The sequence below is a fragment of the Malania oleifera genome, chromosome 9, assembly GCF_029873635.1.
Source record: "Malania oleifera isolate guangnan ecotype guangnan chromosome 9, ASM2987363v1, whole genome shotgun sequence".
NCBI classification, from domain to species: domain Eukaryota; kingdom Viridiplantae; phylum Streptophyta; class Magnoliopsida; order Santalales; family Ximeniaceae; genus Malania; species Malania oleifera.
Genome location: NC_080425.1, coordinates 94,306,543 through 94,378,631, shown reverse-complemented (window position 1 = coordinate 94,378,631; position 72,089 = coordinate 94,306,543). Strand labels below are relative to the sequence as shown.

Genomic DNA, 72,089 nt, shown 5'->3' with positions numbered 1-72,089 from the left:
TGAGTGTTGGAGCTTCCCCCAATAACAATGGTGATGATTATAATGAGAATAATGATAATTCAGGAATCGTAAAGCCAGTGAATTTCAGTCTTGGCCTTCCTGGTTATACATGTGGAGACCCATTTGTCGTTCCGCCCAGCAAGTTTTCTGTGGATGGAGGCCGTCGATGGACACAAGCTCTGAGTAAGTGTAATGGCAGATCTGTTTATAGGAATTAAGGTCATTATAAAGATGCTGCCTTTTTTCCCCTGATGAGAGGAAATGCACATACAAAACTGGTGTTGTCTCTTGTTTTCATACTCATCAATATCAATATGCTGATATGTTTTCCAGCAAGAAATGATTTACACAAGACACAAATTTCAAGTTTAGATGTATATAAATGCACATGTGATCCTTTCATTGGTACACTATTGTTCATGAGAAAGAAAGTATGTCAGCATATTGATGAACAAGAACAAAGCGCAGAATTTGGTTCATCTTTCAGAAATAGTTCCCAAAATATTACATTGTAAGATTCAATGACAAATAAGGTCAAGTGCTGGTAATTTTTTTCTCTTTTGGTGAATTGTGGTATTCCAAATATTTATCGCAGTGACGTGGAATGTGACTTGCTCATATTCCCAATTCCGGGCATCTCCTGCCCCAACTTGTTGTGTTTCGCTGTCTGCGTTCTACAACGATACCATTGTTCCATGCCCCCAATGCAGCTGTGGTTGCCAGGGACAGCCTGCGGGAGCAAAATGTGTAAAGTAACCGCTCCTCTTCACATATCTGTCAAGTTCATCTTGAAGCTCATTCAATTCATAGTAACCTTCTTTCCTCTTCCGAGTAGCTCTGTAGCTCATTCAAAACTCCATATTTTGCATAAATTTGCAGGCCTGGCGAACCCCCACCAATGTTGCAGCTACCACATAATGAAGAAGAAGTTCCACCGCCATTAGTAAGTTGTTCCTCACACATGTGCCCCATTCGAGTGCATTGGCATGTGAAGCTAAGCTACACGGAGTATTGGCGGGTTAAGATCACAGTCACAAATCTAAATTTTGTCAAAAACTATAGTGACTGGACCTTGGTGGTGCTGCACCCCAACTTGCAGAATGTGACACAAGTTTTCAGCTTCAACTACAAGCCACTTAATCAGTATGGTTATATCAGTAAGTTTAAGGACAAACCACCTTCATTATTCGATTCTTTATATCTTTTTCGTTCAAACTTTCGATTCTTCGTGTTCCTAACTTTCCTACTTGGTCTATCAGATGACACTGGGATGTTTTGGGGAGTTCGATACTACAACAACATGCTGCTGCAATCAGGCAAAAGTGGGAATGTGCAAACTGAGATGCTACTGCACAAAGATCCTGAAATTTTCACTTTCAGGGAAGGATGGGCTTTCCCAAGAAAGATTTCTTTTAATGGCGATGAATGTGTCATGCCCTCTCCTGATCAGTACCCAAGGCTCCCCAACAGCAGCCAGTTCAGTGCTCAAGCAAGGCCATGGATTGCTTTTCTCACACTTTTATTACTAGCAGCCATACTTTAGAATAGTTTTAATATATAATTCAATTACTTCACCTCCAAGATTGTAAATATAATGGCGTACTGTGTTCATTTAGTTAAATATTTCTATTAGTTATTTACTTATTTGGAAGATTCATCGTTCATCATGTATGGTACCTTTGAAATGACCTCTAACGTGCACAAATCTCATGATCCTAGCAAAGTCTAAGTCATTAAGCAATGCTTTCTAGTTTAAGCAATTCTATTCTATTCCTATCCCTATGTGATAAGTGAGCAGTTAATTCCTAACAGAGTTGAAGTTGCCGTTGTCATAGTGTTTGTGATGTAGGACAAGAAGTAAAACCTTGGGAAGATCCTTACTGGAAAAATAATTAAGAAGAGTTGGGTTAAGGATTGTGGGGTTAAGTTAGTAGTTTATTATGTGTTTATTTTTAATTAGTATTGGATTGTGTGTATTTTGGGTTTTTTTGTAGTAATTGTGTATTTTAGGGGTATATGATGCAGTGGCAGCATCAAGGTTCTACAGTCATGAAGAAATTATAAAAGAAGAAGGAAGGAGAAGGGTGGAGATAGGAGATACCAAGGGAAGAACTCATGTTTCCTTCAATTCAAATTCATCAATGCCTACGTCATCATGGCTTCCACGTGCTATTTATAAGAAAGCCTCTAAACATATAAAATTACACACATACCCCTAAAACTACAAAACATTACAAACATGTTAAGACCCTGTGAGCAACCAGAAAAATCGACACACCATAAATTTATGTGGTTCGGTCAAGATCGACCTACGTCCACGGAGCACACCACAATTCACAAAACCACTGGGAAAGAAAATACAATCTCCCAGGCCTCTCTTCTCTCTTCCTCACACTCTCTTCCTCTTCTCCGTTTTTCTCTGTACATTCTATCTCTCAACAGCTCCTCTATTTATAGGTAGCTGGTAATCAATTAAAATAGAGGAATTACAATAAATCATAATAAATTATAATAGAGGAATTACATTCATCTAAAATAAATGGTCGCGAATTACAGCTTGCGAACGCATCTCCAGCTTGCTCACACGTCTCCTGGCTCCAGGACAACAATCTCCCACTTGGAGATGGAGATACCTCCTCAACTAGTATCAGTATATGAATAAATGATGTGCTCAAAATATGTCTTCAAGCATGAAGACTAACTGAAATTGAACACAACTTTAACTTCTCTGTAGTCACCACCTCAATTAACATATCTGCCGGATTTCTACTACCTCGGATTTTTTCAAGTGTCAATACGCCGTCCTCTATCAGAAATCTGATGAAGTGATAACGCAATTCAATATGTTTAGTTATGGAATGAAATGCGGAATTCTTTGCCAGATGCATCGCACTCTGACTGTCACTGTACAAAACATTCCTCTCCTACTTTAATCCAAGCTTTGTTAACAAACCCTAAAGCCAAATCATCTCTTTACTGGCTTCTGTCACTACTGCATACTCAGCTTCTATAGTGGATAGAACAACAGTCTTCTATAGTTGTGGTCATTCCCTCGCCTCAAGCCTCACGGCCTCCCTACTACCAGTTACCAAGTCACTAACTAGATATCTTAAGAACAATTTGTTTTTATTATTCTATTATTTCCTCAAAATATTGCAGATGGCAAGCATGCTTGAGGCTTGCCAATAATCATACGAAAACCTTGCCCCCAAACAAAAAATAAATCCTATGAACAGAGTTGGAACCACTAGACAGACTCGTCACTTGCATATCGGCAGATGGGAGATGGCTGATGGGTAAGGAGGGTAACCCATGTTAGGAACCTGTGAGCATCCAGAAAGATGTGACACCAGAAATTTAACGTGGTTCGGTCAATATCGACCTACGCCCACAGAGCACACACCAAATATTCACTATTTCACCAGAAAATTACAATTCTCACTCTCTCTCTCTCTCTCTCTCTCTCTCTCTCTCTTCCTCCTCTTTCTCCTTTCTGCTCTCTGAGCTTCTCACTGTACCTCTTTTACATTTCTCAGCCCTCAGTTTATAGAGCTAAAATTTAAATTACAATTTAGTCACAATTAAACATAAATGGGAAGTTACAACGGGTCGTCTCCGCTCTTCGTGGACGTAGGTCGATATTGACCAAACCACGTTAAATTTCTAGTGTCACATCTTTCTAGATGCTCACAGGTTCCTAACAAGTGGTATCAGAGATGATGGTTCGTAACTCTGGGTGAGCGACATCATAATAATAGAGACGGGAAGCTAATTCTCCTGACGTGCTAACAGTTGGAGGAACAAGTGTGTGGTTGAGGCCAATAAGGATCATCTAGGTGGTGGATTGTTCCAAATAGGGTCAAGACGTGAGAGGTAGGATTGGTTCAGAAGCACGTGGAATGCAATCTGACGCACGTAAGGCGCCAGTGGTAAGGCCCACTTGAGCAAACTGTTGAAGAATTGTCCCAGAAGGGAGACAGTTTTTGTTTAAGGGGGAGCAGCTGAAACTCACAAGTAAGGGGAAGATTGTTGACAATTCCATTTGCGCCCACGTTGGAAAATTAAAGTAGATGATAGATGCTTATATACATGGATGGACCCAAGACCTAAATGGCTTGAGCTTTTGGGTTAAGTTGGTGTTCACCCTGTAGACACCCTATTTTTGCCCTAACCAAATAGAACATTGGGTCCCCTTTTATTTTATTATTATTATTATTATTATTTTCCTATATTATTAGTACTCTACTATTATTTTGCTAGTATTTTCATTATCATTATTGTTATCATTATTATTTTTTATTATTACTAGTACTTTTATTATCTTTATTTTATTTTTACTTTACTATAATTATTTTTATTTTTCATTTATTTTATTGTTTTTGATATATTATTATTATTATTATTATTTTTTTTTTTTCACTACTACTACTATTATTATTATTATTATTATTATTATTATTAGCATTAGTATCTTATTTTGGCTATTATTATTTTTATTATTTTTGGTAATGTTATCATTATTATTATTTATTACTTTTAATATTAGTATTATTACTTTATTTTTATTAATATTATTATTATTATTATTTTACCAATAGTATCTTAATTTTTATTTTTACCATAATTATTTATTATTATTAGTAGTAGTAGTATTATTATTATTACCTTATTGATACTTATATTATTATGATAATTATTATTATTATTTTCATTTTCATTATTACCATAAGAATAAAAGCATAAAAAAAAGAAAAAGAAAAATAAATTCAAAAAAGGGAAGTCTTTCTAGGGTTTTCTAGAATTTTTTTTATAAAGGTAGGGGGGTCGAGCACACAAGGGGGGCAGCGCACAGCAGCGCAGGCACGGGCACAACCAAGAAAAAATACAAAAAAAAAAGCCTGCTTTTTGCTTCTGAGACTTCTTCTTCTTCTTCTTCTCCCTGCCGGCCCCTCATCTCCGGTCACCGTTCGTCAACTCCGCGCACAGGCCGCACCACCAGCAACAGCCCCAGACCCCCCTCTGCAACAGGTCGTCGGCCGTCATCTCGCTCCAGACCATTCACTCTGGCAACGACCCAGCCATCTTCACAGCCACCTATGACGCCTCCAGCCGAGCACCCCCGAGCTGCTACAGCCCAGACAGCCTCCAGCAGCAGTCCCTTGCCCCTCTCGACCTCCTCCACACCAGCAAGCCACACTGCCGAACTCCAGCCTGAGGATCCCCTTTTGTGCCAGCAGGTCCTCCAGCCTGCAGCAGAGCCCACAGCAGACCACTCCACAGTCGGACCTGAGCCCTCTTCTCCAGCCTCTGTACTGGTTCCAGCCACGACAGGCTCCCGGCAGCACCCCACTGTGAGTTCCCTGTACTCACTCACACCCTCACACACGCATGCACTCACTCACCCCCTCATACACACTTGCTGCACACAGAACACACACAAATATATATTTATTTTAGTGTTGGTGTTAATATATACATATACATATATATTTTATATTGACTCTATCAGTATTGTTATTTGTGTATCATTGTTAAAAATATTTATATATTATTAGTATTAGTATTATTATCATGTGAATATTATTATGAATAATATTGTTATATTATTTATATATTACCATCAATAATATTATTATATGTTTGTATATTATTTTTAATGCTGTCATTATATGGGTTGTATTGTTATTATATTGATTGTTTTAGTGTTATTGCCATATTGTTTATGTATTAGTATTAGTAATATTACTATATAGTTGGTTTATTAATATTAGCATTATTATTATATTAATTATATTAGTATTAGTATTACGTAGTTTGTATATTATTATTAATTACATGATTGCGTTATTCTTATATTACTGGTTTGTATATCACTATTAGTAAAATTACGGTATGGTTTGGATATTATCATTGGTATTATTATTATATTAATTATCATATTGATTTTATTAGTATTAATATTCTATTGTTTGTATATGGTTGGTATTATTATTATGTGGATTGTATCAGCATTATATTATTTGTAAATTATTACCAGTATTATTATTTTATTATGGAAATATTTATGTTATATTATTTTAATTTGTATGTTGTTATTATTGTTGCAATATTAGTATATTATTATTAAATGGGGAATTTTTATATTGTATGTTTACTATCTAGGGTTTTCATTATGGTTACATTTTAAGCGTTAATATTATTATCATTCCTGTTGCAAGGATTTTCATTGTTGTATGTGTTTGGTGTTTTTGTTATTATTGCATTCATTCAATGTTTAATATTTGTACACTTAGGGTTGTGTATTAATTTTGGTGACTATACTGAATAGGTGTATATTATTTTAGAAATTAACTTGTTTCCATAAGTTCATTACCATCTTGCCATTTTTCTTGGTTTCCATATTTTAATTATTGTTGTTTATATATATCAAATACTAATTGATTTATTTTCCCTGGGTGCAGGATTTTTTTTTGTGGTTCATACTAAATATTTGTTTTATGTTTAAATACTATTATTGAATTTGTGTTATTTAAGTCATAGTTCTTTAGGGTATGTGGTAATGTTGTGGTTTATTATTTTTTATCATGTATGTATTTAGGTAATGCGGCAATATATTGTTTCATATTATTTTTATTATTATGGTTTATTAGGTTATAATGATGTTATGCATATATAATCTAGGTATATTAGGGTTTATTATGTTATTTCCAGATATAATTCATTATTTTGTATTATATGTAATATAATGGTCTACCATGTAATATTGTATTATGACCATATTAACTGTTTAAGTTTGTGTATCGAATTTGATTTGATTTATTACTATAAGTTTAGAAGTTACCAAACTGATTGTTTGTATGTTAGTGATAGCTTGAATAGGTTTCCATAAGTTCATTATTTGCTTCCCTTTAATTTGATTTGTTTTATTAATGAATTGCTTATGTATGTGTGTATTGTATCTGTAATGGGGTGTCAATATTAAGGTAAATATAATATGTATATTATTATTTCCATAAATATTGTTATTATTCCTATCATTATTTATTATTATCCTTTATCATTTATCACTTACTATTATTATCATATTTATTATTTACTATTGTTAGTTATTCGTTATTATTATTATTATCATATTTATAGTGTAGCGTCGTAATATTAATATGATATTATTAATAGGACTATTATTATAGTAATATGTTTTTATTATTGTCAATATTGTCATCACTTCTAATTATTACTAGTGTTAAATATTTTTAGTATTTTTGTTCCTTGGGTATATTCATATTTTGTATTATGCATTATGATATTTATTTTTATTATTTTATTATTTATTTTCATGTATATATTATCCCTATGATTTTATTGCGGGGGTATGAGCCTTCGGGCATCACGTACTTTAAACTCTGAGAGAATATATGTATATATATTATATTATATTTATTTATTTATTTTTATAAATTCATAAAAAGGAGTAATTTAAAGACTTATTAGATTAACTTAGGGATAATTTCAAATTAATTAGGTACCGTTCGTAAGAACAGGCGCGTAGGGGGTGCTTGTACCTTCCTCTCGTGTAACCGAACTCCCGAACCTAACTCTGGTAACATAGACCCATTCTACCCCTAACGGGGTAGTAATCATGTGTTCTAACCACACTAAAAGGTTAGTGGCGACTCTGACATTCAAATCTTTAATTGAAAATTTAAAATTCATTTTTATTTCGCCGCCGGGGGCACACGGGCTTCCGGGACGTTGCGACACACCCATGTGTATCAAGCCCACCCATAGGCTCCTCCGATCCTAACAACCTGGCCACCCAGTACGCGTCTGTATGCAGACTCCGAGACTCATCACTCGCAGATTGGCAGATGGTTGATGGGTAAGGAGGGTAACCTTCATTTTCCATTTCCCCCAAACCTTGTTCGGTCTTCGGCGACGGCAATCGGCACCAAGTGGTGCTTCTGCGATGATCAATTTCACCTACAAAATCAGCATCTACAAACCCTTGGATTTTCAAATCGCTTTTGTCGAAAAATAGGCACTTATCAATAGTGCCATGTAGATATCTCAAAATCCACTTCACTGCCTCCCAGTGTGTCTTCCCTGGATTTGACATATACCTACTAACAGCTCCCACTGCTTGGCCAATATCTGGTCTAGTACCAACCATACAATACATTAGACTTCCAACGGCTGAGGTGTATGGTACCTTAGCCATAAAATCTTTTTCTTCATCTGTCTAAGGAGACTGATCCTTAGAGAGACGGAAGTACCCGCCAATGGTGTATTTACAGTTTTGACACTGCTCATGTTAAACCTCTATAAAACACGGTTGATATACTCTGACTGAGATAACCGCAACGTACCTTGTTGCTTATCTCTAGAAATCCGCATCCTATGAATCTGCTTTCCAGGACCCAAGTCTTTCATATCAAGTTCCACTGACAATTGCTGTTTCACTTTTCTGATCTCTTATATATATAATCCTGCGACTAGCATATCATCAACATATAACAGTAGGATAATATAGTTAGTACGATATCTTTTGAAGTAGCAATAGTGGTCAACATTGCACTTCTGAAAATTGTTCACCTGCATACAGCTGTCAAATTTCTTATACCACTGCCTAGGAGTTTGTTTGAGACCATACAAACTCTTTTTTAATTTGCATGCAAGATTCTCTTTACCTTTAATTGAGAAACCTTATGACTGTTGCATATAAATTTCCTTGTCAAGATCACCATGAAGAAATGTCGTATTCACGTCAAACTGCTAAAGATGTAAATCTTTTGAGGTAACAATACTCAAAACAGATTTGATGGTTGTCGGCTTCACAACTGGTGCATAAATATCAGTGTAGTCAATTCCTTCCTTCTATTCAAAACCTTTGATTACCAACCGGGCTTTATACCTCTTAGATCCATCATGCTCTTCTTTGATCTTATACACACATTTTTTGTGAAGAGCCTTCTTACCATTTGGCAACTTAGTTAGTTCTCATGTTTTGTTGGAGTTAAGAAACTTCATCTCGTCTTTCATTGAAAGCACTCACTTGCTCGAATCTCCTGTCTGACATGCTTCAACATAACATTCAGGTTCTCCTCCATCTGTAAGAAATAAATGACTCACATACCTCCTATTTGGTACATGTTGCCGAGAAGATCTCCTAAGCTACAGCTTGCGAACGTGTCTCCAGCTTGCTCATGCGTCTCCTGGCTCCAGCACAACAAAACATACATCTAAAATACACAATTACAACAAACAACCCCCAAATACACACAACCATGAACTAATTAATACTAAACACACATAATAAACTACTAATTTAACCCAACTCTTCTTAATTATTTTCCAGTAAGGATCTTCCTAAGGTCTTACTTCTTGTCATACATCAACTCTCCCCCCAATTAGAAAAAACTTGGCCTCGAATTTTGACATTTTGGATGATAAAGAGGGAGAATCAAACTTGAACTTTTCGAAAGTCAGCACTTGATTGAGGCAAGAAACCACATTCCATTGGTAGCACCATAAACTTGACTTGAGAATCAGCATCAATGAACTCATTGGGGATGATAAACTCTACAATAGGAATGTTTGAAATATTTTGGATGTTTTAAACACTTCCATTGCATTTCTTGTAGTGTCTTCAATTTGAGTAACTTTGAAATGATCACCAAACCTCAGATTCTTTGTCCTAGTTGATTGTGTTGACATATTTCCATGCCCATTACCACCTACTCCATTGAAAAACACCTTCACTCCACCTGCTCCATTAAAAAAAATGGAAAGAAAATTGATGGAGATTGGGTTGTGAGATTTTCTCCCCCAATCTCCTCCCCTTCTCCTGTAAAAGGAAGACATCCTCTTCCATTGTGATATATGAGAGGGATGACACAATAGCAACAGTGTGTATATGATAATATCAATGTGTGAGTGCATTGTAAGTGTATATTGAGTTGAGTGAGTTAAGTGTGTTGTAATCCGCCTCCTCCTCCTTCACTGCATATCCACTTTATATATATATATAGTGAAGTTACTCCTCTCACATGGACGTAGGCTAAATTGGTCGAACCACGTAGATCTTGTGTATTCCTTGTATGTGTTGTTTGATCTTGGGTGTGATTAACATCCCAACAAGTGGTATCAGAGCGAGATTGCAATTATTGGAGCCAAAATTGCAAAACAGAGGCAATTTTGCCCACTGGGTGATTTTTTTTGTTTTTAAAGAGCTCAAAATAAAAAATTGAGCACACCAGTGGGTTCCTCTTGTCGATGCGAAGACAACGCAACAAACGATGGTAAAACCAGAGGTCGAAATGAGCCACACTCTCTCTTGAAAGTTTTAGCAACAATCCTTGCAAACACACACGCCTACACTAGCCAGCGCGTCATCCCACGGGCTCCCAAGGTTGAAGACAAGTGTAGCTCATGCATTGTCTTTACCAGCGTTTTCTAGCTACGTCGACAAGTTCTTAAAGTTTTTTTTGGTTGTTGTTTTGGACGTAACTATGACCTTGTTTTTGGAAAAATTTTGCTCCAAACATCATGTAATTGCCATTTAAAGTAAATAATTATCTGAAATCAATGGAGGACTCATCATCAGGAGCTATGATCAAGCTCACTGCCTATAATTACACTTTATGGATATCCTAGACGCTTGATCTCCTGAGCTGTAAGGATCTGGCTAATCCTTTGGAGAACAAAGGCGAGAAACCATCACACTTAATGGCATACACTAGTTGGAAAAAAAAATGCACAAGAAGACTATTGGTTAGATCAAACAATGAATCGACCATAGTGTATTACATCATGTTGCTCAGGAAACTAATGCCTACAAACTCTAGGAGAAACTGGAGAACATGTATCAAGCCAGGACTACTCGAAACAAAGCCCTCATAATGAGGCGACTTGTCAATTTGAAACCAAAAAGCGAGACCTCTATAGCATAACACATCAACAAGTTCCAAAACCTGGTGAACCAGCTTGCATCTATCAAGCTGGCTGTTGGCAACAAAGTAAAGGCTTTAAATATGCTTTACCTAGGGATCGTCGGATTCAAACATGTGGCACGTCTTTGTCCGTTTGATTAGAAGGCGTACATGGCTTCTCAATCTCTGTCCATATTGTGTTTCTTACCTACGATTCATATCATGCCACGTAATTAATCTGAGTGCCTTGAACGCCCACCGTACGATCAGAATTCCTGGCGACGGTTCAGATCTCCACATGTCAGCGATCCGAAACAGTCTCCCCTCCACCATTGGATTTCCACTCCGCATCAACAGCCAGGATCGCCCGTGTCATAAGTCATCTTGAGTGCCAACTCCACTACCTGCCAGTTGACATGTGGCATGCCCAGCCGCCGCATCTTCTCGTCGAACGAGACCTCCTTGGAGCCGGTGGATCTCTACGGACCAGTGAACGCTCAAGATGCTGCCACGTAACCTATCCCCACCTACATGCTTCCCACAATCGTTAGATGACATGTGGCTTGGTCTTGACTAGGCCTTAAACTGGTTGATCCCCTCCATTTGACCGATTTTCCCCAGGCTGGTTTGGGTATATGGAATCGGTCCTGGACTGGTTCCTACTTGTTTTTTTGGTTTTTAATTATTTTAATGTTTTAAAAATTCATAAAAATCATAAAAATTTCTAAAAAATCACAAAAAAATATGGAGAAATCTTCGAAAAAATAAAGAATATATTTGATTTGTTTTGTAATAACCCGGGGAAAAAAAATTAATAAATTAAAATTATTAATCAGTTAATTAGTTAAATATTATTAAATTAACGTATTAAATAAACAAATAAAAAGAAACAGTATGAAAAAAAAATTAATTAAGACCAATTATTAATTAATTAATTGAACATTATTGAATTAAATAAATAAATTAAAAAAATAGTAAAAAAAATTGAAATAAAGATATATGTATATATATATATATATAAGTTTATCATAATATATTTATATAAGTTAAAGTATATATAAATAAGATTTAATAATATAATAATATATATTATTTATACATAGGAAGTATAACTTCCTCATAAAGTTTTCCTCGTCTTCCTAATATCACAATCTCTCTCCTTCCTCTGTCGTCTGTGTCTCTGTATCCGTCTCTTACTCTCTCCTCGATTTCATCAGCCTAACGAATATCGATCGAGAAACGGAAGGTACCGTTGGATTCATAACTCTGCCACCAACATTTCTGCTGGAGCGGATTTGTCATGGGAGCGGCATAGGCACCATTCCTGGGGTAAGTCAACTTTCCCCTAATTTCTCAATTTCTTATTAAATTTGTTGTTACATCGATGATCAGATATCACCATGGGGTCCTAGTTGTGATCGTTGTCATTTTGACATGAGTAAATTTTTAATTAGGGTTTTCTAGACTCCACTCCAAAACGAGAGTGAGATTTAGGAAATTTAATAATTTGGCTAAATTTAAGGGTATATTTATTTATTTAGAATTTATGGCCATAGTAAATATTAAAATAATATTTTATTTAGGGTTAATTTAATGGAATTACGATTTTTGATTCAGGGTCCGAGTGAGCGCCGCAGGTATTTTTTGGGATCCCTATTGGCGTAGTTCAAGAAATCAGGTAAGGGAAAATTATATATTAAATCAGATTTTATGAAATTAAAGGTAATAATTTATGTTATATTATATGTATGTTTTTGTGTGAATTATTAAAATGGCAACTATGTAAAACTATGATTTTTGAGCCTAGTCACTTTTTTAGTTATGTATTTGTGGAAATGAATTGAACAAAGTGGAAGGAATTTTTGGGATAGTTATGTAAGAAATAGAAATTATATTTTCGGTAATTAAATGCTAAATTTGGGTTGACCTATTTTACAAGAATATGTATGAATTTTACTGTTAAATTGTGTGACATGAGATTTTGTGCAAATATATGTTAAATGTATGAAATGCAGACTAAGTAAGTAAAACAATGAGAATAAAATATGATATGGACAATGTTGCATGTAAATGTTAAATGCAACCATGTAAAGGTACAACAACTGAAAGCCGGATTAGCAGATTTGAGCGCATTTTTATGTGGACTAACTGTAGTAGATTCTAGTGCATTTCTATGTGAACTAACTGATGATGGCTAAAGAGCGGCTGTAGTACAAAAGAATGAAATGAAAATATTATGAAATGAAATGACAATGAATGACAATGCAATAAAATAAAATGTGAAATGTGAATGATACAAATGGGAAAGAATCACTTAAAATGAAATGTAAGGAAATGTTAAGTTATGAACATAAAAGAATGTGAATGATTAAATAACGATGGAAATAATGATGTATTATGATATTAGAAGTATCTATGTATGTAAAACATGTTACGATTGGGTGAGGCATACTCTTCGCTTGAAGGCTTGCTGAGTAAGGCGAGTGCACTAGTAGTTTTAGATGTGGCAGTAGCTGCATGACGCACTAGGGCTAAGGGAACCTACTTGTATGAGCGGGTATAATTCCCTATCCTTAAGGTCTTTGTCGGTAAACTATTATTGAATGTGTGAGTACGAAATCAAGTTAACACTTGAGGGCTTACTGAGTAAGGTAAGTGCTCTGGTATGCTTCAGTAGTGACCTTCGAGTTACATAAGTATCAGAGTAGAGGGGTGCTACTTGTATGAGCGGGTAATCACTCCTATCCTTGGGTAATCTCATGGGTAAACCTTTGTATGTGATTGTTAGGTTTAGAAAATGACTTTCAGTATTATGTTAATGATTTGCAAATATTATAAAATGATATGTATAATCTCATGATAACCACACGCTGAGTTTAATATATTGTTTATTCCTTTACTGAGATGTGTCTCACCTGAATATGAAATTATCTTTTTCAAGATTTCCTCGAGATCGAGCTTAGAGAGCTCGAGATTTTATAGCATTTTTGGTAAATAGAAAGAAAAAATGGTATATTTTTATGTTAATTTTGATATGTATATTTTATGTTTTATGATTTACGCTTTAAGTTTTATAAGATATGGATGGTTGTGAAACATACTGATATTTATGGATAATGTTTTGGAGACATGTATATATTTGAATACAGGTGGATGATTAATTTATTATGGTTGGTAGTTAGAATTAGTAAACTCTGATATTATGTTATATGGAAATTATGTTTATATTTTCCGCTGTGTATATGTTGATTGTGGATTATCAGAGATTTTATCAAGTATAACGTGTTGGACCCGGATTTAAGGGTTCGGAACGTTACAGATAATGTGATATCTCATGGATGAAAGACTTAAAAAAATTAGATGTTACTACTCATATCAATAAGGTGCACTTTTCTTTTCGGAAGTTTTCCTATAAGAACTTTATAGTTAAGCGTGCTTGGTTTGGAACAATTTTGGGATTGGTGACCTCCTAGGAAGTTTTCTTAGGAAGTGTGTGAGTGAGCACAAAACACACTGAAAAGGACACGTGTTGATTTGTGGGGTTAGTCATTAGTCCGATAAGGCTCGCCCCCCTATTGTCTGGTCCAGGTGGAGGAGGAGAGATGCAGTGCTCCCTGACAGATTTAGGTTGGGGCGTTACATGTTTTCTTACTTATTTTCATATTATAAACTTGATTTTAAATTCAAAAAATATTTAAAATCATAAAAATAAAGAAAAAATACAAAAAAAATATTTTTTGCAACAAAAAATTGTATTTGCACTTTGAAAAATCACAAAAATTCAGAAAACTTATAAGAAAATTTTAAAAAATATTTTTGACTTTATTTTCTTTAATTGTCTTTTTTTTTATTTCAAAATTTGGGGAAAATATAAAAATTTGTTATAAAAATTTAGAAAAATTAATGAAAAATATTAAAATATTTTTGAGGTTGGACATTCATCTTGGGCAACTTTTCGTCCCAAATAAAACCTCCCGAAATAGTATTTTCATACCTAGAAAGTCCTATGAAGATTTCAAAATATCAAGAGTGTAATTTGCAACCTATTTTCTCAATTTTCCCTTTCCTATGATTGGGGTAATTTTTTATTAATTATGTACCGTTTGTAAGAACGAGCGCGTAGGGGGTGCTCATACCTTCTCCTTACGTAACCGATTTCCTAATCCCGGCTTTGGTAATGCAGACCGATTTTACCCTTAATTGGGTAGTAATTAAGTATTCAAATCATACTAAAAGATTAGTGGCGATTTCATCACATTTTGTTTTTCATGAAAATATTTTAAAACCACCTTTTTCAGTTTGCGTCGGGAACGTCGTGACACCCATAATTCTTTAATCCAATTATTCTTAATTATTTTCCAGTAAAGGATCTTCCTAAGGTCTTACATATTGTCTTATACTAATATATTTGTAATGTAGTTTTAGGACTACACGTGTAATTTCACATCTTTAAATATTTTCTTATAAATAGTGTGTGAAAGTTATGACGTTGGCGGGTGTAGATGAATTTGAATTGAAGTGAACGTGACTTCCCACACCCTCTAACATCCCTCTCTCCTCCCTTCCCCTTCCTTCTTCTCTTTTAATATCTCCATGACTGCATAACCTTTAATCTGTACTGCTCAACTTGGTGAAGGTGATCATTGAGAACATTTTGCTTAAGCCTATATAATGCAGAGGCTAGTGAAACTAAAATTATCAGCAATGTTTAATTAAGTAATGTCCTCTTTTGTTTAAGGAGTCATTTAATATTACTATCAAAAATTAAAGAAACAAAAAATAAAAAACAAAAACTAAAAACTAACAACTAGTATGATTAATATTTAAAAACTAATACAAATAAAAAACTGAACTGAAAAAAAAATATCATTTTCATTTTTAAATTAAAATATTATAAAAAATTATTAAAGTAATAAAATTACTAATAATATACATTTAAAAAATTACTATAATAAATATAAAATTTATTATAATTATTTTACTTAACCGTTTTACTTTCAAATTTATATTTATAATAAAAATTTTATTTAGCACGACAATTTAAAAATATTGAAATTATTTTTAAATAGGCTTTATTATTTTTAAAAATTTATGTATATTTTTTATTTTAAGTATATTTAAATTCATATGATTATTTAGTTTTGATTTTAATTTAAATGTGCATAAAATGAATAATTCAATCCAAAGAAACTATTTATGGATATTAAATTTTACAGCAACAGGCTGCCAAAAAAACTGAAAACTATAAAATTTAATCTTCGATTTTTTCGCAAACAGTTGAAAATCAGTAATAGAAACAAAAAAATAACAATAAAAATAAACATGGTTTTATAATCAATTATTTCACTGTGGAAAAAATAAAAACAGAAAACAGCAACGATATCGAACAGACCCTTAGCTTATTTAGTATTTTGTTCAAAATTTGTATTAAAAAAGATGGATAATGAGGAGCTTATTTAAATGTGTACAATCATTTTTATATTTTAAATTTAAATTTTAAAATAATCACCACTTTTTTTAGTTTTTCCAATTTTATATAAGTTAATATTCGAAATCATAAATTTTGAGATTTGAATTTGGATTTGTATGAATTTAGAAAAAAAAAAAAAAACTTCATACATAATTCACACAAATATAAATTCAGAATCCGGATTCCATGCTCTCACAAGTAAGATAAGAGTTATAAATCAAAAAACATAATAAGAAAATATTTATTTTAACTTTTTTTTTTATATAAACTTAAGAAATTAAAAAACAAGGCGATATTTTTGTAATTATTTTTAAAAATTATAATAAAAATAAAACTATTTTTACTGACAAATAGTGTCAAAATTATTTATTATCATTCATTTATCTCATACAAATGTTGTAAATATCTGAAATCATAAATTTTGAGATTTTAATTTGGATTTGTGTGATTTAGAAAAAAACTTCATACATAATTCATACAAATTTAAATTCAAAATCCGGATTCGATGCTCTCATAAGTAAGATAAGAGCTAGAAATTAAAAAAATAATAAGAAAATGTTTTTAAAATTGTTCATATAAATTAAAAAAATTATAAAATAAGGCGATATTTTTGTAATTACTTTTAAAATTAAAATAAAGCAATACTTTTCATTTATTTATAATGTACATAAAAAAAGAAAAAGAAAAAGGTGTTAGATTTTAGGATGCCATGAAAGGGAAAATCTGAACCTAATAAGTTAAAGCCTGTAAAAGATTTTAGGTTTAATGCGTTTGCCGGGAGTCGAACCCGGGTCTATTGCTTGGAAGGCAATTATCCTAACCGTTGGACTACAAACGCCCGGATGAGTACTCGAAGGGGATCAAATTATAAGATTAATAATCTTTAAAAGGAGAGAAGACGCAGAGTCTGTAAATGTCTGTTTAAGTTTAAAATTCTCATGACCATAAATTAAAGCGAACGTGAACTTGCCGCCACAATTTATTCAAATGTCTAACACCATTAAAAATGGATGAGGGATTTTTCTGTTGAAATCAACATTGATTATGCATATTTAATTTCAGTAAAAGATTAATGATATTTTAGTTTGCTCGCAACGTATGAAAATGGATTGCAAATATTACTTCCTATATAAAATTCATCATTAAATATTACGTAACCACTTTATTTTTTGACGATCTTATTGGATTTCGTGTGATAAATTAAAATCATTTTGTTCATTACAATAATTAGGCCTCTTTTGGCATATGACATTATTCATTTTATTTTTGTTGATTAATAATGGTCTAGTGGGCCAACTAAATTTGACCTGATATATAAATGAAATTTACCATCACTATCTATTAACACCCCCTGCCCCATTAATTGTCCCTACATTGTGTTATTTTTCTTCTCATTTAAAACTTGTGTGCAATAGGATAATGAACATAATTTATAATAACCTTCATTGTGCATTTGTAGGAAAATATGAGTTATCTTTATATAAAGACGCACATGTTTTTATTTAGAAACGTGAATTTAAGTTTCAATTTTTTTTTTTAAAGTATATAGATTTAGACAAAATATAATATAAAATCTTTTTGAAGTTCTTCCATTTCCTAAATCATGTTTTTGAATATTAGTTAATACTGTGTTTAATTTAATATTTTGATTTTCTTTTAATGTTGCAATGCGCATTTTAATAGCTCAATTTCATATAATATTTATTGAATTGTAAGATACAAAATGTTGTTATGAATTATATTCTACCAATTTGACCGCCATGAAGATTTCAATCCTCTCAAATAGTGGAATTTGTTTCAAAGATTATTTTGAACAAATTCAAATTCTTATGGGTGTCAAGTTCTTAATGATTCATTATTTATATAGTATAATTTTTTTAAAGATCTAAGGATTATAATTTAATACCAACTTTTCAAAATTTGTCCATGATTGTACTCAAACGTTTAGAGACCTGCATCAATCAATATTCTATTAAGATAATGCTTCAAAAATTGCATCCAACATGATAATCTTTGCTCGTCTCTTGAGATTCCCATCAAATAAAATGCTAAATAGTGCATTTTATTTTATTTTATTTTGTTAGAATAGTTAATAATTGACTGATTTTTAGACATAATAATAATAAAAAAACAAAACATAAAATATAATTTATGAGTTTTGACGAAAAATTCAAATTGCGAGTATAAAAATAAGCATAAAAGACACTGGCTACCTTGAGATTTGACGAAAAACATAAAAAATCCCCTTGAAATTTCAAAATATTTGAGAAGTCTCCTGAGATTTCAATAAAAAATATATTATTTTAAAAGTATAACGGGTCCAAATGTGAAATAGTAGGGCCGTTTTGTGAGATTTTAAAATCTCAAGAGAGACATGTGCGATTATTGAAAATTCAATGGAAGTTTATATATTTTTGTCAAATATCAAGAAAAACCGATGTCTTTTATCCTAATTTATATTTATGAAATACCTTGAATTTTGATTTACTTGAATTTGAATAAAATATAAGACAAAATTATATTAAATTTTATTTAAATTTAATCAAATTCAAATCTAAGACCAAAAATCCTACTCCCAAACGCAACATAAAAATAATTATTTATGATTGTTATTTCTCAACCCAACACCAACTATTATCAATGATACCAACCAAACATGTCCTAAAATGTTAACACAATATTTTTCCAATTTAATCCTCCCGTTACCACCTTCCCTCTTCCCTTATTTGTTGGGATATAGATCCAACGGTCAGAAGCATGCGAAATTTTTTCTTTTTTAAAGTCACCGATATCAGCCGTTGGATCTCAGAACACGCCAGGTGCCGCGCATCTGCTGCCCTCTCCGGAGCAAAACGATCTGCCTCTGGTACTCCGGTCGATACTTGTGAGTAAACTAGAGAGCCATTTGGATTTCGCGCCATTTTTCTCTGGCGGACTCTCTCTCTCTCTCTCCCTCTCACCCCCTGCAGAAACCCTAGCCTGTCCCGATCCTGTACAATCAAGTTAGCTAGGGTTTCACCGAATACTTAGCTCTCCATTCCATACATTCGGAGCTGGCGAAGATCGTCTGCCATGGCCGAGCCTCGCGCTAAGCGCCGCAAACTCGCCAGGTTCGAACTTTGAATGCGCGTGCAGATACGATGTTGGATCTCTGGATTTGTAGATTTATCTGTTAGTTCACTGCTCGCATAACCATCGTTGTTTTGTTTAGGGTTTTATCATTTCTGTAGTTATGTTAACAGTTAATGGTCTTGAGTGGTAAACACGTAGTTTTATGCTTGCTGTTAAAACTGGGGATGTGGAAGAAGAAAAGAAAAAGAAAAAAAAATGAAAAGAAAGTAGTGCTTTGTGCTTCTGTGCTGCTTTGATTTTGAAACACACGATCTTGCAATTTGTTTCCTATTACCTGGTGGAATCGAGGAAAAGAAAGGAAAGTAGAATCGTTCGGCCTCCTTATATGGAAAATGATAATTACTTTCTATTTCCAGATTTTCAAGAAATTAAAAAACGCCATTGTTTTCAAGATTTCCATCTTTGGAAACTTGGAGAACATATTTTATGCTGCGTTTGGGAGCATGGAGTTCAGGGGATGGATTTGGACAAAATTCAATATAATTTTATAATTAATTTTTTCTAAATCCACACATCCAAATGTAAGGCCTCTCCCAAGCATATAGTTGATTTTTTTCTAACTTCTCCAGATAAATACTGATAAACTGGACAGAAATATGACAATTTTTAATTGGAAATGGAATGGAGAATGAAAACTCTGTTCCAGAACAATATTCTGTTTTTCTGTCTCGACATCAACCACTTTTACTATATATATTTCTCCAGTGTCAACATATTATAAAATACTGAAGTTTCTGTCGAACTATATTTTTTTTAAAAGAATATTCCTATCAACATATATTTGGTTGCTGAGGTAACTGTGAAAAAGGGAAGCAAATAAAATATTGATTTATGTGTGGTGCATTCCCATGGTCTTACAGAAGTTGATTGCACTAAAGCATCGTAAGTTGAGATTTCATTCACTTGTTCATTCACTATTTCTTTGTGTCTTTTTGTTTATCTTTGCCACCAGTTTTAATTTCCATTCTTCGTGCTTTTTCTTAGAGAGAGAGAGAGAGCGAGAGAGGCCGGTGGGAGTCTATGATCTCTTTCTCTCTCTCTTTCTCACTCTAAATATTTACGTTCTTATTTTTTGCTTTTAGAGGGGAAGATGATTACTTTCCGGGAAACATAATCGAGATTGAGCTCCATAATTTTATGACATTTGATGACTTGAAATGCAAACCGGGTTCTCGTCTCAATCTTGTAATTGGGCCAAATGGATCAGGGAAGAGCTCTCTTGTGTGTGCCATTGCCCTTGGTCTTGGAGGCGAGCCTCAGGTTAGTCGGGTTAACAATCAAAACTAATGCTGAAGATTATTGTTTTTGAGATTTAATAATGACTGGAACTTCCATTATTTGCAGCTACTTGGGCGGGCTTCAAGTATTGGAGCATTTGTGAAACGTGGAGAGGAGTCTGGTTATATTAAGATTGTCTTGAGGGGGGACTCTATGAAGGAAAATATCATTATTATTCGGAAAATAGATACGCGCAACAGGTCCGAGTGGATGTTCAATGGTAAGGTATTTAAGACTCAACACACAATTCTTTTACTTCTGAATCGTTGAAGTAAAACTTCTGCATACTGTTTTGAAGCTAGCGATGGTGGAGTAATTTACTCTCATTACATTGTTCTCAGTTGGTTTGGCATCACATAGTTATCAGTTGGTTTGGGTGTGCAAGCATGTGTGTAATGTCTATTCTACCTGTGTTCTTTTGTTTATTATTGACTATTTTGTTAAAGGATTTTTTTGGTTCACAATTGCAATGGATGTAAATTGATTTATTCTCTGGATAATGGCTTTGCTTCCTGTCTGCTCACATTGCGATGCTTTGATCTTGCTTGACTTGGTGCATTCAAATTTCAATGTTGATTGAGGAAAGAACCACGAAATTGAACTGCTTGTTATTTACACCTGATTTAATGACTGCAGGCAAAGTGGTGCCAAAGAAAGATGTAATTGAAATCATCCAAAGGTTCAACATCCAAGTCAACAATTTGACTCAAGTGAGTTGTGGATATTTCTCTCAAAATTTGAAAGTGACTATATGCCTGGTACGCAAGAATGGAATGGGGTTGAATTAGTCAATTGATTTTTGCATACTTTTCATTTTCCAAATATTTATCCCATGCTATTCCTGTCCCATTCCATTCCACAGACCAAACATAACATAATTGTTGTGACACTGACATCTTATGCATGATGTTTTCAAATTTCATTAAATAGTTGCAAAATTTGCTTTCTTTGACATGTATATGGGTTGGAATGTCTAAAACACTTACTATAAAATAATGTACTTGTAATTGAATTTTTGATCGCATAAACATATGCTACAAATGCAGTTACTGAAAATTTTCAACAGAGATATACATTTGTACACCTTCAATTGGAGGCTATATTCTTTATTTCTTTAATTTTATTTTTATTTCTTTAATTTTATTTTCATTGTTATTGTTGGAAAATTGAAAGTAGGCAATATAATAGAATTGTGATATTTCACTTGCATGATGAGAATGGAGACATTTCTAATATGGCAGTAGGCGTGTTGTAACACGGATCTTACTGAAGTTATTGAAAATCAATAATTACAACTTGCAAAAAAAAAAAAAAAAAAAAAATTCCAAATTCATAGTCAAATGATTTGCTCTTTTAATTCAAAGCTTGTCTTGCACATAGATCGACGTGAATCAAGTGCAGCAGATTGGATATAATTTTGCTAATTTTATTGGAAGATTTTGATTTTATGCTATGTTGGAAACTTGCAATACTATTTCAAGTTGTATCCAACATAGCATCACTGTGTCCACCAAGACACTTGTTTCTATGATTTCAGAAGTAGCCGGCTTTGTTAAATTAGCGCTTTGCCATTAAATGTGCATGTTGTTGTTTCTTTTTACTGGTAAAAATTATTATTATTTTATGTATCTATGTTTAAAAATAATAAGTATATTGTTTGACTGTAACCTTTGGAAATTCAAAGCTCCAAACATGATCTGGAGTTTAGGATTAGACTTCTTGAAGCGCGAGTAATGATCCTCACCTGTTGGTATCGTCATTATGGTCTACGAAAGTATATTTTCGTTGTCAGAGCATTTCCTGGTGCTTTAAATCTTGTTTAGTAGCTGATATTTTGCTGATGCTATTCTGGTAAGTTTGTGGCTAGCCTTTACCAAACACCTAGTAAAAAAGATTTCAGAATCCAGAAACTTCTAGAAGCTTGTGACATGTTTATTTATTTATTGAACGTGTCAAATTTCTGATGTTGCAGTGCTCAATTGCTATCTGGTTTTATTAGGATTATCACTGGCATTCCTTCATAGAAATGAGGCACTTGTGGGGAACATGCAATTTGAAGTGTTACATGCTGTGTGTAACACACCGGAGAAGTTAATATGCATATGAATGCCACTCATTCTTAGTGTGCATGATATTTCAAATGAATTTATTGCTATTTGAATGCATGCATTTTTGACTATGCATTTGCGTTAGGCCTTCATCTCTGTTTTTAAATATATATCCTGTTTTTTTTCTTGTTTTATTTATTTATTTATGTTTTTGTGGGTCGGGATGGGGGTTTGAGGGTAGTTTTTACCACAAGATAGGGTCTGTGAGTTTGCTAAGTTGACTCCTGTGCAACTTCTAGAAGAAACTGAAAAAGCAGTTGGTGATCCTCAATTACCAGTCCAACACCGTGCTCTCGTTGATAAAAGTAATGAGTTGAAGAAACTTGAAACAGTGAGTTTATAAATTCTCCTTCCACTCAGTTCCGTATCTGCAGCTTCTAAATAAAAATTATCACTTATTTTAAACTATGTTTTTAACTCTGTGTTAGACTGTTGAGAAGAATGGAGAAACTTTGAATCAGCTGAGGGCTCTTCACACTGAACAAGAAAAAGATGTTGAGCGTGTTCGCCAAAGAGAGGAGCTCCTAATGAAGGTTTTTTCCCCACTTTTTTGTTGTTTTACTATTAATTATCAACTGAAGGATTTGGGTGCAGATTTTATTGTCTTTTGCAGGTTGAATCTATGAAAAAGAAATTGCCGTGGCTGAAGTATGATATGAAGAAGGCTGAATATTTGGAAGCTAAGGAGCAGGAGAATAATGCAAAGAAGAAGTTGGATGAAGCTGCTAGAACTTTAAATGATCTTAAAGAACCCATTGAGTATGCCAACTAGATTTCACCATAATTTTATTTTGTGGGTCCAAATTAAAATTAGTTTTGTTTAAAAATATATAATTTGGTTAAAAGCTCACTTTTTGAAAATTTTATCATGTTGAACCTTTGTATCTCCAGTTTAGAGTGACATTTTACCTTGATCTTTTGAGGCTGGCTTGCATGTCATCCTGTATCTTTCTTAAATTTGGCGTCTTATGTTCTCTCTGCTGTTGCTGGGGTTCCTCATAAGCAGTATACTTGGCATCAGTTCAGTGTTATGGAAGTGATTAATTTGCTTTTGGTTGTTCTTACTTTGTAATTGGTCTTCATGAATTTTGATTGATGCAATTTTGCTATACTGTTTGCATTATTGATGTTGGATTTGTACGACAAAACACACTTTATATCATTTGATGAATAAGGGAAGCTTCTTTCACAATGAATGGGTAATGCGCTGAAGGTTATAAATAAGTTGGTAATGAGCAAGAAAGATACGTGGAATGTATATTTTCTAAGCTTCCTTGCAATTGCCATCCTAAGCAAGATGCTAAGAAGAGGGGAAAAAATTTATTAGCAGGGGCAGGACTTTTAACCTGCCTTTATGATCTCCTATGAGAAGTTTTCCTGCCCTTGTTGGCATGTTCTCTGATGCTGCTTGTTTGGAGATAGAGGGAGGAAAAAAGGGAGAAAGGAAGAGACGTATGGAAAATAATTTTTCTTTTGTTGAAAATCCAAGGAAGGGGAAAAGAAGATAGAAATTGGATGTTTTCTTTCCTTCAGAAATCAATATCTAAACTCTGAAGAGACTTGCCGATAAATCGAGTGCTAATTGTTTCTTTTTTCTTAACTTTTCCTCATTCTAACAAACAACAGGAGGGAGAGGGCTTCTTTCCTGGCCTTCCTTTTCTGTCCCTGTACCTTTACCTTTCCTCCTTTTTTTCCTTCCCCCCAAATACCACATTAAGGCAATCATCAATGTTATCTTTAGAAGGGGCTGAACCATGGCTGGCATTACACACGTTATACAAAATCATTGTTATAACAAACTACAACTACAAATTTATGGTCTTTTTACAGTGGAGGTGGAGACGGTTAACTACTCCTGTTCTCTCTAAACCTGAAGCCTCTTTTTTTTGAGATTTATTGGTTGTAAGGATGGCTTAATAAGTAGCTTCCAAGTCTTTTTTGTATGTGCAGCACTACCTTGGTGCTCTTTATTATATGCTCTTACCTATTTTTTTAGAAGCTTATCTTGTTCATATATGAAGTTGTCCCACTTGATGAAAAATATTGTTTTCCTAAGAGCAATCTTATCGGGGTACGGTTGGTTCTGTGAAATAATATGGGATGGAGGTTGATCTGGGAAGGACAGCCGCAGGAATGGTGTTTTCTGGTGACAATTTTGGGGAATAGGGTTTAGGTTGGATCACACTCTGATACCATGTTAAGATTTGATTACAATGAATGACCTAACTCGAAGATAGGTCTGTCCCTCTATTTATAAAACAAATTAAACACATGCTAATGACAATAACACCCTTACTAACTCTCATTAATTAGCATACACACTCAATGATAATAACACTAAAAGACATAAATAACCAACAGTTATCAAGCTAACACTGCAGACCCATTGCATATAAAGAGGGAGACAAAACAGCACAAATGACAAATGAAAAATGGGCTGGCAGCAACTTTTTAGGATACTGGATGCCCCACTGGTGATGGGATCATCCACACCCTACATTTGAGATGGGTTTGAATCTCACTGGCTTCACCTTTAGTTACCTATTAAAGAAAAAATATTGAATCCATGACCTTCAGGTTCCTCCAGTTTCGGAAGGATATCTTGTTCTCCCTGTTCTTTTCTTTTGTTTGCTGTACTAGTCGTTCTCCTTTAATATACTCTTTGTTAATCTAAAAAAACAAAAAAGAAAAAAAATCCATAACCTTATAAAGCTGTGGCTCTGATACTATACCATATTAGTTGCTAGTTGGCTCTAAAAAAATCAGGTTTTTGGTTTACAATGTATATGATGTCAATGCCCTTGCTTGTTCTCTCTCTCAACCTCTCACACACCCCCCTGGGCCCTGGCCCTAACCAGAAGAAAACCCAAACCAAGTTTCCTCTGTTTTTCATGTTCCTTTTATTTTTGTTTTAACTTGTCAATTGGTTGCAGGAAGCAAAAGAAGGAGAAGGCAGTGTTCGATACGAAATGCAAAAAACTACGGGGCCTCTTAGATGGAAATGATAAGAGACGTAAAGAACTCCTTGATAATGCAATTCATTTGGTATGTTATGAGTGTGAGTTTTAGTTAGAGTGCTTTTACGCATTGTTGCAATTGTGATTTTTCTTTAATGATTCTGATATTCATTCAAATCAATATAGGGAGTGCAAGTTCAAGGTAAATACAATGAAATGGAAGAGTTGAGGAGGCAAGAAGAGTCTCGTCAACAAAGAATCACAAAAGCTAAAGAAGATGTTGCTGCTGCTGAACTAGAACTGGCAAACTTACCTTCTTATGAACCTCCTAAAAACGAAATTGTAAGATATTTCTACTTGTTAGTAATTTAGTTTTGCTATTTTATTTTGGAAATCTTGATAAGGATAGGTATTAGATTTCAGCCTAGATATATGGCTGAGTTGCTTGTATTGATGATCTGTAGATATGTTGTTAATGTAATGTTTTATTGCTATGAAATTCAATTTAAAGCTTTGTTTGCTTGCCACATGATTTTATTATCTAACTTTCCTACTACTGAATTTACATTGCTCTTAGGAAAAATTAGGTTCTCAAATTTTGGAGCTGGACTTCTCTGTAAAACAAAAGGGGCTACAGAAATCAGAGAAGGAAAAACTTCTGGTTCAAAATAGAGGAACTCTAAGGCAGTGCCTCAATAGGTAAAGTTCATCTAGTGGATATGATGTTTATCTATATGCCTTCCTATCTTTTATTGAATGCTTTCTCTGACTTGAGGGATTCTTTTTAGGCTGAGTGATATGGAGAATACTAACAATAAACTATTGCAAGCATTACATAATTCTGGGGCTGAAAGGATTTTTGAGGCATATAACTGGTTGCAACAACATCGCCATGAGTTAAATAAGGAGGTTTATGGTCCTGTGTTGCTTGAGGTGCATGTTGAAATTCAGATTCTTGTGTTTCACACACAAAATGGATATGTCTATTTTATTCTTTTATAATTTGTCAAATATGCAAATGCAGGTCAATGTCACGAATCGAGTTCACGCAGACTACTTGGAAGGTCATGTGCCTAATTACATATGGAAGGTATTTGCTAGTATTATGATTCTGCAGCTTTCTTCTGTTCTTTCTTTTGCAACCCTCCCTTGTCATGACTGGATTTGTCTTGTTGTTCTCTAGGGAACCAATGTCAAGAAGGGCCTTGTGGACAAGCCCATAATTGGATCATGGACCCTTCTTAGGGACCTTCCTTGAGAACCTTAGAAAATTCACTTAAGATGGTTGAAACTTATCCCAACCTAAGTTGAGGGTGTTGGGTCAAGTAGCCACTTGAGGGGATGGGTTGGATTGGTTTGATAACAAGAAATTATCTGAATTTCAATCAAACCCAATTCAGTTGCTAATAATCAAAGAACCATGTGCAAGATATGTGGTGTAATTGAAGAGTTGGGGATAAGAATGATACAACCACTTTATGGTGGTTTGGCCCAAATTCATTCGTGCTTATGTCCTCTCCTCAAGGCATCTTCTTTAAATTTCAGTAATCCATGACTTTATTGATTACATACAGCCAATTCTCTCACGAACTTTTGGCAAATGTTCGTACTAATTTGTGGATCGTAAGAACTAAGAACCCATCGGTGCTAAAAAAGATGGTGATTCCTTGGATTTGGACCAAGTGAAAGAGCCACCCATGGGTGGAAGATCAATGAGGGCATTCACATTGATGAAATAAAGGAACTCTTTCATGCAAGTTTTCTTTGAGGTTCACTTGCTTCCTTATCCTTAGCATGTAAAATCATATTGAAGTTTTTCCTGATGACACAGAGAGCATCCCAAGTGCTCATTCCAGAAGATCTGTTTAGAGGGTCCTTCACCTAAATCATGTCACTTGAAATTATCTTTTGGGTATGTGAACATGCAGGAAACTTGGAAGGAATTTAAAGAGTGATCCAAGATTTCTACCACTTCATGCTTCCATAAAACAAGAACACCCCCTGCATTTTTAGTTGCTCCAAGGAAATTCCACTTGCAAGACTTACGCCCCATAAGTTGTTGAGCATAATCTGATCCATATATGCAACTTTGGTTTCCTGAAAGCAAATAATGTCTCCTTCCATTCTCTAAGAGATCCTGCCAACTTTGTCATAATTCACTAAAAAATTCAAGTTTTTTCGTGTTCCCTATTTGTATCCATTTCCTACTATGGACGAAGGTTTTTTTTTTTCCTTTTAATATGATAAATTCTCCTTCTTATCGTCTCTTTTTTCAATTTCTTCGAAGACTTAGGGCCCTTCTTCGAAGCCTTCCAAGGACACTATTATTGTTTTACAGATCAACTTCATTTTTTGGAGAACCCAATCCAAAACTTTTCTTTGAAACGCCCTTTGAGCACCTAAATTTCAAGGGAGGAGGGAATAACTTTGATGACTTTGACGCTGTCTTAGGAGTTAGAACTATTGTAAAGAAATATTCTTTTACCCGAGACTTTGGGGACTCCAAACAAGTTATCTTCTCCCCTTTGAGGCTTGTTGGTCTGCAAGAGGGGTTCGTACAATGGAGGAGCTCTAGTCTAGCACAAGCAAGGGCCTAAAGATCACTTGCAGCTTATTAGCACTGCTTGGGCGGGCCTTCGTAAAATTTGAAAAAAAAAAAGAGGAGATAGGCTGGCAAGGGGGGTAGGGGGAGAGGATTGATTATTAATACGCAAGGATTGACACTTGTAGAGCCCAAATAGAGGCCCACCCCGAGGTTCCCAAAGGAAGAAAAAATGTCTGGGCAAGTTTGGCCTTGAAAATTCAAACTAGCAGTCAAATGAGGCTAGGTATACTTTGCTCTCCTTCCTAACAACACCCTTGAAGGAGCACATGGCGCCACTTCTCTTCACCATCCTTAGCTTATTGTGTTTCTACATAGCAAACAAAGTGACCTCAATGAGCTATTGCAATAGGGACAAAGAGAGCTCTAACCTCTTGAGGATTGGTGTCAAGGCTACTCCAAGAAGTTTTGTGTCATACAATGTCTCCCTTCTCGGTGTGGAGACCCTAGACTTTCTTTTTAGAGTAGAAATCACTTGTCTACCCAAAGTAGTTGCTGAAGATGAGATTTTCACTAATAGATTGAGTTGAAGCCCTTTGGAAAAGCTATGTTCCTCCAACTGCTATTGTTAGTCTCCATTACGGCTGTGAATTCACAAAACTTGTTAACTTTGAGTTGAAGCAACAAGATTTTATCCTTGTTCCTTACAGAATCAGGAGGACCATAAATCTTCCTAAATGGCGAGGAACCTTGAATCCTGCCCACCTGCAAGGAATTTGAGATCTTCCACACCCTTCGATACTTTTTGACTCCGAGGAGATCAATGTACTCACTATCATGTAGCTGGTCGAAGGTCTTCCTTTCAACGACCACTTGATCGCCTCACGTTGCTCGCATGAGAGAGTTAATTAGTAAAGATCTTTGAAGAAGAGAACAACGATGGTCTCTAACTTTGTGTAGTGGAGGAAGGAGACCATCACACTTAATGTTGGTGTATGGCTTGGTCAAAGGTGGTTTTGTGGTGTGTGGGCAGGGGTCTCAAAGGTGTCTCTGGTAGGCAATGGTGGCATCTTAGTGGCTGGGGATTGGGGGCTAGGGTTTGGGGAAAGTGGGTTGGGAGGAAATGGTGAATACTGTAGGCATAAGGAAGTGGGCAATGATGATGATCTTTTTGGTTGAAGATAGTTGCATGAAAGGTAGTGCAACTAGGCTATTCAAGATAATCTTGTTTTGAAAGATTTTCCAACAACTATTTCCTTGTACCATATTTTTCCTAAAGTTTTTCTTTTGATAAACAAAAAATCTACTAAGGAAGAAATTTTAGTACAGGGAGGACAAGATAACCCCAAGTGAAAAGTGGAACTAGGAGCATCTTGCACAACTAGCTTGTACAAGAGAAATTGCTCTTCTAAACTTTTCTCAATAACTTTCACTTTGACAGCATTCTGAATATCTTTCCAGTGCTTCTCCTTCTGGCTAGCTTTTCAGCCTTGGCTTTTAGATTAGTATCTTCTTGCTGGCTGAGTGTCTAGTAGTTTTGTAGCATTAAATTATGAGCATGATAGTTGCTGGTTGGTGATGCAGTAGCTTTAGAACATTGAGAATTTACCAATTTGCTGGTGACTCTGGTCTTTTCCTTGCAGTCTTTCATAACACAGGATTCTGGTGATCGGGACTTCTTGGTTAAGAACATGAGGTCATTTGATGTTCCAATTCTTAATTATGTGGATGGTGAAGGCCGCCGCAAAGAGCACTATCATATTTCTGAGGAGGTATGCAGTGGGCATCTGTTTGGAGCTCTGAATGCATTCTTGGAAGAAACCTAATTATTTTATTCTTGTCATTTTTTTTATTAAGCAGATGAAGGCACTTGGCATCTGTTCCCGGCTTGACCAAGTTTTTGATGCTCCAAATGCTGTCAAGGAGGTTTTGATTAGCCAATTTGGGTTGGAACATTCAGTATGTTGCCAAAGCTTCATCTGTCATTTTTGTCTTTGATTTATTCATTTAATCGTTTAAATGGTTGTGCAGTCAATAGTATCAATCTCCAAAATTATTCTTGCTTGTTCAACTTGTATAATTTATTTATTTTTCTCAGTATATTGGATCAAAAGAAAGTGATCAGAAAGCCGATGAAGTTTCGAAATTAGGAATTTTGGATTTTTGGACTCCTGAAAATCACTATAGATGGTCTATCTCTAGATATGGTGGTCACATTTCAGGCAGTGTAGAGCCAGTGAATCACTCACGTCTTCTTTTGTGTAGTATGTTATTGTAAACCTTTATCTTTATTTCGTCAGTGTATAATCCAAATATATTGGCATAGTTTGAGCTGCCAGACTTTTTACAGGTGTCGATGTTGGGGAGATTGAAAGGCTTAGGTCCAGGAAAAAAGAGCTGGAAGAAAATATTTCAAATATGGATGAAAGTTTAAAAGCACTTCAGAATGAGAAGAGACTCTTGGAGGATGAAGCAGCTAAGCTTCATAGACAGCGTGTAAGCTGACTTAAGTACACATATTTTGTCTTTGCTGCATATGCTGATACAATTATGTTATAAATCCCTTCCCTTACATTTGTGCATGTGTTATGTGTATACTATGCATCTTTAATTATATCATGTTCTGCAGGAGGAGATCATCAACACAGTGCAACTTGAGAAGAGAAAGAAACGTGAATTGGAGAACCTTGTCAGTATGTATCTCATAGTTATCTGACTGCTTTTATAGTGCATAGTTTAGCATATCTACATGTTAAAAATCTCTATAGGGATGTTTATTTTTCCTTAATCTTTTTTGGTGACAAATCCTTCTGTTTGGTTTTAGATCAAAGGAAGAGGAAATTGGAATCTGTGGAGAAGGAGGGTGACCTGGATACTGCTATGGCAAGGCTTATTGATCAAGCTGCAAAATTGAATAATCAGCGTTTCCAGTGTGCAGTTGGAATTAAGGTGATGATTCCACATTTTGGGAAGGTCGTAAATTTATATTGCCATGGGAGGTGATAACTTTGTTCTGAAGTTTACCTCATGACTAAGTGTACATTGAAATCTAGTGTAACAATGTTCATTCCTTTTGAATAATATGTTCAATTATTGGTTGTATATTTATTAATTTACTCTTGTTTGTTTTGACAGAAACTACTCATTGAAGCTGTTTCTCACAGACAAAATTTTGCTGAAAAGCACATGACATCCATAGAGCAGGATGCGAAGGTGCTCACTGGGTTATAGTTGTTAATGCTGGTCCATAATTTGCTATTTAAAATTTGTCATTGACTCACTTCTCATTTCTATTGATTTTGGTCCAAAAATGGTATTAAAGTTTTAGAACTCATTATGTTGTAGTGTTGTACATAATGAAAATCAGTTTCATTCTAATTAATCGTACTGCCTTGCCAAATAATAAGGGAAAATCGCCTTACTAATCCTCTATTTGATTATTGAATTTTTTATGGAAGTTAGGGGTAAAAATTTGGATGTTGCACTTTCTTTAATGTTAGAATTGACAAATTGTGCTTTTTCTGTTCTTCCTGTTAGATGAACACTTGTTTCTTTAACAGTATTCTTTTCTATCTGGAAAATGTTAGAACTTTCACTTGTTTTGGTCAATTGGGAGGCCCATTGGGTTGGAGATGTATAAAGAGGGGTAGTCCATCCCTCAGTTGAAATCCCTTCTCACTCCCTCCCAAGGTTAGAACTCGAGACCTATATGGAAGTCCCAAGCTCTAACCATTTTGATGTCTCCTGGGGGATGAACTTCCCCTTTAGCATATGCATATATACATGTGCATGTGAGTGCGTGTGTGCGCACATCTCTGGATTTGATAGGGTTTTTTGTTTATTTTGTTTCTCTTGTTTATATTTTTTGTAATTTAAGCATGAGCTTTAAATTTGAAAAGAATTGTTCGGTTAATCTCCTTCTTGATTTTTCAATCACTTAGAAATGTGGTTGAGAATCTTGCTGTGAGTTCAAAAATAGTAGCTTAGTTTTTTGTCTGTTTCCGACTCATGACAACTTTGGGACTAGATTTGGTTTTTGGGGAATCTTGCAGTTTTTTCTTCACAATGACGGTATGTATTTAGGTAATTGGATTGAAGCTTTGGGTACTGATCTCTATTACCTGAACCCATTGGTAGATGCTTGCATCAGCATGACAATGTAGACACTTGTACAGGACGTGGCAGTGGACTTGAACATTGGACTGGCCTGGTCTGGTTCAGGCAGGGCCATGTTTGGCTAGGGCCTGACCCTGCTTTGCCCAGGCCTCAACTCATAAACAATATATAATAAAATATTAAAACAATGTGTTTTTCCTAGACCAGTGTCAGATAATTTTCCTATTTCGCTAGTCTAGCAAGGTCAAATGGGGTCATACTCCGCTTAGGGTTGAAAGCATGTGCCTCAATCATCAACCTTTTCATTCTTTGATTAGGACTTTGGAACTCTTGGAGTGAGGATGTTGAGAAGGAGTGAGAAGGAAAAGCTTAGGCGTAAGGAAGTGTTTAAGAAGTGGAATGTGGAAACTATGGCGATATTAGGGCTAAAGAAGTCTAGCATTTTAGAAGAGGTTGATCTGTTATATAGGAAAGAGGAAGAAGGGAGTTTGATAAGTCTGAGAAGGTAAAGAGCATGTTGCTGAAAAATGGGTTAGAGGAGGTGATTTTAGGGAAGGGATGAGTTGGAGATGGAAGACAACATTTAAATGGGTTATAGAGTGTGACCGCAACTCAAAATTTTTTTTCATAGGTTTGCTAGTGGAAAGATGAGAAGGAATTTGATTGGGGAATAGGAATTTTAAGGGGGGGCTTGAGGTTACTTTTAATTCTTATTGATAGCTAATAAGAAGACAAATATATTTTTTTCAAGCCTTTTTAGGGAAGAGGATGGGTGTAGGCCTATGTTTGAGGGTTTGGAGTGGAGTCTTATTTCTAGAGACTAGCTGATTTGGTTGGAGATGCCTTTTTAGGAGAGTGAAGAGAGGGGAGTGGTGTTTGGAGTAGAGAGGAATTTGCTCCAGCTCCAGATGGTTTTAATATGGTTTCTTTCAAGATTGTTGGGATGGGATTAGGGAGGATTTAATGAAAATATCTATTGAGTTCCATTTTATGTGATTTGGGTCAAAGCATTAACTCTAATCATTATTTTGTTGCCTAAGAAGAATTGGTTGATTGCAAATGTTTTTTGGCATATCGGTCTAGCTAGTGTGTACAAGAATACTGCTAAGGTACTTGTTGATAGACTCAGTTTAGTGATTGGAGACACTTTCTCAGGCTCGAGTGCCTTTGTGGCTGCTAGGCAGATTGTGGATGAAGTGACAAAGGGGGAAGGGAGGGCAATTGTGTTTTGACTGGATTTTGAAGAGGCTTATGATGGATATGGAAAAGGTTTTGGAGAGAGATGGCATGCTTGGATGAGGGGATGCTTGTCTCATGCTTTGTCATCATCAATGGAGAACCCAAGCCCTGGTTTAGGGCTTTGAGGGGGTGTCAAACAGGGGGATCCACCTTCACCCTTTTTTTGTTTGTTACTGTGGTTGATTTTTTGAGTAGATTGACAGATAGGGTGGTGGAGAGAGGTCTTATGAGAGGATTAGAGTATGGAGTGCGGGATAGTGGTGTATCATCTTGCTGATGACATTTCTTTTTCTTAGAAGATTTGTAAGTCTTTTCGAATGTGCTAACTATCTTGTAACTTTTTGAGTGGGTTTCAGGCTTGAAAATAATTTTTAGGTAGCTGGTATTAATTTAAGTGAAAATAGGTTTTCATATTTCGCCTCTTTAGCTGGGTGTGATATTTTAGAGGGCCTTTCACTTGTGTAGGTGTTCCTTTGAGGGGTGGGGGTAATCCTGGTCTATTTATTGTTGTGCTCCTGTCTAAGTGACTAGATGAGTGGACGGTGTCCTCCAACCCACACCCCACACATCCCCACCAACCCCAACCCCCTCCCCCTTCACCCCGCATTTTTCCTTCTTTAGGAGGCCTTGTTACCCTCTTTCAGGTTTGTCTATCTAGTATCCCTCTTTATCTTAAGTCCATTTTGAAAGTCCCTGTAGGGGTAAGGAGTTTGAGAGAGTCATGAGGGTCCTTTGATTTGGACTGGGCAGAGGAAAGATCATTTGATTAGCAGGAAGGTTGCTTGTATGGGTAATAACTTTTTTTTTTCCTCTTTTTTAAAGTATGTATCATAAGGTCTGCATTTATGCAAAAGATCTATAATAGCAGTTGCTTTCAGCATTTATTGAAAATATACTCTCATATTCGAAGAAATTAAGAATATCAAAGCATTTTGAACACATGTTATTTCCAATGTCCTTGCAAACTTAGCTTATGCCTTGTCTATGGAATTTCTACTTCTAAAAGTAGAATGATCATAATGTATGGGTTTGAAAGCTTACAAAAGAAAATTTGTTATTAACGTAAAGCAAATGACAATGCAAAAGTTTTTATGAATTGAGAACATGAAATAGACAAGGAATAAGCATTCCCAAATTTCTCCATGGGATTGTTTATTCCTATCCTATTCCATGTTGGATGGAATAACACGAGCTTTTGCATTATTGACCTTTCCTTATATCCATATCCAATTTTTATTAGATTCTCATCTTACTCCATTCTATTCCTAGGAATAGGCATTCTACAAATCAGACCTAGCTGTAGGATATTGCTCCTCTACATAGTCAAAATAATTGCTTCAAGTATATGTATTTTATGTTTTTTATGTGATTGTCATATGTACATTCATTCATTCATACAGTTACCTACATGTATATATATGTACACGCATGCGCACACATGCACCCATTTTTTTTAAAATAATTATAGAAGGCAAGCCTTGACCCTGATGGTTGGTAAGGGTGTTCAAATCATAGAAACAACCTTCCCAAATGTGGAGTTAGGTCGCATACATCATCCCTAGACATTTGATTGGCATGCCAGTATTGCTCACTAGGTGTTGTGTTCTAGATTCATGAATTTGACAGCACTCTGCCCACACACACTAGCACGCATGCACACATTTAGCTGCTAAATTCAATTCGATTTAATTTTTTAATTTTTTTTCTGTTTTTTTAGATTAAAGAATTGGAAATTAATATGAAGCAGCAAGAAAAGTCTGCATTGCAAGCTTCCATGCACTTTGAGTATTGTAAGTTGGTGTAATTTATAAGTGTTGCTAGTTTCTTCTATTGCTGAATGTTTGTTGAAATTTTCGTTGTTGCTGTATATTGGTTTGCACTTTGCATTGTTTTTATTTTTATTATTTCCACATTGCATTTGTTTTTTTTTAACAGTAGTTCTTTGTTTTGCTTGTAATCAGGAGTATCCTCTTGATACATGTATTGAAAATCTTTTCAATAGCATTTCTTGATGTATGTAGGAAAATCCTTCTGTGAATAGATATGTAGCTGCTAGCTTGTAATGCAAGGGCTGTGCAGGAACTGGAAATTTATTTCTGAACCTTCTTTAGCATTTTACATTGAAAATCCTGCACAGAGGTAGGCTCTATAAAGTACCTTTGTAGGTTCTAAAGATCAGGAAAAGTCCTTAACTTACTAGGCAGTGGCTAATTACCTTAATCTTCTGCTGTCCTATATGGCTGTTTCTGCATCCTTGCTGATTTTTTGTCAAGCCAGTAAGGAGGAGTGAGCTAGTTACTGTTAGGGGCAGTAGAAGGGGTAGGGGTAGAGTTAAAATAGCTTGGCATGAGATAGTGAGTAAAGATTTAATAGCCCTGAATTTGTTGGGGGAAATTGTCCATAATTGTGTATATTGGCAGAAAATGATTCATCTAGCCGACACCACCTTGTGGGACTTAAGGCTTTCTATGATGCAGTCTACAAAATGTTGGGAGTAAGTTTTCATTTTCGTTATGAATTATGTGTATTCACATAGATGAAGCAGGGAAGTTGATTGTCATATCCTTGAGGTAATTGGGAATGAAGCATTAGACATGTGATATGGACTTCAAAATGTTATTAGTCCATAGAATGCTGCAAAATTCTTCTTACTTCTAATCACTGCTAAGAATAGAACCGCTGAATGTACCCTTCCTCCCTACAGCTGTTTGATTAAAGGAGGCGTTAGGAGGACTTCTTGTTCTCCTTTTCTGTATTTTATTCTCCTTTCTATTTTCAATAAAGCTTCTCTTTCTGTCAAATAAATAAATAAATAAAAATAAAAGGAGGCTTTAGTTGCTCAAATATGAGAGAACTATCTCATTTAAAGGTTACGGGAGGTGTGGAGAGGTTCAGCTTTGTGGAAGTGCAGGTTTTTGGCTTTCTTGTGGGGTATTTGGTAGGGGAGAAATGCTTGTGATTTCACGGGGAAGAAGATGTCTGGCTCTATGCTTTGGGATAGGATATATTATATGGCATCACTCTGGGCTTTCCCAGCTCTGGTTGTTTTAAGGGGTTGAACTTCTTCAGATCTTTTGTGTGATTGGATGACAGACTGTTTGATGTTTTTTCTTTTTGGTTCTAATCTCTTATAAGGAGGTTTCTTTGCTCCTTTTTGTAATTCTTTCTTCAACAAAATTTCTTCTTTTTCTATGAAAAATAAAGGAGGCATTAGTTGTTCCTAGTTTTGGCCCTTTTGAGTATGTTATATGGGACTTTTGAATAGACTAAAATGGTCCTTTTTTAATTGGGTGGTCCTTTTGTAGTGTGCTCAATATTAAAGATTTCTGTTTTATTATTGTAAATATAAAATTGAAAAATTTGGTCATTTTCTTAATTTGTGTAGCAATCTAATTAAATATGTTGTGTACTCAATAAACTGCAAAAGTTTAGGATACTATGATTTAGGAGAATAATTATGCTAAGTTGAGAACATCATTACTTTTAACATCATTTATATTCATTATATAAATTAATGTTATTTGAAACTTCTCAGGAAAAAAATGAATTTTGTTTTGGAACTGCTATGTTAGTTAAAGGAAAGGAAAGCCCAGGCGCAACAGTAAAGTTGTCGCTGTGTGACCTGGAGGTTATGGGTTCGAGGTGCGAAAACATCCTCTTGCAAAAATGCAAAGTGAGGCTGCGTACTATGGACCCATCGTGGTCCGCCCCTTCCCTGAAACCGCATATGCGGGAGCTTTGTGCATCAAGCTGACCTATGTTAAAGCATTCTTGGTATCGCTTTAGAGAGACACCCCTACATAGTATGGGGTTTTATGTGGATTTTTTAGTTAGTTTAAATTATCAATTGTGCACAAGTGTAACTAGATTTGTATATGAATTTAAAAAAAAAAAAAATAATTAGCATGATGAACAATAAATTTAACTGAATCTGTGTCTTACTTCTGGGTGGAATACAAAAAAGATGAAAACCATGAGGACAGACAGTTTCAAAGATGAAGCATGATTCAAGAAGATGTGCTATGTAACGACCCGGCCCTTTACACGGACTCAGGTGTCACTCACATACATCAAATATCTATACCTGTTCAAGATATGGAAACAACCCACCCTAAACAGGGACATACGGGTGTAAATCATACATAATCATGATGTAAATGTCGCGGAAAAACATAAACATCCGATGGGATTACTACTAGCCTTGTACCAAAGTTCACTAATGCATCCATAATTTACATACATTCGGACTTAGAATAATCGTCATATTACAACCCTCCAAAAAGGACTTTCATCAAGTTTAGTACAAAATTTAGATGCTTACGTAAGCTAACCAAAATAACCTCCCTAGTCCCTTTATCTACTAGGACCGACGCACGGACGGACCTAAAAACAAAGGTTATAGGATAGGGTGAGACACCTCTCAGTAAGGAAGAAGGAGTTACAACAGTGTGTGACTGCATACATGCATATTTTCATTCAACATCTGGAATATAAATCAAATATTTTCAATACAGTAATGCATAAGGTATATCATTATTCATATTACAAAATTCCCACATATGTCTTTCGACCATTACTGATTTATCAGATGACCAACAGCAAAATATCCCTATAATCAGTTGTACCCCGTGGCTCAAGTTGTGCACTGGTACTCGTCCAATGCCTTGTTCGTGCAGACACTGCCGAGTACCTACATACGATCCGACTGCCCCCATTGGCCCAATATCAGCCAATGGTTTCACCCTGCAAGCTGACCATCTTGGTACCCACATCTTTTAATACGTGTGGTTGCACGTGTACATCTAGCTACGATATCGTGCCGTATCATATAACAGTAGTTTATTTCAACTCTGCAAAGAAATTATTTTTCAACCCTATATCAATAGTATAGAAAAAATCCCAGCGGGTTCAAACCGGCGCCTTTCCACTCAGTCTACCCCTCTTTGTTTACTGATGCGGCTCGGTGTATCACCAGCCTCTGTTTATCACATTGTCAATATAACAAATTGGAATTTCATTCCTATATTCTATATCAATAGTATAGAAAATACATTCATTTCCATTTCAACATATATCACACAAGTTTGATATAAAAACCCGCTAAATGATAGAAATTCAATATACTTAGTTTAACTGAATAAATAAAGGATTCGAGCCTCTCCTACTATAGTATAAATACAAATAAACAATATTTGTAAAATTTGGAAATCACACGTCGAAATCCTCATTTTTACCAAAAATCGTAAAATTGTCAAACCGGCATTTCTACTCGGTAGAATTTCAAAAATAAGCAGTTAAATCATACATAATAACATAAACTAGTTTTTTAGCGGTCCAGTTTTCCAAAATAGCTGTTGTAATCAAGTTCCCCTTACCTTATACTCGAAATGAAAGTTCGTATGAAAACGGTCCAAATCGACAACCCGAGATCCCGAAAACCTAAAACCACAAAACATAACCTTACTATGTTTTCTACTGCTATCCAAATATCCAATCAAAATTAGGATCAGATTCCTACCTCGATTCTTGGGAAAATCCGAAACTCTCCGAAACGACGATCCGATTCACTAAAAGTGTAGAGTTTCCTCTTCTGATCCACGCAGTACCCTCCGTTTTTGGAAACGAACGGCGAAGGATCTTAGAGAGAGAGAGAGAGAGAGAGAGAGAGAGAGAATGAGAGAGAGAGAGAGAATAAGAGAATTCATAGAATAAATCCTAACTTAGCCCTTAAGTAATCTAAATAAATATCTCCTCCAAGATATTTATATATAAATATCTCAAAATATCTCTTTTCAAAATATATTCTCCAAAATATCTCTTTATTTATTTATTTTATTATTATTATTATTTTTTCTCGGGGTCGGGTTACTACATGCTAAGACTGCAATTCATGGCATTTTGATAGAATACATCTGAGAACAGGTTGAAGGACACGCTGCAAATAATGGAACAGGCTCAATCATAGAATGAGTACTCATGGCAGATTGCCAGACTGGGCGTTGATAATATACATCATAGAACAGGTTGAAAAACATGTTGCAAATTATAAAATGACCACATGTTGCAACCACATAGAATGACTAAACATGCTAAATAGTTGTTAAATGTTTCCACTCATAAAAATATATTGATGATTCATAGAAGTGTTGAGTGATAAAAATGTTGATCCTGCATTATTGAATATACTTCTTTTATTTCTTGGCACTTCTGATGAAATTTAATGTTTCAAGTAAATATATGAAATGTGTTGTACAGATTTATGTTCTTATGTTTATTGACATGCAGTTGCACATTTTGCATCACATAGCCATGTCTACCGTTTTATTGATAATAACTTTTATTCTGAACATGCACAGTTATTAACAGTTTGGGAATTTTCCGTTTAAGTTTTTTGTTCTACTACAAACTCCAATTGTTTTAATATTAAGGTTGAAATTAAAATTTCTTGTGAAAATTTTGAAAATCGGACTCATGGAATTTCTTTGGAATCAAAATTTAAGATCTTAAGTGGAGTCCAATGGTAAGATTTACGTTAAATACAAGCTGTGTTCTATTCATGGGCAGCAAAACTTGCCTTCGAAATTTTTTCTTCCGAAATTGGTCTTCGGCAAAGGAAATACTGCATAATTCTATGGGATTGTGTTTTGCTTGCTCTGCTGTGTAGTCGGTTGGAGAGGAATTTGAGGATCTTTAGGAATAGTTTTCTTCCTCTTCCTTTGCTTTGGCAAAGGGTGATTTCTTTTGCTTCACTCTGCTCTTAAAGGCTGATTCTGTGTGTGGGAGCTCCTTTAACTCATAATCTGTGCGAGTGGAGAGTTTCTTGTCCTCCATCTTGTGTATTTTTCTTGATCTCTCTTAAAACAATTGCTTGTAAGTATTGCCATTATGGGAGCAAATGCATCCTCTGGAATGCATGCTTTGATAGGCTATACAGCCATAGTAGTTAAAAGTGCGCCTCCTTGGCGCGAGGTGCAGAGAGGCAAGGGGTGCAGCGCCTCATCCCAGGTGAGGCGAATGGATCTGTAAGAGTTTCAGAGAGGCGCTGTGAGGCGCACTGATGTGCCAGGCAATGTGAGTTGCGCCTGGAACTTTTCGAACCTGTTAAATAAAGAAATAGCCAGAGCAGAACGAGCCCTAGCCCTATTCAATTCGAACCAACAGGAGAGCCAGCACGAAACCCTTCTTCTTCAACCCTTCGAAGCCCTATGACCCTTCGCGGGTTCGTCTTTGACCCTTCGAACTAGCAGGAGCTTCGTGAGTTTGTCTTCCACACTTCGAACCAGTAGGAGCCCTTCGCGAGTTCGTCAGGAGCTTCGTGAGTTCGTTGTCAACCCTTTGAACCAGCAGGAGCTTTGTGATTTCATCTTCGACACTTTGAACCAGCAGGAGCCCTTCGCGAGTTCGTCAGGAGCTTCGTGAGTTCGTCTTCGACATTTTGAACCAGCAGGAGCTCTTCGCGAGCTCGTCTTCAAGCCTTTGAGCCTTTGTGAGTTCATCTGCTTCAAAGTTCGAACTAGTAAGTCTTCTTCTTCTTCTGCAGCTCTGCTTATCCTTCTTCTTCCTCTGCTTCTTCTTCTTCTGCAGCTCTGTTTATCCTTCATCTTCTTCTTCTTCTTCTGCAGTTTTGCTTCTTCTTCTTCCTCCTCTTCTTTTGCAGCTCTTCTTCTTCTTCTTCTTCAGCTCTTCTTCTTCTTCTTCAGTTCTTCTTCTTCTTCTTCTTCCTCTTCTTCAGTTTTTCTTCTGCTTCTTTTTTTTAAGTTCTTTTATGCTGCCTGCTGCTTCTTCTTCTAATATTACATGTAATTAATTATATAGTTTAATTTAATGCAAGTTTATAACTAATATATAACATTTTTTTTATCCTGAATTTAGCTACTTTTTTTGTAATTTGTTTGGAAATGCAGTATACTAATGAAACTATACATTTTTATGAAATATATTATACATTGCTTTTGCATTTAGGATATCAGGTCTTAAATCTTAAATGGATTCTGGCAATTTCATTAAATTTCCAATTTTGGTATTGAATGTTTTGGCATTTTAAATTCTACTATTACTAGATATTCATATGTTCATATATCAATTACCCCAAATAGGCATTTTACACCATTTTAATAATTGTGCGCCTCACGTTTGTGAGGTGCGCGCGCCTTCGCCTCACACCTCAGCTTCAAATGTCCATTGCGCCTTGGCTTGCCTTGCGCCTTTGACTACTATGTATACACCTCTATTTTTTAAGCTAATCATGGATATTCAAATTTTAGGGTTTGAAATTTGACCCTTCATGTCACGTCCCTATTCTGGCACATGAACGGTGGTGACTACATCCAAAATTCGATGGAGGCAATAGGTCTAGGGAAGAACTTGTTTTGCAAAACTGTCATTTGAAAAGCATCTAATGGGCCAATTAAGAGAGAGTGTTCATTTAAACACAAGGTACATGCATATACTTCATAATGCAACTGAAAAGGTTTTACTTTCACTAGCAAGCTCTTGACATTGGGCTGTGCTTTATATACAACATTTGGCAAACTTGCTAGACTAAATACATATTCGCCAATGAAACACATGCTTTATATTTTTAATGTCTTCTTGCCATCCTGTGGTATATGTCAAAAGTTGTAGTCTCTTGAAAAACTTAATGAGTGAGGGCTTGCCTTCAGTACGAGCTTCAAATTGCTATAGAAGTAGGGTGAGCAAGCACGAACACGGTAGGCATTCTTAATTCTCCCTTATTCAAATTGGATTTCAATTCTTTAAGAAGTGATTTCTTATGTACACTTAGAATCATATTGTGCATGAACAGTCTATTCTAAATAATTTCTTCATCTATAGTTATCACAACAAAACATTCAAATAGCATGCATTTCAACATTTTTTCAACATCATAGTGTTGTTTAAAAAAAGTGCAACTTTTAGCTCAACAAGCTCCAAATTCTAGCTTGGGCAACCACCGCTTAATGTGGAAATACTCTCTAGAGGTTTTGGACCTTTTGCCCAAGGGAGGCACGACCCCTACTTGCTCAATTCTGACAATATAACAGCCACAAACAACATACAATGTCAGCTATTTTATAGCAACTCAATATATGCACACACAAGCTCAGGCATAGAAACTAAAACTACCATCCATATGAGATCAATATCTATCACATGAAAATTTCCCAACTAAAACTAAATATGCAGTTGTAGTAACATATGTGCAGCCATACCAGTAATTAGAAATAATAATCTTCTTGTTAAGATTCAATTTCATGCAAGTTCCTATCCTTTTTCTTAGGAAAAATCTGGGTGAATAAGTGAAAATTAAGAACACTTACCTTGATTTTCAGTGTCTCCAATTTATTTTGAGTTTCCTATGAATTTATTTTTTTGTATTTTCTTCTGATTTCCCCTGAATTTTCCAACTTCCTGCATAGTTTTCTCTTTTCTCCTTCCTCTCTCTCTAGAACTAGGGCGACAGCGGAAATCACTATATTTTGTCTTGTTGCTTAGTGCATGGCTGACAGCAGCTACTTGCAGTTAGCTGTTTGCCAAGTGCCCCCTTCTACATGGCAGGACAGCAGCAGCTGGTGGCAACTAGGGCCCTGCAGTGCTGCCACCTGTTTACTGTGCATCCTCTCCTGGTTTCAGCATGCTCCTTTTTTTTCCTCCTATTTCTGCCCCAACTACTATGTTTTTATGTTTTGACATGGGTCTTAATTTCCTTTCATTTGAGCTGGTCCTACCACTAATAAACTAAATGAAAATTTTGATATAAATTAATATTACGTAGTTAATGCAAAGCATGGTTCTTCATTCAATATGAAATCAAAGCAACAACCATGCAAATTTATAGAAGTAATTTAAATTTATCATGGTTAAAGATTGTGGTTATCACACTCCAAACCCTTGAAACTTATAAAAGTATGAAAATATATCAGATATTAAAATTTAAACATAATATGACTAGCGGTAAGAGTATTGGTATTGGGTGATGTGACAAATTGGCCTATAGGACTTACAAACTTGGAGGAATTCACAAGGTTGCATCACATGCCATTCTATGTTAACGATGGTCATTCTCCCAAAATTACATGTTTGAATTCATAGTTCTTCTATTCATTTGGATATGCTTATAATATCAATCAAATGGTGCTTTGGTGGACTTGTCCATTTATTGTTTCCTCTCTGATATGAAGTACGACCTTTTATTCAAACTCCCTCCATTTTGCTAGTTTAATTACAATGTCGGTCACTTTTAGATATTGTTAACCACATTTTGCTGAAATTGCATTCATTATATTCATGTACAATTTATTTTATTGCCAAATTATTTTATTCTGAAGCATCTTGCAACAATTTCTACATTTGATAATTAAAACTGCTTTAGTAGCAATAAATGCACCATGGACTCATTCCTTTACATATGGTCGAATACAATTATTGAACTAGAGCAGATGGTCTTGTATGTTTGCTCCTTTATAACTAGTTGGTTACATTTTGAGTCCAAGGAAATAGCCTCTTTGCATAAAAGTAGGGGTAAGGTTGCGTGCACTGTGATGATTATTTTATTGCCAAATTATTTTATTCTGAAGCATCTTGCAACAATTTCTACATTTGATAATTAAAACTGCTTTAGTAGCAATAAATGCACCATGGACTCATTCCTTTACATATGGTCGAATACAATTATTGAACTAGAGCAGATGGTCTTGTATGTTTGCTCCTTTATAACTAGTTGGTTACATTTTGAGTCCAAGGAAATAGCCTCTTTGCGTAAAAGTAGGGGTAAGGTTGCGTGCACTGTGATGACCCTCCCCTATCCTCGCAAAGTAGGGAGCCTTGTGGCTCGGGGACAGTCTTGTAAGCTACTTGTCTTGTTGGATTCTAATTGTTATATCACCATTTCACTCAAAAACATAAGCAATTAGGTTGTGGGCCAACACTATATGTCAAGCCTTAACACTCTCTTGCATGTGCTGTCCAATTGCGGTTGGAGAGATAAACAAACAATAAATAACACCCAGCACATGGAATAAGATAATTTTTTACAACCATACAATGAACCAAGCAATAAGACTAGAACCCATGACCTGATATCATCATTGATCACCACTTTATGTAAACTTTTATGCTATTAGGTTGTGGGCTGATTGGCCAACAATGTGTATTAAGCCTTAATACTTAACACCAAGGGCTTGTTCCGTTGTGGAAAACAATTTTCATTTTCCATTTTTGGTTTTCCAAAGAAATACAAAAGTAACACATTGTTTCTAGTTTATTGACATTCGTGTGGAAAAGAAAACTAACATATGTATGAATTTTCCTATACAAATGTTGGATTGGAAAACATGGTGGTGTTTTTGTAATTTTTTGGAGAATTAGAAATGGAAAACAAAAATGTTTCACACAAGTAAACATGCCCTGACCTCTTCCCACTTCTTTGTAATTGTAAGACTACCTAACATGCTAGGACATGTAGCAAGGATGAGCATATAAGCATGCACAGACCAAGATCCTGCCACATTTGACTAACAATCAATTAAGCAGGAGTATGAGAATGCCAACCTTTGGATCTAATGTGGCTTTATTAGTTCTCTTTTGAGATGCAGTGATGCAATCACAACAACAACAAACAAAACCAAGCCTTAAGTCCTACTAGGTGGGGTCGACTATATGAATTATTTTTCGCCAATTTATGAGATCATGAACCATTTCTTTTTGACAAATTCAGGGCTATTAAATCTTTACTATCTCATTCCAAGTTATTTTATGTTTACCTCTACCCCTTCTACTACCCCTCACAGTAACTAACTCGCTCTTCCTCATTGGCGCACTATGTGGCTTACGTTGCAAGTGCCCAAACCATCTGAGTCGTCCCTCCCGTATCTTATTTTCTATTGGAGAGACCTAACTTACCTCGAATATATTCATTCTTTAATTTATCTTTTAGTGTTATACCACTCATCCATCTAAGCATTCTCATCTTGATAACTTTTACCTTTTGGATATTCTGTTTCTTCGTGACCCAACATTTTAATCCATATAGCATACTTGGTCTTATAGACATTCTATAAAACTTTCCTTTTAATTTGAAGGGTATTCTACGATCACAAAGCACACTTGAAGCACCTCTCCATTTTATCCAACCCACTTTAACTCTATGCATGACATTATCTTCAACTTCTCCTTCAACTTGCATAATAGATCCAAGGTATCAAAATCTACAAGCGTTATTTATTTCTTCATCATCAAGTTTAACCTTGTCTCCAATATTCCTCCAACCATTACTGAAATTACAGCTCATATATTTTGTCTTATTTCTACTTATCTTAATGCCTCTAGATTCCAAAGCTTCTTTCTATAATTCTAACTTAGCCTCGCCCTTAGTTTCATCAATGAATACAATATCATGATTATCATTTGCAAACAATATACACCATGGAACTTCATTTTGAATGTTCTTAGTCAGTTGGTCCATCACTAGAGCAAAAAGATAAGAGCCCAAAGCTGATCCTTGATGTACACTTATGGTGATTGGAAATTATCTAGTTTCTCCCTTTATAGTCTTTAAACTAGTCATTATTTCATCGTACATATCCTTAATTACATCAGTATACCTACTACATGCACTTTTTTTTTTTTTCCTAAAACCCACCATAAAACTTTCCTAAGTACCCTATCATATGCTTTGTTTAAGTCAATAAATATCATATGCAAGTCCCTCTTCTTTTCCCTAAACTTTTTCATTAATCATCTTAAAAGATATATAGCTTCTGTGGTAGATTTCCCAGGCATAAAACCAATTGATTTTTAGGGACCTTCGTTTTTAGCCTTAATCTTTGTTCAACTACCTTTTCTCACAGTTTCATCGTATGACTCATAAGTTTAATTCCACGATAGTTATTACAATTTTAAATATCTCTTTTATTTTTGTATATAGGTATTTAAGTGTTTTTCCTCCATTCATCTGGCATTTTCTTAGTCTCTATAATTGTGTTAAGTAAATTAGTTAACCATATAATTCCGTTATCATCTAAGCATTTCCAAACTTCAATTGGGATGTTATTCGGTCCTATTACTTTTCCATTTTTCATTTTTTAGTGCAAACTTAACTTCGTTAACTCCAATTTTGTGAATAAATCTTATATTTTAGTCTTTTCCTCATTTGTCAATTCTAAGTTTAAGCCTTCTATTTGGTTTTCGTTAAACAACTTATTAAAGTAACTTCGCCATCTGTCTTTTATATCTTCGTCCTTAGCCAAGACGATATCATTCTCACTTTTTATACATTTTACGTTTCCAAGTCCGTACTCTTCCTTTCTTTAGCAAGTTTAAATGTATCTCTTTTCCCTTCTTTTGTATCTAATCTATCATACAAACTATTAAATAATCTGTGTTTAGCTTCATTAACGACCTTTTTTTGCATCTTTTCTCACCTCTTTATACTTCTCGAAATTATCTATGTTTCTACATTTTTGCTACGTTTTATACCAAATTTTTCTTACGGCTTTTTTGACATTTTTATCCCACCAACTTTCTTTGCTATTCAAGAATCTTCCCTTTGATTCACCTAAAATCTCTTTTGCTATCTTTTTAATAAAGCTAGCTAATCTCCTCCAAATACTATTTGTACCTATCTCATCCTATATAGTCCAATCCCCATCTTTGATCATTTTATTTTTAAATTTTATTATATTTCTTTAGGTTCCACCACCTAGTTTTCTTACATTGGTTTATTTTATCCTTCTTCAATTCTTTAATACATATATCTAACACTAAGAATCTCTTTTGTATGATTAGGCTTTTACCTGGAATAACTTTACAATCCTTGCATGATAAATGATCTACCCTCTTAGTTAAAAATAAATCTATTTGACTTTTATTTTGTCCATTTTTAAAGGTTATTAAGTATTCTTCTCTTTTCTTAAAGCAAGTGTTCATTGTAATAAAATCATATGACATAGCAAAGTCTAAGATCGTCTCCCCAGACTCATTTTTGTCCCCATATCCATATCCTTTATGTATCCTCTCATAACCTTTGTTATCCCTTCTAACATGTCCATTTATATCTCTTATGAATATTTTCTCAGTCCTTGGTAAGCCTTGTATAATGCTATTCATATCTTTTCAAAATTGTCTATTAAGATTTTCTGCTAAACCTACTTGAGGAGCATAAGCATTAATGATATTTATTGTCTCTTGGCCTAATACCATCGTGATTTTTATAATTTTATCCCCTACTCTGTTTACATCAGCGACGCTATCTTTTATGTATTTTTCTACAATAATACCTACTCCATTCTTATGTTTTTCTTTTCTAGTGTACCAAAGTTTAAATTCTGATTTATTAGTTTCTCTAGCTTTCTTCCTCACCCACCTAGCTTCTTGAAGGCAAATTATATTAATTTTTCTTCTAGTCATTGTGTCCACAATTTCCATATTTTTACTCGTAAGTGTCACTATATTCTAAGTTGCTAATCTAATTCTAGTTTCTTGAACTAGTTTCTTAACTTGCCCACATCCAGAAAATGATGTAGGAACCCTTGCATACTTGACATCGTACCTGGGCGCCGACACAGCGTGTTGCTTCAGGGCGACGACCTAGCTTACCCTTGCCCACTTTTTTCTATACCCGGGTGGTACAAGTGGAACACGTTGCTCATAGGGGTATCCCAAGCAAATATTCAGCAAGGATTCATATCATGGAGATCTGACAAATTTTACATTGACTGTCAGCTACCTAACGCAACCCTCCTCTTTTACCCGGACTTGGGACCAGCTGTGTGTGAAAAAAATAGGACATTAAGTGCATCACAAATGGAGTTTTCTGCCTATATCAAGTTTTGCTGTTTTTGGCTTCCAGGGCTATTTTTTGTAATTTCTGAACTTTGGGGTTCATTTTGGTCAAATTATCTTGGGGGGGTCTTTTTGTAAAATTCTGGGGTATTTTTGTGTTTGTAGTTATTTTTGGCGGGGCTTTAGAAGATAAGTGGCTTTTAGAGAAGGTTATGTGCAAAATAGGAGTTGGCTTCTCTTGGAAGCTTCAGGCCTAGTATAAATAGGAGTCTTCAGCCAATTTTCCAGGAGGTTTTTGGCATTTTATCTTTGAGATGATTTTTCTCTTAAGCTCAACTACAGCCCAGCTAAGGTTATGAAGATTTGGAGGCTAGGGTTTTCAGGATTTGACCTCATGGTGCCTTCCACTCCCTCCGTTGCAGCTAAGGGCGCAAGTGGCTAGCAGAAAGCCACTATTACCATTCTGAGAAAACTGTGCCAAAACAGGTACTGATTTGGGGTTTAAGTTGCTGCTGTGACTAGAATTATTTTATTTGCTGACCTGAAATTGACAGCAGTCATCTCTTTATTATTTTATGGATTTAGTAGTTATTTGAGTCGAGAAAGATGGCTAAAACTCTATCCTGAATTCTCAGTCTTCATTTATAAATTTATTATTCTATTTCTGCTCCTATTTGCATCAAATTGTTATTAGAGCAAATTTGATCTTGTGGGTTCATGGCTGCAAGGGGTGGAAGAGGAAATAGGGACCATAGAGGTATTGAGATGTTTGGAGAGTTATAGGAACAAGTTAGGTTATGCAATCAGTTTGTTACACACTATAAGTAATTGAGGCTGTTGAAATGATGGTGATAATGAATATGATTTTGTTAGGGGAGCAAGAGAAGAAATAAATGAGCAATTTGAGGCTGAAGTTGATGGATCTAGTGATGATAAGAGTTCTGAAAGTGAAAGGTCTGCACGACAAAATGAAAGGCCTTCAAGATGGGAAGATTGCATTGTAGGTGCTCGACTAAATTCCAAAGAGTATGGTGTACAAGTAAATATTTCAAAATTTGATGGTGATATGGAAACCAAAGAATTCTTGGACTGGGTTGATAGCATTGAGAGTTATTTTGTGTGGAAAGATGTAGAGGAAAGTAAAGCTTATGGGAGCAAAGCCTAGGGGACCTGCTTCTATTTGGTGGAAATATTATCAGAATGATCGTGAGAACAGGGGGAAAAAGAATGTCAGAACTCAGAAGATGGGATTAGATGAAAGAAAAGATGAAGGCCCAATTCCTGCCCCAGCTATGAGCTGACGTTGTATCAAAGGGTTCAAAACCTGATGCAGCATGGCAAGTCAAAGAGTAAACCCAAGAGTTTCATAGGCTTTCATTGTGGTGCAATCTTGCTAAAACGACGCTCAAAAGGTTGGTCGCTATGTGAATGGTCTAAAAATGACCATAGAAGACCAAGCATGCTTGCATCACCCTTATAAGTTGAGCGATTTCTATCCACTTCCACTAAAAATTGAGTCACAACTTAACTACAACATGCCTAAGAAGCTTGTGATAGAATGTAGCAGTGGTGCATCAAGGTGGGTAGCAGCACTAGAAGTGGTCGGATAGCAGTCCCTACACGTGCTAGCCAACCAAAAAGCAACAATATGGGAAGTGGCTGAAGTGAACTAGGGGAAAACAGTGGTGAAATGCTACAAATGCTTCGAGCTTGGTTAGAGGTCCAACAAGTGTTCAAAGATGGCTGAAGGTAGACTTAATCTTGCCGAGGATCCAGAGGCTGATGGTAAAGATAATTTTGCATTTCTTGAGGACCAAGAGCAGCAACTGGAAGCTGAAAAGGTTGTACTGGGAGAAGGGATTGAGGGTGATGTCCTTGGTAATGCTTTAATCATTCGAAGGTCATTACTCCCCCCTCCAACCAGCAGCAACAATTGGGTTCTTAAGAATATAATTCAAACTAAATATACAGCTGGTGGAAAGCTTTGCAACTTGGTAATTGATAGTGGGAGCAGTGAGAATCTTGTTTCTCAAGAGATGGTAGACAAGCTGGGATTTGAGACTGAAAGAAATCCACAGCCATATCTAATTTTGTGGTTCAACGAAGGAAGTGAGATAATCCTCTCTTCAAGATGCCTTGTTAATTTCTCAATCATCTCCTTTAAGGGGTCCGTTTACTGTGATGTGGTTCCAATGGATGTATGTCATATTCTTCTTGGGCAGCCTTGCCAATATGGCAGGGGCACAATCCATGATGGTATCAAGAATACTTAATTCATTTTTTGTGAATGATGGTGAGACAAAGAAGAAGCTTGTGCCGAAACCAATGAAGGATGATGACATTGAGAGGCAAGAAAATGGTTCTTCACTTGGTCTCTTAAATAAAAGGGATTCCTCAATAAAGTAAGGAAAGTGGGCTGATTTACATCCTTTTTCAAAAGGAAGGGAAGCTGCACTTTGAGTTTCCAAACAGTTTAAAGGAGATTCTTAATGAATTCAAAGATGTGATGCTAGAAGTGATACCTGATGGACTCCCTCCTAGAGGGATATACACCATCAAATTGATCTTTTACGAGGTGCTACATTACCTAATTTGGCCTCTATAAAATGAGTCCGAAGGAGCATAAAGAGCTTAAAAAGCTGGTTAGCAAACTTCTTATAAAGGGATTTTTGCAAAAAGCACGTCCGTGCCATACCAATTTTACTCACTCCAAAGAATGGTGGAATTTGGAGAATGTGTGTGGACAGCAGGGCTATGAGCTGCAGTAATAGAGGTGAATTTCAAACCAATAAAATTTCAATAATGATTAACTACAAAGGAGATGTGAAAAAAGGGCAATCAAGGTGCAGGAAATTAGAAGAAAAAATGATAACTGCTTCAGATTTCTAGTCATGTGGAAAAGAAGGCCTGAACTTAAAAAGAGCATATGCTGACTGATGTCAAGATGTGTGAACCAAGTCTACAAAGAAGCTGCTAATGGGCACAAGTGGTTCAAGGAGTATCAAGTTGGTGACAGGGTGATGGTTTTCCTATGGAAAGAGAAATTTCTGTGCTTACCACAAGTTGAAAGGCTGAAATATTGGTGCGCAAATTTGGTGAAAATGCCTATGAAGTATAACTCCCTCCGTGGTGATATATAAATTGTTGAGTGTAAGAACTCTGCCAAAGTCACTTCTAAAAGACGAAAAAAATTGAGGTTGTCATACATGCGCGAGAGCTGAAGACTAGGGCTGGAATTTATTTCAAATTCTTGGTAAAATGGGCTGGCAGACCTGATTAAGAGAATTCATGGATTAGTGAGGAATTCATGAAGATTGACCTTGATATGTGCTGGGTAGCCAAGATGATAACTTGCACGGAGATGAGTGCTTTCTAAGAAGAGGGGGGAATGATGCAATCAGCTGTCTTTATTTAATTTTCTGCTTATATCAAGTGTTGTTGTTTTTGGGTGCTAGGGCTATTTTTGTAATTTCTGAAATTTGGGGGTTCATTTTGGTCAAATTAGCTTTGGGGGGGGGGGGTCACTTTGTATTATTCAGGGGTATGTTGGTGATTGTAGTTATTTTTGGTGGGGCTTTAGAAGATAAGTGGCTCTTAGAAGGGGTTATGTGCAAAATAGCTTGGAAGCTTCAGGCTTGGTGCAAATAGGAGTCTTCAACCCCTTTTCCTGGAGGTTTTTGGCATTTTATCTTTGAGAAAATTTTTATCCTGAGCTCAGCTCCACTCCAGTTAGGATTGTGAAGATTTGGAGGCTAGTGTTTTGAGGATTTGACCCTGCGGTGCCTACCAATCCCTCCATTGTAGCTAAAGGCGCAAGAGGCTAGCAAAAAGCCACTATATTACTGTTCTGAAACAGTGCCAATATAGGTACAAGGTTGGGGATTTAGTTGCTGTTGTGACTAGAATTATCTTATTTTCTGAACTGAAATTCACAGCAGTCATCTCTTTATTATTTTACGGATTTAGTGGTTATTTGAGTGAAGAAAGGTTGCTAACATACTATCCTGAATTCTCAGTCTTCATTTCTGAATTTCTTGTTCTATTTCTACACATATTTGCATCATGTAGTAAAGATCCATTTAGATATTCTTAACATGGTCGCACTTAGTGCACTTGTTCTTTAACAAGCCGCCCTATGATTGTTTGTAGACAACTGAATCAAGTCTAGTTGCATCAATTAGGTAGGCATAACACAGGTTAGTCTTTCCAGATTGTCAATGCCAAATTCACAATCCTATGTTGAGGAATATTTAATAATTAAGTGTTGACCATCTTCTTAATTTAAACAATTGTCTTCTTAACTTATAATTTTTTGACTTATTCTTGTAATGTAGATAATATTTGTATGGTATGAATAATTAATTATTTTTAGTTGAAAAAGATGATTTTATTAAGAAGTACCACAAGGAGCAGAGGGAATCCTCCTTAAAAGATACAAGAAGAAAGAAAAAAATAAAAAATAAATGAAAGCAGCACAGCCAGCCAATCATGTTGTAAATCAGAAAAACAGAAACCCTTTGAAACGTCCTGCTGCAAAAACCCACAAGGTGGCCAAATTCTGAATCCTATCCCAAACCATGATCAATGACATCCTTTTCCTTGTAAAAATATGAGTGTTCCATTCCAATCAAATCCCCCACTAAGCTGCAAAAAATTACATTCCTCCACAACACCAAAGCATCTTTACCCCTTCTAAAACCTATAAAATAGATAACCAACAGATCCTCCACCACCTCCAGACACCCACCTCTCTCCCAATAAGCCAAAAAGATTACTCCACACCCACAAGGAAAGGAACAATGAAAGCTTAACTGCTTAAGTGATAAGCAGATTCTGAATTTTAAAAACAAAGAGGACATACAGTAGGAGATAAAGCCTTTGAAAGGCCTCCCATGCTGCTAACAGATTGTTAGTGTGAACTCTATTATAAACGACCAACCTAACAAAATCCTTAATCTTATAGGGGGTTTTGGTCTTCCAAAGGGATCCTATGAAGTGGGAAATACATTTTTTTTTTTTGGTTAAATGCTCAAAAAAAAAAAAGAAGAAGAAAGATTTATATGAATACTCCCCAAAAGAATCAAGAATCTAGGATTGATAGTTTCTCCTTTCAAAAAGGAGCCTACCATCCAACAAACTTAATAAGGAGGCAAGCTCCAAGACCTCCCTATCATTAAGAGCCTTACAAAAATAGAAATCTCAATAGAAACCAGCCCCAAAACAAAGAACCCCCACTAGACGTTTTCCCAAAACCAAATACAACACCTGCTTCCTGCAATAAAATTTGTATGAGGAATAAAAGGAGGATACGACTGAAATATCCTTCCAAAGACTTTGACAAGAACATCTCACTGCCAAATTAGCATCCCAGCCTTTATCTTGTAGACCAAATGTACTTCTAATAACTTTGGGAAAACGCTACAACCATTTTCCCATTAAAGCAATGTTCTTAGACATCAACTTACCAAGATCCAGTAACCTGCTTTCGTTAATTATAATGCAAAAAGTACAAAATACACTAGATCATGGATTGTTTTTTTTTAGTGCATAAGCCTAATAGTAGTGACATTATTTTAGTCTTTTAGACAGTATCTTTAAGTTGGTTATGTGTGTGTTTGATTTTATTCTATTTTGCTTCATAATAAGGTAAGAAGGAGGTGGAGGATTGTCGACACCAATTATCAATCGCAAAAAGGCATGCAGAATCAATTGCCATTATCACCCCAGAACTTGGGAAGGCATTTCTTGAGGTTCGTCAGTTTGGCAATTCTTCCTGATATAATTCATTATATTTTATCTTAGAATTGAAGCATGACGAGCTGATTTTATCGCAATCTGTTTCAGGATATGTTAGTGAAAGCATCTCTGTTGAATTCTTTAAGTTGAAAATTATATTTGGATTCATTGTACTCAATTTGTTGATTATAAATGTGAAAGGACAAAAGGCAAGTACGTGGGTTGTGTGGTTATGTGTTTGTTCTCTATGTATGTTTGATGATGCATGCATGTTTACACGTATAAAGTGTAGAGGCACTCCAATTTCTGACTATTAAGTTAAAGAAAACATTTGGTTCTTTTCTTTTAGGTGTTTGAAATTCTTTTCTTGACAAGCGAAGAAAAGAAGGGAATACTTGAAAGTTTTTTCAAGCATTCTCCTGTTGAGTTTTTCAAAAGGGCAGGAAGAAAGTTTTTTCCCCTTTTTTGGTTTTGGATGTTGGTGTGGAGAGGATGATAGCTGTTGCTTGGTTAGAGTTGGAAATTTAAAATTAAGGTTATGGGCTTACACCCATTTAGAATGTGATTTTTTTGTTCCTGGGAAAAAATCTCTATGGCAGTTGTTTCAAATATTTATTTTTGTTTTAAAGTTCCTAAATTTATTTAATTTTGGTCTCTTGCAGTCTATTTGATTGGGGATGAGTTGAGAGGAGATGGCTTTTGGATTATTTCTGGTGTGGAAGTTAAATTGATAAGATTTATTGAGAAGTGTGTTTTGACGGATTTTCCTTGGGCTGCTGCTTGCTATACTCAGTCTACTTTTGCCACTAGGGTGGGAGGGGATGTTGAAATTCTGTTGTAAACCACCCAAATAAGCTTTATTTTATGGTGAGGGGAGATGCACTTTTGAATCTTTTCTCACTAGTTTCTGTCTAGACCTTTTCCTTTAGCTATTTTGAGAACATCTGGTTCCCTCTCCATTTTCTTCTTACTTTGGTTGAAGAGAGTTGGGGATATTACTTTCATTAGAAATGGGAAAATTTAAATTTATGAAGCAGTTAAACATGCTAAGGATGAATTATAACGTTGGAACATCAATGTTGTTTGGTGATGTTGACGTTAAGAAGGCTAGTATTTTGCAGTAGAGTCAATGCTGGAGGATTCACGTGACTTCTTTGAGATAATAAGGTTGTGTGATGTGTTTTGGGTGAGCATGAGAGTATTTTGCATCTATTGGGATTTTCCTAAGGTTTTTGAAAGGAGTAGTTTTTTTCTTTTCTTTTTTTGACCCTTTTATTTTTTGATTAAATGTTCATTGCAATGGTATCAGGTGGTTTTGATGGAGGATCTCATCAAAGAACAGTCCATATTGAAGGCAAATCCGAGACTGGAAAGGTTTGGGGAAGGAATATTTTTTAATTCATTATGGAATCGTCAAGTCAACTGGTGGATTAGGGTTTTATTAGAGGTCAGTGGTTGTCTGATTGCATTGCTTCAGATTTTGCTAGGTTGGATCAATGAACTCATTAAATGAGATTGGGGAAGTTTAGCAGTTGGGTGGTGCGCTGATCAGCGAGACTGGTAAGGTTTTGGAACTAGGGTGGGGCATGTAGGGGAAGTGGCATTCTGTTCTTGTGGGTCTGAAAGGCCTCTAATGGAAGGGCTTTGTTGAAGGTTTTTATTCTATTGCAGAATTTGTAAGGTCAAGCCCTCCTTTGAAACAAGGTGTAAATTTGGCTTGTGTGAAGAAGGATGTAACTTGCAGTGGTTTGGCAAAAGGAGTTGGTTGTTGTTTTAACTTGGTGTGTTGGATTTCCAGAGCGAACAGCATATGGGTTGATAGATGATTGGCAACTAGGCTTCCAACTTGAGTTATGCTGAGCATGCAAAGAATGGACCTGGGCCTAGGGTGACAGCTGGACTAGACTATGTGTTCTCACTTATAATTTTGATTTTGGCAGTTAAGGAGAGATTTTATTCCAGTTAAGGCCCAATGTAGTTTTAGGGAAATGGCCCATTTTCAGTCCATTAATTGTGCAGGATTCATCAAATAACTCTGGTTGTGTTAATCTGTCAACACTACTAGCAGGGGCAGAATGCAAAAACCTTCATCTTGTGGAATCTTCCTCTGCTCAAGTGGTGTAGTCTTATTTTCTACTGAAATGTGGTCTTCCCATTGCGAAGGAGGCTTCAAGTCAAGGAAGGGGTTTCAATGAAGGGGTTCTTATGCTAAGAAGTGATTGAGGCTGCTGATGGCTTTGATATTGGTAGCTAGGACTTTTGAGAGAATCATGAAAGATTCTTTGGTTTGTGGTTGGAGAGGAAAAAGATCATTTGGTTAGTTGGGAGGTGGTGTTTAGGTCTAAAAAGGATGGGGGTTCGATCTTAGGAAATTGGTGTCTAAAAACATATCCTTGATGAGTAAATGGTTATGGGGTTTTCCTTTTGATATGAAATTAAAAGTAAATAGAAAATGGGTGGGGAACTAAGGGGCCATTTGGTATCACTATCAAAAATTAGAGAAACAAAAACCAGAAACAACTACCTATATGGTTAAGATTTATAAAACTAATACAAATTAAAAACCTAATATAAAAAAATCTCATTTTCATTTTAAAATCAGAATGTTATAAAAATATGATTAAAATAATAAAATTACAAATAATGCACATTTAAAAAATTGCTATAATTAAAATAAAATTTATTATAATTATTTTGCTTGATTGTTCTACTTTCAAATATTACTTTACAATACAAATTTTATTGGACGTAACAATTGAAAAGTAGTAAAAGTATTTTGTAATTAGCCTTAATTTTTTTTAAAAAAAATTTATGTATATTTTTATTTTAATTATATTTAAATTCATATGATCATTTAATTTTGATTTTAATTTAAAAGTGTCTAAAATGAATAATTTAATCTAAAAAACTATTTCTAGATATTAAAATTTCTAGCAATAAGTTTCCAAAACAATTGAAAACCATAAAATTTGGTTTTCAGTTTTTTGGCAAGCAGTTGAAAACAGACAATAAAAACAAAAAACTGACAACAGAAACAAATGCATTTTTATAATCTGTTTTTTCACTGTGGAGAAACGGAAACAGAAAACAGAAAAAAATAACGATGTCAAACAGGCCCTAAGGTGGGCTTTAGATCTACTTTTGAGAGTCCTTTGTGATGTGTATCTCATCTTTACCCATGTTTTATTTCTAATACCAAATCTAGCGTGGGCAATAGGCCTTACCTTCGTTTATAGACGACCAATGGGTGGGGGATCCGATTCTTTTTCTGTTACTTCGTTTGTATTTTTTTTTTATCAATATAATGGGTTGTTTCCTCTTTTTTTCTTTTAATGGGGAGTTTTCGTGGGACCTCCATTATTTTATATATCTGAATGATAGAGAGGTGGAGAAGCTATCATCTTTGTTGAGTTTGTTGGAGGGTTGTTACCCTTCCCAAAGGGAGTATGTGAGGAACTGGGTGCTGGATTCTTTGGGGGAATTTTCTTGCAAATATTTCTTTGAGTTTCGATCTTGCAAAGCATGATGCATGCCAAGAAGCCAGACCATGGGTAGATCCTTCTTGGAGAATAATTTGAAAGAAGTGGAACAAGGATTGTTGGGTTTAGTTTATACCTTATTATGTGTTCAGATTATGTGTATTTGGGGGCTTGTTTGCAATATTTGTCTATTTATAGGGGTATGTTTGTAATTTCATGTAGTTTAGGGGTGTATGTGTAATTTCATGTTCTATAAGCATTCTTAAAAATAGTGTGTGAAAGGCTTCGTCCATGAAGAAGTTGTTGAGGATTATAATTGAGAAGTGTACGTGTGATTTCCCCTAGTATCTCCTCTCTTTTCCCTCTTCTATGTTCTTCCTTCTCCATTATATTCTCTCATGGCTGCAGATCCTTGATGCTGTCCCCACTCATTTGATATCAGAGCCCCAAATCGATCTCCATTCTTCTATTTCAATTCCCTCATCTTCCCCCTCTACTCTTCTTCCTTCTCTTCTCTGTTGTGTTACTTCTCTCTCCCTCCCGGATCTGCATCATTTGCTTCTGATCTGAACTTTCTCCTCGCTGTTCTGTTCCTGCTGCCAGTATCCCTTTCTCTCCTGTTTTCGCTGTTCTTCTCTCATCTTCTTCTTCCCTGGGCTGATTCTCTCAATCCTCTCTCTATTTCTGATTTGTTCTTTTCTTGTTCATCCTCCTCTCTTCTTCTTCTTCTTCTTCTTCCTCTTCTTCTTTCTTTCTATGTTCTGTTCTCTTTATCTATTCTTGTTCTGTTCTCTGATTATATTCTCTCCATCTAACTTCTTCCTTCTATCTACTTTCATTTCTCTTCTTTATTTCCCCTTCTCCTATATCTCTTTGATTCTAGTTTCTTGTTCTCTTCCATGAAATTTCAGTCCAAAAAAATAAAAATAAAAGAGCAGTTCTGAACTTCTTAAAAAATTCCAATCATGTCCCCAATTTTTTTAGCACCCCATTCTTGGAAGATTTTTCCGACACCTCCCACGCCATCATACTCAAAACCCCCTGAAACCAAGACAATGAATTTGTGAGTTACTCAACTTGAGACACTATAAGCAAGGGAAATGCCTGTGTTTTAAGACATCTACAGTCTTCCACACATTCCAATTATTATGTCATTCCTGCTTATCCCCAATTCTCTATTCAAGTCCGATGCTGCCAATAGAACATGGTTTCTTGCATCTTTCAAGCACTAGCTTTCAAAGAGTCTAAGTTTGCTTCTTACTTTTGATCCTCCAACATTTCAAAATTCAAGGCTGAATTTTTTATAACTAGGGGAGATTTGATGTAGTACAAGAAGCAAAACCATGGGTAAGTTACAGAATTTTATAACTTGTTGCAGAATGATTCAAAAGAATTTTTGGGATGAGGATTGTTGGGCTTAGCTAATAGTTTATTACACAACAACAACACCAATCCTTAAGTACTACTTGGTGGGGTCAGTTACATAAATTCTTTTTCACCAATTCACCTTATCGAGTGCATTTTCCTCTATTATATTAAGTGCTATTGCATTCTTCCTCACTACCTCATTCCAATTTATTTTAGGCCTATCCCTATCCCTTTTCATGCTAGAAACAATAACTAATTCACTCTTGTGCTCTATTTTGCTTGTGTTTCAAATGCCCAAACCATCTAAAGTTGTCCCCCCTCCCTTATCTTGTTTTTGACCAGTGCTATGTCTAAATTATTGCATATATGCTCGTTCCTTAGTTTGTCTTTTAATGTTATACCACTCATCCACCTTAACATTTACATTTCAGCAACTTTTACTTTTTGTACATGTTGTTTCTTAATTGCCAACTTTCTAAACCATAAAGCATAGTTGACCTTATAGTCATCTTGTAGAACTTTTCTTTTAATTTTAAGGGTGTTCTATGATCACCCAACACGCTTGACACACTCCTCCTTTTAACCTAACTTGCTTTAATTCTATGTATTACATCTTCAATTTCGCCTTACGCTTGCATAGTAGATCCAAGATATCTAAATCTATCAGTGCTAATAATTTATTGATTATCAAGTTAATAGTTTATTATTTGTAGTTTAAATAGTATAGGATTATGTGTATTTGGGGTCTTGTTTGTAATATTTGTGTATTTTAGGTGTATGTTTGTAATTTCATGTAGTTTTAGGAGAATATCTATAATTTCATGTGTTAGAGAATTGGCTTTCTTATAAATAGTGTGTGAAAGCCATGTAGAAGTTTTTGATGAATTTGAGTTGAGAAGTGAACGTGTGATTTCCCCCTATATCTCCTCTCTATTTTCCCTCTTCCTCCTCATTCCTTTCTCTCCTATATTCTCTCATGACTGCAAATCCTTGATGTTGTTCTGCATCAATGTCCTTTTCGAAGATTCTTGTTTGGTTGGTTGTTCTTAACAATGTTTAACACTAACAATATGTTGCAAAGGAGGCCTTATCTCTAAATATGCGTGTCCTTTGCTTCAACTTTTTCCTCTGCCTCTCATTTGTTTATGCATTGTCCTTTTTCTTGGAGGATATGGAACAAGCGTTCTTTGCTTTTGTTGGGGAAAGTTGCATTTGGCCTGGACTCTAGAGTCGGTGAAGGATATGTTGGCCATTTCTTTTTTGGGGTTCAGGAGTGAAGACTGGTAAGCATTTTGGAATGTGGGTTGTATGTTGTTGTGGTGTATTTGGATTGAAAGGAACACCTGTATTTTTAAGTGGAAGACTTTTTGGATCTTGGTTTGAGGTAAGATACAATATTTCGCTTCTTTATGAGCCGTTGATGCAGGCTGTTTCAAAGGAATGTGTTTTGAGAATGTTCAACATGATTGTTGGCGGTTTTGCTTTAAATGTTCTTGTTTTTTATTTAATATTTTCTGTTTTTTTTTTTTTGGGAGGATTTCCTGGTTCTTTTACTTTGTTGATTCTTTTTCTATTAATATAATTCTTCTTTTTCGATAAAACAGAAGAGGCTTTTGTGATGCTGGGCAAGCCTCTTCTTCCTTGGAAGTTCTTCATAGGACTCAAGGAGCATAATAAATTAGATGGTCAACAAAACGCTTATTCTTGTTCATTTGGCAGGGACAAGAAAATTGGTGGTAGCTTGGTTGTGCAGGGAGCTTTATCTTTGAAAGATAGAAAACATGACTTAATAAAGATTGATAGTTGTTGGAGGGCTGTAAGTTGGATTTCAAGATGTGTTAGGTTTTTGACAAATATTGCTTAGTCCAGAATTTAGGTATGTGGAATGCTAGGGATTTAAAATGATGATGGAAGTTGTGCTATTGTGGAGAGTCTAGTAAATATTATGAGGAAATGTTTAGTAGGGGAAAGCTAGTGAGAGGGATTTGTCAAAATTGGGGTAAAAGGGGATGATGAGTTAAAATGAGGAATGTGAGGTGGTCTCAGTTTGCTTGTGTTGATCATTTATTATTAGATGAATTTTGTAAACAAAATGAGTGCTACTCAAACCACTTCAACTCTATGGATGCTAGTTCTCAAGTGTAAACAACTCCTATTGAAGGTTTGGAAGGAATTCCTATTTTTTGAGGATGAAGAATTGAGTAAAGAAGCTGTTAATGTTGGGGATGAGAAGCATGATTGGTTTAATGGGGGATGGCATATTTCCAGTTCCTGTTTCTTTGGTTTAGGAGGTTAGTGAGAAGGATAAATAAGCTTAGAAACTTATAGGTGAGACAGATTGGTGGTTGTAACACTGGGGGATTAGAAATGAGGTTGGATTAGGGTAGGAGCAAAATGAGAAAAGGTCAACATGGGCTGGCTACTCTATTAATTATGAAGAGAAGTGTTTGAAAATAATTTTTTTTTTATTTAGTTTTAGTTTTTCCTTACTGTTATATCTTTGGATTTTGTTTTTATTTTTTTTAATTTTTGTATTTATTCTTTGTTTTTTAGTCTTGAGGAATATTTATCCTATTTCCTTCTCAATAAATTTCATATTCTATAAAAGAAAATGATGCTTGCTAAAAGGAAAAGAAAATAAAGTGGAATTATGTTTGTTGGTTTTCATAGTGCTTGTGGAGAAGTTGTTTTGGAGTCACTTCAAGAAACTACATAATGGATGGGTCAACACGTGCGGACCAAGATCCTATGCCTCGATGAGGATGGCTATCCAAAATGTGATTATTGACCTTCATCTTGCACTTTATAGTTTTATGGAGGTGCGACTAACCTTTTTATTTAGGTGTGGTTAAATCACCTAATTATTATCAATTAATTGGTCTCTAGCTAATCCTAAGATCCAAGAAACCGATAGTCCATAGTTTATGGACCAAAGCCAAGTTCGGGAGTATAGTTGTGCTAGGGGAAGGTACTAGCACCCTCTACACACCCATTCTTTCAAAGAATATTATGATACATTCAGGATGCTCAAACATTAGTCAAGTAAAGACTTTGATTCTTCATTTTTTTTTAGGTTACCTTTTTGTCAACTATCATTCCACCTTAAGACCATTGGGTACCCTATTAGTCATAAGACTTCCCTCACCTTGAGAATCCTAGAAGAGTGTTATCATGCCACTTTTGGGTTCCATATTAATTAATTAGGGTGTTTTTTTTTTTGTCTTTCATTCAATTCAAATCATGCACAATTACTAAGGGAACTTTAAAGCCATGCTAATCATCAAAATACATATCAAAGTTTAAACATCTCAAGCCACAATTGAAGCAAGAAATGTTTAAATAATGCAAACAGAGCATATATGCACAAACAAATCAAATCATGCGCTAACCATCATTCAATGGGAGCCAAATATCTCTGACAAGGAACCATAATTCATTCAACTGCTAAAAAAAAAAGAACTCAATAGGAATTTTTATGTACAAAAAAGGGGAAACCCCTATATGGTTTTTTACCGTTTTATTATTATTATTATTTTGTTTTTTGGGGCACTTTGGAAAAATCAAATCTATGAGAAAACAGTCCTAAAATTCAAACCAAAGGCTGGATGATAACCAAGATTTTTTTGGAATTTTGTTCACCATTTTTCATTTTTTTTTTTTTTTTTTTGGATTTTTCATTAAACAAAAGCAAACCATAACTTCATAAAATAATCAAATTAAATTTTTTAAAAAACTAAAAATAAAAAGTACTTAACCCAAAAAAATAGACATAAAAACCCTTTTATATTTAAAAAAACAAATTTTAAATTTGTAAAAAAATAATTTTTATTTAAAGAACCAAATAAGGGAAAAAGATAAATATACAAAAATAAAATCTATAAAAGTTAATTCTAAAATAAAAATATACATTTTTTTATTTTTCCCTATTTTTGGAGAAAATTTTACAAGAAAACCGTTGTAAACTGATTTCTAAAGTTTAAAACGGAAATAATAAAAAAATAAAATAAAAAAAAAAGGAAAAACTAGTTGGATTGTTCTAAGTGGACGGCCAACTGGTTCTGAGGTCACTTAAGTAAGCACATGCACGGCACATGAGAGTGGCTGCAGCCAATTGAGGGCAGCCTGGTGCACAAAGCTCCTGCATATGCGGGCTCCGGGGAAGGGGCGGACCACAATGGGTCCGGGGAAGTGGCTGCAACCAATTGCACTACAAAAATATGAAAAATATTTCTATTTCCCGCTCAATTCAAATATGTATATTATAATAAGGACCGCCACTTTCTTGGCCTCTCCAACGCTGGAAATGCCATGCTGCCATCGTTGCTTGACCCCTAGAGTCCCTCTAAACGTTATGAAACGTTGTTTTTGCATTGAAACATGCCTAGAACATGTTTCCTGTCCTTGGTTGGCCGTTCTTGGCACTAATGGCGGCGATACTGATTCTCAGCCATCTGAAGGGTAGTTTGACAGTTTTTTGCTTCCTTTGCAGCCCATGAAAATTGTTTTCACTCCCTAGAACACACAAAACTCTCCGTGCATGTGGAATTCTACCCAAAGCAGCCCTGCACACTCCCACATTTTGATTTTTCTCACTCTTCTTCTCTTCCTATTTTCTTCCTTTTGCCCTGGATTTTCTAGTTTTGTGAACCTAAGCACGAATGTTTAACCTACCTCATAACCCCAGATTTGAATCCATAAACTTACATACTTCCGAATAACGAACTCAAACACATGAATAAAATCAAACTCTCAACTCAATCTATTCATGTAAATCTTGACCTTATTGCAATTCTAGGATATATCAAAGGATTCAATTTCAATCATGCTGTAAAGATTAAAGCTTTGAACATATTTAGTATTAAAATAAATTAATAAATAAAGATTTTGCATGAAACAATACCATGGAGGCTATATAGGGTTGATTAAAAAAAAATGAAGGCTACGTATGGGATAGGTGACAACTTGTCTTCTTCAAAGATTGTGAAATCCCAATGAGCAAAGAAATCCAAGTAAGAAATCAGCAATTTGAATCTTCAAGCTTCAATCTTTGATTAAGTATTCCCCAAGAAAACTCAAGGAGTGGAGAAAACCCAAAGCTTGAACATATGCCTATTGTTTCTCTCTCTCTCTTTCTCCCTCCCTCCCTTCTCTTTCTATAGTGAACATATTCCCTCCTTGTGAGCTTGTTTTTCCCTTCTGTCATTCCATCTTTTTATTGAGCAAAGGGAAGATAAGGTGTGACCCTAATTCCCTATTACCAAAATTCCCCTTAGCACAAAAGCATTACTCTCCTTGTCCCAACAATTTGGATACCAAAACACCAGAAAGGGAAGAAGGGCTCTATTTAACTTCTCTAGACTCAAACTTACCCCTCATGTTCAAATATTAGAGGAGATCTGCAGTTCTTGGCCAAATTGACCCCAGACAAAATAGGGGTATCAACAGGATGTTTATGTTAAACTCCAATACAAAATTTTTCATGCAATGAACTGAAATCATCTACTTCAGCATTTTGCCTAAATTACATCCGCCCAACCTAATTGCAAATAGGCATAATATTAGAATTTCTTAACTAGATGCTGAGCGAGATGCTACTCCTTCCAGTCCAAAGGTTTCTTTGATTGGAAAGGCCTAAAATATAAGCTTTATTAAGGCAATAAAACTCCCATAAAAAATTAATAAATAAATAATGCACAATAGCTACAACTACTGTTAACTAGTGATATTTAATGTTTGAAAAAGAAAATTAAAATTTCTGACAATGGGCAAGCAATGCGTGAAATGAAAAATCTATGCTTTGGCTGTTTTATGTTGGACCAATGACCCTAGCAAGGACAACAGTTTCTGCGGGTTTGACTGATGGTACTCTAACATGGCTACCACATTTATTTGTATTAAGTCAGTTCCCCCCCCCCCCCCCCCCCCCCCCAAACCCTAAAAAAAAACCCCTATTTTGGCAATATTATGAATTAATCTTTTAAGGTGGTTTGAGACATAGATTTTCATTGATCATAACATGTTTATATGTTCAACAGCCACTTGAAATATATTTAATGCTTAGTAATTTCTTAATTTTTTTCTAGAGTAATTAGTTATTTTCTTACATGCACCTGCAGATGCCTACTACTATTGAGGAACTGGAGGTTGCTATTCAAGATACTATTTCTCAAGCCAATTCTATATTTTTCCTAAACAACAACATTTTGGAAGAATATGAAGGGCGTCAGCGTAAAGTAAAGCCCATATTTTATTTTGTTTTGCTTCAGGTTTATGGGATATATTGTTCCATTTTTGTTTCATTCACAGATCGGAGACCTTTCTGCAAAACTGGAAGCAGATGAAAAGGAACTAAGGAGGCGTTTAGCTGAAATAGAAGCCCTGAAGGCAAGAGTTTATTCTTTACATGTCTTGTGCTCTTGTAGTTGTTATGCTCTCTAGCTCCAACTCTGATACCTGGCAAACTTTTTGAGTATGTTAAATTATTTAATTGTTACTCAAACATGTTAACCATTTACATTACTAGATATTCTGATTTAGATTATGTGCAGGATAGTTGGCTTCCAACATTGAGAAACCTTGTTGCTCAGATAAATGAAACTTTTGGTCGTAACTTCCAAGAAATGGCTGTTGCTGGAGAAGTTTCATTAGGTATTCAAAATAGGTCCTTAAACAAATATATTTCTGTAGGCTTTATTAATCACTGCTGTGTTGATGTTTATCCTCAGATGAGCATGACAGAGACTTCGATCAATATGGTATACTTATAAAAGTAAAATTCAGGTAATGCAGCTTCTAACCTCTTTTTCTTTTAGGATCCAGTTACATGAGAGAGAACGAATACCTGGAAATGTATGTTTCTGCTGACTTGTGAGGTTGCTTGTGTTTGAGATTGTTGCTGATATATGGGCTAGACAATGTTGTTTATGGCCTGTTTCTACCACATGGCATCCATCATCCTTCAGCTAAAAAAAGATTCCATTTCTGTTCTCATTTTCTTTTTTAAAAAATTGAACTAGAGCAAGTTTGGTAGTGATGAAGTTCCTGCATTGTTTTGCTGCAGAAACAACAGTTTTTTGGGGTTTTGCAATACAAATTTCCAAGATTGTCTTCGCTGGATTTGAAGCAGGCCACTAAAAAACTTGTTTTGATGGATGAGGCTTATTAGTTATGTGAGAAATTGGATGGTTTGTTTTTTTTTTTCAAGTCAGGCAAGGCTGCACATGTTGTGCCCTCCCTATATGGTGTGGGAGCTTTGTGCGCTGGGGACAGCACTGTGAGTTCAATGTGAAAGGGAAAAGGAAGAAATTGAAGCTTGAGTGTGCTATTTTTGGATGTTCTCTTCTCTGCTAATTCATTGCGAAAGGAAAGAGATCAACCTTGTTTTGGGTTGGGATATAGGAGGGATCATTTGGTTGGTTGGGACATGGTGTGTAGGTCCAAAACACTCGCCCAGTGGTGGGGTTGGCGTGGGTTGTCATGAGGCTGGGGTTGGGGTTGGGTTTGGTTGGTGTCTAAAAACATTGCTCTAGTGGAAAATGATTAAGTAGGTTTTCCTTGGAAACAGATCCTTTTTTGGCGTAAAGTGGTCAAAAAATTTTTTTGATGACGTGGGAACTCCATGCCACCGATGGGTCCTTTGTACCCCTCCCGGTGCGGCACCAAATCCACAGGGGTGAGATGTTGCCGCCCCGCCTATTGATGCACCCCTGGTAATTCACCGGTGTAATGCCTCAAAGGAGAATCGAACCTGTGACCTTGGGGTCTCCAAAGTCACAAGTTTGCCCTTACCACCTGAGCTGGCCCGGCTGGGCTAAAGTGGTCAAAAGTTTGTTTGATCTTCAGGAGGAGTGGGATGCTAGGGCTGGTAAACATTGCTGGCGCTAGTCCTTTAGAAGTTCATTTCTCAGGTTTCTCATTTTGGTTAATAAATGCCCATTGAATGGGGTTGCTAATCCCTAAAACATACAATGTACTGTATGTATCTGCTGGGTTATGGACTATTGGGTGGGCATCCTACCCTGGGTTTCTATTGTTTCAATCTATCTTTGTCTGATTCCTGTCAAAACATGTACTCAAGGGTGTGGTGAGGCAGGTGGTTTCAAATTGGACTCCCCATTCTTTAGATAGTGAAGATTAGCAAGATTTTGCTCCACTGCTGAATGGAGCGAGAAAGCTTCTTTTATTTCTATGGGAAGAGAATATTTCTTTAGTCCTTCCTGCTGTCTTGCCACGTTTTCTTCACATTTTCAGGCTTCATATTACTCCTATTTCTAGATTTGTGGTTGTCAATGGCAACTCCATCCTGTAATTTCCATTCTTGAGGAATTTTATAGATAGGGAGGCTGATGATCTTATTTTACTTCTTAATTTGCGTGATTCTTTTCACCTCTTTTCTTAGTGGGATGCTAGATGGATCTAGGACAGTTCTGGATCTGTTCTTGCAATCAATTTCTTTTTATTAACCAATTTATCGAACCAGCTAGTGGGATCTTTTTGAGATGTGGATTCTGTGCCTACATTCTCTTTTCCTCCCTGTAGTTTTAGTCAACATGCTCTGTTTAGGGTTTCTCGCTTGTTTCATTATTTGAATTTTCAATAATCAGTGTTACAAGCAATTTTCATCCCAGTAAAAATAATTACTGACGAGGCACATGGTCACTGATGATGAATAATAGTGTCAGTGGCAATGGTGCTGATGCTAGTAGATTATGACACAACATGAAAAGCAAGCGTGGTTTTTTAAGGATGTTGAAGATGACAGTGGTAGAATAGTGGTTTGTGTTGGCATCAATAGCGGTGATGATCATGAAATTGGGTAACATAGTAGGTATGGTGATGCTATTGTGGTTAGTGTGATGGTGTTGGTGGTTGTGTTGGCTGATCTTTTTTTATTTTCTTTATTATAATTATTTTCATAGAGGATGGTATAGGCAGGCAAATTAAACTTAAATTTGTTCGTATTTCTTAAATGAGAATTGCTTTAGTCCCTTGCTAATAGAATCTTATTAAAGGTTATGCTGAAAATTGAACTTTGATCTGGAAATGTGAGTTATGGGTCCTTTGTTTAGATAATTAACATTTATGATTTTACTGTTTTAAATTTCATTCACAGTTTTCATTTGCATTTGGTGCACTGTTAATTTCCCATTTGATAGGCTATTTACCTGTTTGGTTTATTTTTTATTTGGATTCATGTTGTGTCTTTCCTGGAATAGAATGTTATTGAAGGTTATGCTGAAAACTGAACTTTGATCTAGAAATGTGAGTTATGGGGTCCTTTGTTTAGATAATTAACATTCAGGATTTTACTGTTTTGCATTTCATTCACATTTTTCATTTGCATTTAGTGCACTGTTAATTTCCCATTTGAAAAGCTATTTACCTGTTTGGTTTGTTTCTTATTTGGCTTCATGTTGTGCCTTTCAGGCAAGCAGGACAACTTCAAGTTCTTAGTGCCCACCATCAGTCTGGAGGGGTATCACCGTAAATATAATTTTCAAATTCATGACCTTGCATTTGAACTTGCATTACAAAAATCTTGAATTTCCATTTTCTAGGAGCGCTCTGTTTCAACAATTCTTTATCTTGTTTCGCTACAAGACCTTACAAACTGCCCATTTAGAGTTGTTGATGAGATAAACCAAGGTTAGTTACCATATCTAATAACTACTACCGTGTTGTGAAAGAAGCCCATGCAGAACTTGTCTTTTCATGTTTTTTCAGGAATGGACCCCATAAATGAAAGAAAGATGTTCCAACAGTTGGTGAGAGCTGCCAGCCAGCTTAATACACCACAGTAAGAAATTATATATACTTAATGACAATTCTTGTATTCGATAGGCTTGTTAAAAAAGCAGAATTAGAAAATTTATGACTTGTGAGAGTAAATTTTGATGTCTTTTAACTTTATAATTACTACTTGTGATGGGGCAATTCTCATCTGATGAGCTTGTTATTCATTCTACGGAAAACTTTTCTGAACATCGCTTTTAAGGTGTTCGGTAATAACTATGTGCTATGTTTGTCTATTCTCCCGAGTCTACTGCTCACATCTAGGATTTGTGTACAATTATTCAGGATGGAACATGTAGAATTACTATACTATCATTCCGCAATAAAAGTGAAAACCCTTGCAGTTTTTACTAAACCTGTAAGATTGACAGTTCTATAAAAGAGTGTGCTTTGTGATCTTGGCATCAACATCTTCCTTGACTTGCAACCCCCAAAAAAAAAAAAAAAATTTTGTTACTGCTCGAGTGTATAAAAGCTATCTGCATCATATACCCTTTTTTATGGTATCAGAGGAAAATTTGACGACATCAATACCTTGCAGGTGTTTCCTACTTACACCAAAGTTGCTGCCAGATCTGGAGTACAGTGAGGCATGTAGCATTCTGAATATAATGAATGGACCCTGGATTCAGCAGCCATCAAGGGGTATATTCTGCTTAGAAGCTCAAGTAGTGTAGTTTTATTTATTGTAATCATAATTTATTTTTTCAATGGCAATATTTTTTTGGTCATTTCAGTGTGGAGCAATGGAGACTGCTGGGGCACTGTCGTGGGCTTGCTCAAAGAAGGTCGATGCTGAAATCGTTCACATAAAATGATGAATGCATCTGTACACAGTGGGTGTTTTGTTCTCTCACCAATTATGTGAAAAATTATGTTTCCCTGTTCCTGCGTCGGATGCCTCTGTAAAGATAAATCTGTTGTTGTAAAACCATAACCTCTTTTCTATAAATTTTTGTATATGTAAAGGGTCAAAAATGTTGAAAGTAGCACAGGAAGGACATTTTCGCGAAGTTTGTATTTGTCAAAGCAAGGCAGGATCCTCCATGGCCTGTCATTTTTGTTAGGTGATTTCTACTGTAATATGATGAATTTTGGGTTCGTAATCAAGGTTTGAAAAACAAAGAATTTTAATTCCATTATTTTCCAAATTATGTGGCTCGTTTATGGTTTCTTGCCTCCATGCATTCTTGCTTTACTAAGGGATATTAGCCTTTAATCTTGTCCTTTTATGATGTCGTATGTTTTCTCCCACGTCTCTTCTGCGCCAATGAAAGAAAAAAAAAAAACATTTGTCTTTTCAATCTACCCCTCTTTGCTGCACCTATTGCGTTGAATCTATTCTTTTTTTCCTGTTAAGATTCTAGAATTATTTTTTTGGATTGTTGAGGGTGAAGACAAGTCTTAGTGTTGGAAATTTGGAATGGCTACGAAGGCCTGTGTAGGCGTGCGTATTCTTGAGGAGTTAAATCTTTTTGATAGAATCACGAATTGACTGGATTGACTTGTATGAGAACGGGGAAGATTGTAAATCTGTGCAAATATCTAGGTAGTTTTGTAATATTTACAAAAGTAAAGAAGATATAATATAGAATTCATTTACAAGGTCGGTCAGTTTTATTTGTTTTTTATTTGTCTATTATAGGAGTGTTGAATTCTTGGATTTTAAAACTCTCAAAAAGATCTTAGGCCATCATTCCAAAACTCAAGGAACATTTGGTAGATTTGTTAGAAGAGTTCTCTAGAATGACCTATTTATTCAACCTTGTTCAACCATGACTCCGGAATAGACTAAACGTTCATTCATTGTAACCTTGGATTCTTCGAAGCTAGGAAAGGGAAAAATGAAACTTGAAAATAAAAACAAAGGCACACTAACGATCTCATAAAGAACACTAGCACGGATTTGGATGACATTTTATATTCTATGCTTACGTCCCAAACAAACCATTTAGAACTTTGAAATGGAAATTTTGGTTGCTTTTCCATCAAGACCCACAGAAGATGCAAGGATTGCATGATTCGATTCAAAAGATGATGACGATGATGATGTGCTTCTACATGCTCTCACTATGTGACCAACTTCTGATGATTTGTTAGTGCGCTTAACTTACAGAAACGTAGTTCAAACACAGATGTCTTTAGATAATCCCACGCCCCAAATGCTCTAAAATTGTTCATCCCATCCAAATCAGAAAGCCCCACATGGAAAATTTCATTCCCATTCATGATTGAAAACCCAATGGCTAAAACACAGATTTGATGAATTGCCACATTGCAAAAGAACTCAAATAACAAATTTCATAATATTAATCACAAATGTTATACAAGATTTTGCTCACTGTAAACTGTGAAGACCATGCATGTTCCCTTAATAACTCTGGTAAGGACTGAGCCCTCTAAGGTCTCCCTCTTTCTTCATCCTAAGCTTTTATCCAAACAGCATGTTACGGTAGAAGATAAAATTTACAGGTGTAGTTAATGGTCTTTAGACATTCAACGGAAGCTTGTAATCAAGCATTTCCCTAATGTTTAACCGGATGGAAGGCCCCATTGACGAGCATATATGTGCACTTTTCCAATAAACTCCTTTTGCACCTGATGGCTTGTTTGCTTCTACTGATTTCTGCAAATTTAAAAATGATCAATTAAATTCTAGAACTCTATATTAAGAGGGTCGGTTTCAGACTGCTGGGCAAAAGAACAGAAAAAATAATAGAACATACTACTGCAGCAACCAAGTTAACAAGAAGATCTTCCTCTGGAAAGTCTGCCTTTCCAAAGGGTAAGTGAACAATCCCAGTTTTGTCTGCTCTGTATTCAACTTTGCCCTTCTTGAATTCTGCTATAGCCTGAACAAAAAATTTAAAGTTGAACACAATTCATTTATCTAATTCGAATGCTTGAGAGCTAGGCTATCAAAGAAATATGCTAGAGAATAGGATCTGCTGTCTAAATTTTCCCCTCCTAGTTTCCAATTTTCTTTCTTTTAAAGAAAACAAAAACTGCATGTCTTCCTAGATTTTTTATCATTTGCAGTAAGTAAGATATGTCATACTTAAAATTTGGAAGTTCCAAGGCAAAATATCTCATGTCAGAATCCTGAACCAAGATCCACATACAAGATGCTCAATAGAAAAAAAACTGGAGTTTCTTTATTGGC

General features: G+C 35.5%; 3 protein-coding genes and 1 non-coding gene across 8 annotated transcripts in view; 2 read left to right on the top strand and 2 right to left on the bottom strand.

Annotated features, from left to right (window-relative positions):
- The window catches only part of LOC131163588 (COBRA-like protein 6), a 1,989-nt gene extending 446 nt beyond the window's left edge, over positions 1-1,543 (top strand). The window contains exons 2-5 of the mRNA XM_058120177.1: positions 1-183; positions 596-752; positions 880-1,157; positions 1,260-1,543. The exon at positions 1-183 is cut by the window's left edge and continues 301 nt beyond it. Of these exons, the coding sequence (XP_057976160.1) occupies positions 1-183; positions 596-752; positions 880-1,157; positions 1,260-1,543 (902 nt within the window). The remainder of the gene's footprint in view (positions 184-595; positions 753-879; positions 1,158-1,259) is intronic.
- A 15,621-nt stretch (positions 1,544-17,164) lies between these two features.
- On the bottom strand, positions 17,165-17,236 carry TRNAG-UCC (transfer RNA glycine (anticodon UCC)). The gene has a single exon. It is a non-coding gene; the product is annotated as a tRNA-Gly (tRNA).
- Positions 17,237-19,205: 1,969 nt separating this feature from the next.
- Positions 19,206-70,077, top strand: LOC131164621 (structural maintenance of chromosomes protein 5). 5 transcript variants are annotated; one of them, XM_058121944.1, is made up of 30 exons: positions 19,206-19,508; positions 20,613-20,790; positions 20,875-21,028; positions 21,445-21,518; positions 23,098-23,247; positions 23,345-23,449; positions 23,530-23,675; positions 25,850-25,961; positions 26,060-26,215; positions 26,451-26,572; positions 26,662-26,806; positions 26,898-26,963; positions 30,059-30,187; positions 30,276-30,374; positions 30,514-30,679; positions 30,766-30,911; positions 31,045-31,108; positions 31,240-31,364; positions 31,551-31,628; positions 35,488-35,560; positions 54,198-54,301; positions 65,251-65,367; positions 65,441-65,518; positions 65,683-65,782; positions 65,860-65,914; positions 68,561-68,609; positions 68,692-68,779; positions 68,858-68,930; positions 69,468-69,571; positions 69,664-70,077. In XM_058121944.1, the coding sequence occupies exons 1-30, from the start codon at positions 19,471-19,473 to the stop codon at positions 69,723-69,725; spliced, it is 3,156 nt and encodes a 1,051-aa protein (XP_057977927.1). In that variant the 5' UTR covers positions 19,206-19,470; the 3' UTR covers positions 69,726-70,077. The 5 variants fall into 5 exon arrangements, 4 of the variants coding, with proteins under 4 accessions (XP_057977927.1, XP_057977925.1, XP_057977926.1 ...); XM_058121942.1 differs by having other exon boundaries at positions 21,445-21,566; XM_058121943.1 differs by having other exon boundaries at positions 19,218-19,508; positions 21,445-21,566; positions 26,662-26,782.
- A 1,124-nt stretch (positions 70,078-71,201) lies between these two features.
- LOC131163929 (large ribosomal subunit protein uL1c) overlaps positions 71,202-72,089 on the bottom strand; it is a 21,690-nt gene continuing 20,802 nt past the window's right edge. The window contains exons 6-7 of the mRNA XM_058120762.1: positions 71,653-71,778; positions 71,202-71,552 (exon numbers count right to left, since the gene is read on the bottom strand). Of these exons, the coding sequence (XP_057976745.1) occupies positions 71,415-71,552; positions 71,653-71,778 (264 nt within the window). The 3' untranslated portion in view covers positions 71,202-71,414. The remainder of the gene's footprint in view (positions 71,553-71,652; positions 71,779-72,089) is intronic.

Bases quoted from the DNA above. Each gene is read 5' to 3' on its own strand.
- LOC131164621 (XM_058121942.1), top strand. From the start codon at position 19,471: ATGGCCGAGCCTCGCGCTAAGCGCCGCAAACTCGCCAG. The intron at 65,915-68,560 runs GTAATGCAGCTT...TGTGCCTTTCAG, and splicing joins CTTATAAAAGTAAAATTCAG to GCAAGCAGGACAACTTCAAG. The intron at 68,931-69,467 runs GTAAGAAATTAT...AATACCTTGCAG, and splicing joins AGCCAGCTTAATACACCACA to GTGTTTCCTACTTACACCAA.